This window comes from Sturnira hondurensis, unplaced genomic scaffold, assembly GCF_014824575.4.
Source record: "Sturnira hondurensis isolate 20B ecotype Veracruz unplaced genomic scaffold, ASM1482457v3 Scaffold0002638, whole genome shotgun sequence".
NCBI lineage: Eukaryota > Metazoa > Chordata > Mammalia > Chiroptera > Phyllostomidae > Sturnira > Sturnira hondurensis.
In genome coordinates, this window is record NW_028075269.1 from 3,025,449 (window position 1) to 3,097,537 (window position 72,089).

At 39.9% G+C, this 72,089-nt stretch overlaps 1 protein-coding gene across 2 annotated transcripts; it reads left to right on the forward strand.

The window, feature by feature from the left end:
* The first annotated feature begins 324 nt into the window (after window positions 1-324).
* Window positions 325-40,289, forward strand: SLC17A6 (solute carrier family 17 member 6). 2 transcript variants are annotated; one of them, XM_037040392.1, is made up of 13 exons: window positions 325-1,528; window positions 4,259-4,511; window positions 6,129-6,247; window positions 22,983-23,097; window positions 24,559-24,646; window positions 25,416-25,502; window positions 28,518-28,540; window positions 28,802-28,921; window positions 33,415-33,564; window positions 36,376-36,508; window positions 36,901-37,011; window positions 37,502-37,629; window positions 38,279-40,289. In XM_037040392.1, the coding sequence occupies exons 1-13, from the start codon at window positions 1,443-1,445 to the stop codon at window positions 38,612-38,614; spliced, it is 1,749 nt and encodes a 582-aa protein (XP_036896287.1). In that variant the 5' UTR covers window positions 325-1,442; the 3' UTR covers window positions 38,615-40,289. The 2 variants fall into 2 exon arrangements, with proteins under 2 accessions (XP_036896287.1, XP_036896286.1); XM_037040391.1 differs by lacking the exon at window positions 28,802-28,921 and having other exon boundaries at window positions 28,518-28,660.
* The last annotated feature ends 31,800 nt before the right edge of the window (window positions 40,290-72,089 follow it).

The window sequence follows — 72,089 nt, forward strand, 5'->3', positions numbered from 1 at the left end:
AATGTACAGCCACAACTGGATCAGTAAATTGACACTTCAGTAGTGTGCTATGACTGGTTAAGTGAAGAACCACAAAATTCCAAGAAATATATATTAAACTACCTGTTTTTTTACTTAGCCAAGCCCACTAAGGTTGCAGGTATTCTTTTCGTTTTTCTCCTTTCCCTTTTTTTCCTCTCTGTCTCCCACCAAGCTCTTCACTCCTCCCTCCCTTCCTCCGTTCCTTCCTTCCTTCCTTCCTTCATACTTTCTTATCAAGGGTCAAAACAAAATACATGAACAATATAAGTATGTATTTTGTGTACATATATTTCACATCCAAAGGAGCTCAGGCGCTCAAGAATACCACACACATGAATAAAATATGTTGTGATCTTCCTTCCTTGCAACAAACAGCTATATTGTCAGCGTGCTGGGTCAAAGGTAGACTAGAAGTAACTTGTCAGTTTTTAATGAAGTCTTCCTCCCTTGAAGAGCCAAATGTACCCTTCTCCCTGAAAACTCGGGCGATGATGACATCTTCCCACTTGGTCTCCATAGCATCCATTTCTGAAAGTCCCCAGAGGGTTCTTGGTCAGGGCGATCCAGCTCCTCCAGAAAGTTGGCAATCTGATCAGCCAAAAGAAACATCCCCATTTCCTGAGACTGACTCTGTCCGTGGTGCTGAACCATTCTGCAGAGACGCGCCCGGACGGCGCTGTCAGACGCGCTGAAAAAAATCTTCCCTGACGCTGCTCAAATCAGATGTGTGTATCTGTTATTTACTCACGTCCTCAAAGAGCTGCAAGCTTTCTCCATCTTAATTCAACTCTACCGCAGAACCGAGTTGCGCCGGCGTGATGGGAGGAGATCGTAGGCAAGGAGAAAAAACTAATAGCAGCGTCGCTCACCTGAGACCTATGATGTTCCCATGAGTTTTGGAAGTGCTCTGCTCCTTACAGCATATACACACACATTTTTAAAAAGCACCATTCTTTTTGCCTTTGTCCTTACACACGGGTTCTGTGACATTTCCACCCTTCTGCTTAAAAGCCGGAAGATTGGACAGAGATAAGGCTTTCAACGTCGGGAATTTACATTGTTTTTCCGTGGACTGACTTCCAGGACAAGGTCTCATCGGCACCCACCCAAATACCATGGCACTGCGTGCGCCCTTTGCCGCCGGAACCTCCCCTTCCAATGAGACTTTCTGATTGTGTCTACCAACTCTCCTACTTAAAAAAAAAAAGCAGTGGGTTGCATGCAGCTCTTCTGTTGTATTCTGTTCTCACTCTGTTTCCCCTCGCTCCCTCGCACTCTTGCTGGAGACACATCAATGCCATTCTGCTGAGAAGAAAAATCCCACAGCTACCTTAAGGGGTTAAGACAATATGCGCAACTCTCGCCTTTTATAGAGATCCCTATTTAAATCTGGCAGGAGCCCGACACCAGTCTTTGCAAGAATGGAGTCGGTAAAACAAAGGATTTTGACCCCAGGAAAAGAGGGGCTAAAGAATATTGCTGGAAAATCCCTCGGCCAGATCTACAGGTAAGAAAAAGCAAACCTATATTTGCCTGGGGCTCAGCATGAAAAAAATATCTGCAGGGCTATTTCTGTAAACCCTGGTTGTTCAGAGAGATTGTAATGTAATATGATCAGAAAGTCTTTTTTTCTTGTTCATTGCTAGACCAGGGCTACTCTGGAAACCTGCTTATTTATTCAGGAATGTTTGCGCTAAATGAACCTGTCTGCTTTGCGTATGTGTGTGTGTGATTTTTGTTTGGTACCTGCAGATTCTCACCCTTTCTTACCCAGGATTTACCCTTTTTACAATTGAAAATGACCAGGACAGGTCCAAAGAACCTTTCTTTTGGTGCTCATAATGACACCAAATTCAATTCCTTTGATGCAGACAAGTGAATTTTAAAAATACAAGCCTTTAGAATTAATCAAGAAATTCCAAAGAGTAATGACAAAAAATATTTTTATATCTTAGCTTCCAAACCACCGGAGTAGTGAATTTCCCAGTGGAATCATCCTTCTGTAAAGAAGGAAGAGGAATCAAAACATATCAATAATTGATAGCTGAGGCAGTTCTTCTCTCTGAACCTGAAACGGTGTATATGTATTTTTCATCATTTGACCTCTCTTAGAAGTCTGTTTCTCTCATGGAAGAGGTCACAGTACTTACAATAAAAACCATAATAGGAACCAACAAAATGACTTTGAAAGTACTGGAAATTACTTAAAATATTTCTATTCTTCCTGTAGTTGTTGTATTAATTATCCTGTAAATTTCACAATCTGAAATCCTTTCCAGGTATTGTATGAATACACTTTTTCTTAATAATACGAGCAAAATCAAGAAGAGAAGCAGAAACAAACAGACAAAAAAAAAACGATTCAAAGAAAGCGCTAACATTCACATTTGAGACATTGAAGCCTATGGAAATGTATAGGAAATGTAAAGAAAACGACCGATGCGCCTCCCAATTTTCCAAATCTCTGCCTCCAGTGGGCTTCGTGCAGGCTCGATCATGCACCTATGCGGCAGTAGGCACCGCAAGGGCCCTGCAGTCCCGAAGCTGCCCTGGAAAGAGCTGTTCTTTCCCAGCCCAACTGTCCTCAGGTGGGGAGTTCAGGGGCAGAGTTCAACTTTGCCAGATGAGTATACAAAGCCAATGTATAAAAATAAATCAAATCTCATTCATTAAAAATTTCTCTTTCAGAATATATTGCCCTATGTTCTCCAGTTGAGACTGGGCTTTAGGAATAAGGATTAACCGAGTGGCAAATATGTTTGTGACCTAGTATTCCCAGGTGTTATTCTGTGGAATCTGGAAGTCTGACTTTTTTTTCCTGGTAGCTTCAAATTGCTCGACAGCCATCTCCCAAGCTATGCATTCTTGGAATTGATCTTAGAATTTCATTTGCTTTACCCGCCTGTGGGAAGACAATTGTGTCTGGATCTCTCATTTAAAATGGTACAAATAAAAATTAATTATATGCTAGATTAGAAATACCTGCAAATTGTAATCGGGGAGGCTTTTTGTTTAAATATTGAAAGTATCCATCTCAAGGGTCCACGGTGATGTTATCCTTCACGTCCCTTGTCCTTAAAAAAACATTAGAAATCTCACAAATACACTGTGGACTAGAACAACACTATCAGCTTTTAGTAAAAGCTTTCTATCACTCCCCTTTCCCCTACTCCCTTCCCCCAAGGATGAAAGCCTAAAAGGAAGTGAATCAGACCGGTGAAATCTTGTGAAATGCTATGCAAATAAAAAAATATAAAACAAAAACTAAATGTGATACTTTCTACCTTGGTATGAAACCTCTTACCAAGTTGATTTGGGGGCTCATTTGTAACCTGGGAGTCGCATTTGAAGTCTTTGGAAATGGGCTCGTGGTATTTTTCAGTGTTTGTAACCGAGATAGTAATGACGCAAGATTATGAATAATTAATTATTCATGTTCTGGCAGTAGGAAGCTTAGGTGTCGGCCATATGTTGCGGAGGCCTTTGTTTTAAACTCGAGTATGGGGGGGGGGGAAGTAAGATGTGTAACGGGAGAGTAAGCGTGGAAATGGCACCCTGGGGCTGGAGGAAGGGGCCGCAGAGTGCTCCACTCTCGCAGAGACCGCGTTCACAGACCTGCTCCCACCTGCTCCGCGTGGGCCCTGGACAGCAGAGGCCTCAACCCCGGGGGATCCTGGGCTTAGTTGGGGGGCGGGACCGCGGCGCCCTCATCCTGGAAAGCTTTAATTTGCCCGGGAAGGAAGGGATAGGGCGGGTGCGGGGCCGTGGCTGGGCCGGCCCTCCCGAGCGGCTGGCAGGGGTCTGGGTGGCTGGATAAAACACCCTGTCGCCGGCTAAAGCACTGCGGCGAAGAAGCGTCTACACGGCTGCTCAGAGGGCGCCTTCGGGGTAACCCACATGAACTGCAGACCCAGCAAGAAAGTTAGGCCCAAGCGGCCTGTGTGTACGAATGAAGGTGCTGCGGGCTGGATCCCGAGGGAATGGGGACTAGCTATCAGAGGCCAGAGGTGTTACAGTTGAAGAGATGCTGGCGCGGGGAGGGTACTGACAGAGGCTGGAGAGCCCGGGAGGTTCTAAGCCTTGTGTCTGTCTAGTACCCTTCCCCGGAGGGTGGGGGAGCTGGGCAGCGCCCTTTCCCCTCAGCCCTAGTGGGCCCTGGGAATTGGAACTGGCGGGTGGCTGGGGTGCCTAACCCGAGGCGTCCTTGCCTCACCCCCTCCCCCGCTCTGCCGCGTAGGGTGCTGGAGAAAAAGCAAGAAGCCGGGGAGACCATCGAGCTGACGGAGGATGGGAAGCCTCTGGAGGTGCCCGAGAAAAAGGCACCGCTGTGCGACTGCACGTGCTTCGGCCTGCCCCGCCGCTACATCATCGCCATCATGAGCGGCCTAGGCTTCTGCATCTCGTTCGGCATCCGCTGCAACCTGGGCGTGGCCATCGTGGACATGGTCAACAACAGTACCATCCACCGCGGGGGCAAGGTCATCAAGGAGGTGGGCAACAGCTGGCCGAGTGGCCGCGCAAAGCCGCATCCCCTTTATGAGTGCGGTTCCCTCTCTTCCCCGACCGAATGAGGAAGGCCTGGATGCCCCCTCAGCCCCCGTCCAGGACCACCCTTCAAAACGCACGCGTCCAGCACCATCATCGCCTGGCTTATTTCTCCTGAAGTTGCTTCTGCTCTCTGGGGCTACCTTTTCTCACCCGCGGAGTGGAAAATAGGGCGTATCTCATTGGGTTTTTGAGAAACAGGAAATTGGGGCTTAATGCTGACAAATCGAAATCGAAATATTTTCCTTTTACTCAAAGGAATAGGGCACCATATTAGTTATCATTTCCCGAAAAATCCCTCCGTTTCCCGCTAAACATTCTTAATAATGAAAATGAGACAAAATCGAAAAACAAATCAAATCAACGGTATGCGCGTGGGCAGTTCCCTCCAGGAGGCCTTTAGGAGGCGTCGACCTGGCTGACCAGGAGAGGGGCTACAGCGCAGGCACATCTTGGGGTCTTGGGAATCCAGTCCTATAATCTTAAGTGGGCGTGTTGGGTAACCCCTAGGAAGAGAAGGGTCAGTTTCAAGGTCACAGAAACCCGTGGGTCCGTATTGCTTGTTTAGGGATCTGAGTGACCAGAAACCAGGCAGGGTGACGGTTGGGAGGATTCATTCTGCATTCAATTTGGGTGGGGGAAGCGGTGAGCGCTGACCAGTCCTGGACATTCTGGGAGACCCTGCGCCCGGTTTCAAAATTCTATTCAAAGGGATAAAAGGGGGCCACTCAGGAGGAATAAGCGCACTTTCCCCCTTCCACTGCACGCCTTTCCTCCGGGTTTACGTCAAGGTTCACCTGGTGCAGGCGCCCAGGCTGGCGAGGGCGGAGTTAGGCCCCCGACCTTCGGACCCGCCCCGCCCCCTCGGCCTCTTATGACCACCCCTGAGCAACACCTTCCTTTCCACTGACTCCCCAAATTTTCCGGGCTACACCGAGTAATCCCGGCCCATGCCCATCCCCGTTTTGCTGGGACCATCCTCCTTCCTAACTCCTCCGGCCTCCTCGCACCTGCCACCCCAAGCTCCCCAACTTCCTTCTCCAGAATTTCCCGGTTTGAGTTCGGTTCTCCCAGCGATTCCATCAGTCTCCGCACTGGCTGGCTTGGGCTAACTGCACGCAGTCAGCTGTTCTCTGACCCGGGCCACCTAACGGAACCTCTTACCGAGAGTCGGAATTTCCCAAACCGGGGCCCTGAGGATTCCTCATTCACAGAGGCGATCAGACCCACCTAACAGTGTTCCGAGTGCAAAGCCAGAGCGTCCAGCTTTGCTCTTAGTCACAACGCATTTCAAATGAGTACGATTTTTTTTTTTTTTTTTTAGTTAAAAGAGGCATACCTATAAGAAGGTCTTGATTCTGTTTTGTTATGAAACGGAAATTAAGACTTCCCTTCCCCCAAGCTCAAAGTGCGGGGAGTAAAGGGACCGAGCGCTCTTTGGCTGGAGAGCTACTGAAAGTGGATCTTCAACCCTGGCACTGACCCTGCTCTCTCCCTCCACCTCGGTTTTTAAATTTTATTTTATTTGCTTACTTATTAATTTTTTTGTCCTACTCCCATAGAAAGCCAAATTCAACTGGGACCCAGAAACCGTGGGGATGATCCACGGTTCCTTCTTCTGGGGCTACATCATCACCCAGATTCCGGGCGGCTACATCGCGTCTCGGCTGGCAGCCAACAGGTAACCTGCTGGGCAGGCCCGGGCCCGGGGGCGTGCAGCGTGCACCCTCAGGAGGGGCAGTCCCGGGCGGGTTGGGAACTCTTGGACAGGTCTCCTAATTCCCTGGTGCCCCCTCTTGTAACAGAAATTGCCGGTGCCTCCTTCCGGAGTAAGGCGCCGGGAAAGATCTGGGCTTTCCCCGGAGGGCGCACGTTGTCGCTTCCTCTCCGCCGGGTCTGCTTTGGCCCTTAACAAAATAGTCGACGTGCCTCAGGACTGAAAAGAGCTGAGGCCTGGGGGTGAGCTGGCCCGGCTGGGACCGTGAGGCGGGCGCACGAAGGGTGGGGACGTCACGTGCTGCTCTCTCCTGCGCGCACCGACAGGGCCTCGGCTTCCTGCGGCGCCCACCTCCCCCGCGGGGCGAGTCGAAAGCCCTGAAGAGGAGCCCGCCCAGATGGTGCTCCGGGTCTCAAGGATTTGTTTCTATGGAGGCAGGCGGGATTTTACTCGCGGAGGGTGGGATTCCACCTGTTAATGAGCTCCGCTGAGTAGGGGGGGCGGAGCGGAGAAGGCGCTCAGCTGCGTCCCGCGGCCTCGGGCGGCGCGGCGCGGGTGGCGGCAAGCCGAGGTCCTAGGGTCAGCCCTCGGGAGTTTTCCAAGCCCCACCTGCAGAGGCATCGACTTTTGGGGCGTGAGAACTAATGGGGCGGGGGTGTCAAAGGGCACAGCCGTCCGAGGGGAGGGCGAGAGACAGCTTCATTTGCTTTACTATGTGCATTATGATGAATAAAGATCAGTGCTCCTTAAATCGGAACTGTTAAGCTGGCAAAGAACAAATGCACTCGCCCTTCTAGGTACTGCTGCTTAGAGACCCCAAATGGAGACTTTGGGTCTTCCTTCAGACCTTGTCCCTGTGACTTCACCTCCTCCCCGCCCCCAAAAGGTGGCGAGTAATCTAGAACCGGGTACCTCTGTAATCTGCTCTCTTGTCTGCTTTTGTAAACTGGCCCCTTCATCTCTCAGTAATTTTCCGGGCACTTCCTGCGGCTTTTGTCATCTACAATCCCATTCCCAGAGGTGTCTTCTTACCCGAGATTTCCCAGGTGTCGCCAAGGTCTGGGAAGAAATTCCTGGACGTTTATTTCAGGCTTAAGGATTCCAGAGAGAAGGTTTTTGGTCAGTCCTTCGAAACGTCAAGAAGAGAGTGCAATAGATTAAGAGTAGTGCTGTTGTCCCTGAGGCCCGTCAGGAGATAAATATTCTTTTAAAAAAGGAATTAGTTAAAAGTGAAAAGCATTAACTGTGTAGAGAACTCAGTTTTTGTAAATGGGATAAATCAAAGAATAAGCTATATTGGGCAAAAAATAAAATCTAAATGAAATATTATTGTAATCTTACTGGTAATGAACTTGTTACATTTTTGGCTTTCATATCCATAATGCATAGTGTTCTGATTCCTTGGGCTTTTTAAATAAAATATTTTCTAAAACAAAATAAACTTTCCTGGAAAGATACTCCAAATGCACATATAGGAAACATTTTCACTTCAGGGGTAAATATCTAACAAATCAATTAAACCCAAAATGATACAGGAAACTCAATGAAATGTGAAATAAAACACATAACAGCTATGCCTGTGAGTTTTTCTGAGAGTCAAAACCTTTAGCCAAGTGGTAAAATGCCAACATTTTCCTGCCAAGAAGAAAAAACTACCAAGGATGCCCCAGCATTCCTGGTTATAAAACTGGAAGGTCAGTAAACAGGTTTTCCTGGTTTAAAAAAAAAAAAGCAAGTCCATTGCTATCATTTGTGTCATGTTTGGTAAAAAAAAATGGTGCTGACTCTGGTTTTGGTTTATTTGGTACATTTTCCTGAAGGAAAAATTTCCAAATTTAGATTTTTTTTTGGATCTGTATTCACTTTACCTTTAAGTGAGTATTCAAAAGAGAGAAACTTAATATTTTCACATGCAATGTTTTCTGTTCTACAAGACTGAGAAAACTAGAGCCCTGGCTGGTGTAGCTCAGTGGATTGAGCGAGGGCCTGTGAAACCAAAGGATCACGGTTCGATTCCCAGTCAGGGCACATGCCTGGGTTGTGAGCCAGTTCCCAGCAGGGGACACTTGAGAGGCAACCACATATTGATATTTCTCTCTCTCTCTCCTTCCCTTACCCTCTAAAGATAAATAAGTAAAATATTTTTTAAGAAGACTGAGAATACTAAGTTAAAACTCATTGTAAAATATATGAACAGATTGAAGATTATAGATTATCTTCTTTATTACATTTTAGGATTTTGACATTTTTGCTACATATTAAAAATATAATAAAACATTACAAATGTTTTAGCCAGTTAAACCTCCCAGGAAAACAGGTTTTAAAACTCTATAACATTCCCTTTTCCAACCAAAAAAAGCAAATGATGATGGGATTAAGCAAATAAAAAAATCTCAGATACAGGCATCAGGATGGCAATTACAAGAAGGAAAGGGGGTGGGTGGAGGTAGAAGAAGATGAAGGGGGGTAAATGGTAATAGAAGGAACCTAGACTTTGGGTGGTGAACACACAGTAAAATATACAGATGATGTACTATGGAATTGTACACCTGAAAGCTCTATCACTATATTAACCAATGTCACCCCAATAAATTCTATAAAATGTACTACATACTAGATTAAAAGTATATCAAAAATAAAGGGTAATAATAATAGATAATTTAATCACCAGAAACACCTATTATTAATACATTGGTGAATGTTTGATTAGCCCTATACATGCTATATAAAATTTTATCTTATAAGGCTTTTAAAACACACGCACACACACACACATACACACACAATCTCAGAGGGATTTTTAGAATTGGTTTGACAGATGTATCTTTTTAATTATATAATTTCTTTCAAAGCAGTAAAAACAACACAGCAAGACCAGTTTTCCACCTGCAAGTATTGTATGCCCATTCAAATAAGCTTCTCCCTGTAGGTCATTTAATAATAGAACAAAATTTCCCTGGGGTGGGAAATTGGAGACAGATTCCGCTCCCTCTAGGTGGAAAAGAAGCTTGCTTTGGAAAGTGTTTGCCATCACTGCTAAGGGAGGAACTGGGGTAGAGGGACTGAGGTGTGTGGAGACAGCTCCCCAAGAGAGAAGAGTTCCTGGTTGCACTGCCAGGCAAATTTCTCAATGAAAAACAAGCAGCTATGGTGTCTGGCACCTCCATTTTATGGATGAAGCAAAAACAGCCCCACACTTGGGCAGGATACAGGTTCTTGGTTCTTTGGTTCTTTGGTCAAGTTTAAAGTATTCTTGCTTTCCTGCTCATGGAGAGCGGGGAATGAGGGAGTGCTGGGGAGAGAAATCTCAGTTCCCCAGGATGGCTCTTGCATCATTTTTTCCTTTGTTTTTCCTTAAAGGGCCATTGCACATCCTGCAAGGGAGCATTTAGCCAGCTCCATGGCCTTGGGGTGGAGAGTCAAAGAAAGACTCCTCACAAGATCTGTAATGTTTTCAGATGAGAACATATTTAATGTAGTGATTAAAAGGTGTTCGGGACAATTAATTTTGTCTTTAAACCGCACAGGGCATGGAGTTTACATTAGTCTAGATATTTACAAGTAAGAGATGGCTAAGGACTATTTTCACCTTCTTTTGAGAGAGTGAGAAGGAACCTTGCTGGGCAGATATTTAATGTGAAAAACAACAGAATTTTTGCAGTGGGTATCACCAAAGAAGGTCAGAATTGCCAAAGGAAGTTTGGCTAACGTTATCTTTTTAATGGGTGATATTATATCCACGAAGACTATCCTTGCTTCTTTAGTCTAGGTGGCAATATTACTTAGCCCCTATTCAAAAAAAATTCCCTAATCTGTTCCTGTCCTGCTGATTTCCCAGACCTGCTGCAGTTTTTTATAGAGCGCTTATTGCCCCAGGCTATACCAATATTTTACTTATTTTTTTCTTGAATGTCTACCTTTCTCCTATAAAATGCAAACTTTGACAAAACATGCAGTTTTGCCCGTGTTATTTTTACTGCTCAATGCCTAGCATCCAGAGAGTGCTTGGCCCATGATGGATTCGAGCTGAATTAATAAAATGGACATCACAACAAAGTGTAGGGGCTTTCAAAAACAAAAGGCAGTATTACACGTTGGTTAAGATATAGGTTTTAAAGCAAAGCGTATGGGTCCAGAGTCCTGAATGTGCTATTTGATAACTAAAGACATTGAAAACTATTTAACCTCTCCGAGCCTCAGTTTATATTTCTGTAAAAGGGGACTAACCAAAATACCTACCTGATATGGTTGTTAGGACAGTTAAATAAGAGAGCATGTGTAAAAAATTTTACAAGTGCCTTTTATCATTCATTATTAATAAAATCTTAGGTTCAGAAAAAGACATTAAAATACCTTGTGCACATTCTGCATTACCTGTGTTTAAGTTTAGTTTAATTATTAGTAATACAAAGGGTTATTTTTATTAGGATAAACATGCTTCTTTTCACATGTCACAGATTTCTGTCTTTAAAATTATTTTCTCATACACATCATTGATAATCTTGTTCACTGGAAATGTCATGTCTCATTGGAAGACTTTTAAAGAGTTGTCTTAAAAAATACTTTCAGCCAATAGCATTGAAAGTGCAGGAAATGTTTGAATTCTAACTAGGCATTATACATCCACTTAGATGGAGGTTAGACTTGTCTGTTGAAACTTACTGTTTATTTCCCCTCCCCCATCCTTTATTTAAAGAAGATTCGGTTTCTAGTGAAAATTTTGTCTTTTCAGATATCTCTGGGGTTTCTAACTTGACTCTTGCTAAAGAAAAATAGCTCTTTATTTGAATAAGAGACTGAGGATTGCGTGTATCTGTGACGCAGCATGAACTCCCTGTAACAGAAAGAAGCCATAGTAGAGCTAGACTGGGCTCATCTAATCCAATCCTCTCCTTTTACAGGCCAGGAAAGGGACTAGGGAATTAGGGAGGTGATGATTTGCCCAAGGTCACAAAATAATTGAGGCTAAAACTCAGGCGTCCCATAGTACATGGCCACAGGCTACATCTATTTGAAATTTAACACCTCTGCCTGATACTACGTGCTTCATTGCAAAGTTCTCATTCAGCAGCAAGCTGAGCCATCTGCTCTCTGAATCAGTGCCCACAATCTATCACGCCCCAAACCTTGGACGGAAATCCATGAATTAGACAGAGAAGCCTTTAGTAGGCCCAAGGGATGCTTAGATTTTGTGTGTGTGTGTGGCAGGAGAAACATACTGTATTTCTGTGTGTTCACTGGCTCCCAAACTATTTGGCCACAACACGAGTGATTCTGTTCTCTTTGCAAAATGCAACATCCAAACTCGGTAATGACTTAAACAAAGAGTGTGATTCTCTGTAGAGGGAAACTCAGCCCCTTTGGCAGTTTGGGTTCCTAGAAGATGGCAGAGGCTTGAGCTTGGCTGGGGGGTAGTTTTGACCTTTTCTCTGCAAAGAAAAGGGGTTCTTCCTTGGGATTTTGAATAATTCAATTCAATCCACACTACTAATATAAAAAGGAATTAATATGTAAAAATGAACAAATTCAAATGCATTGGTGTTTTTTTATCTTCACCCGAGAACATTTTTTCCATTGCTTGAGAGAGAGAGAGAGAGAGAGACATCAATGTGAGAGAGAAACCTCAGTTGGTTGTGGCTGCCCTCTTCCATATGCCCAACTGGGAATCAAACCCAAAATCTGATATGTGCACTGAACAGGAATCAAACCTGTGACCTTTTGGTCTATTGGACTCCGCTCCAACTAACTGAGCCATACCAGCCAGAGCTCAAATGGATGGATTTTAAAACTTTACTGATGTGCATTTGCACATATAAAAATGAATTTTGATATGCTTTGGGTAAATATTCTGGCTAACCTAATCATGAAAAATCCTCTGGTAAGAATGATTTTCAGAAAGAAACAAAGGTATTTAAAACACAACACCTTCCTTCATATTTTAAGCCCAGAAAGAAATGATTTTGCTGGAGCTATTGTGTCTTTTTCCTTCACAGAAATAAAACAATACAGGTGTGCTTTATTTATTAGAATAAGCATGTATTGGAAATCTTAAGTCTTATCACCAAACAGGCACACAAATACACTCTGTCTACTTATGTATATATCTATTATCTATGATCTATGATCTGTCTATCTATGTATCTATCTATCTATGTATCTATCTATCTTTTGTCATCTTTTTCCCCCTCTCCACTTACGTGTCTACTGCAACATTTATTGAAAGCTAGGATTCTTTAATCTCTCCAGTGAGAAACATTTGCAGATTCCTTTCGTGTGAAAAAATAATTCAGACCACAAACATAAAGTCGGCTGCAAGGGACCACTACGCTCATATATGGAAAAGCAGCCAATAGTCCTCCAGTCTTTCCCGGCCGGAGGTGACTGTTTCTATCCCACTCATCTTGCCGCCTATCAAACATCTAGCTGCCTTTCCATTGTGGGCCCTACAGGTTAGGTATCCAGGGCAGTGCAGAAAAGGCTTTCCTTCTTCTGACAAAAGAAAATACCCTTTCCAGGAGATGAATAGATGGTTTGAGAGGGGGAGGGGTCCCTAAGGGCTTGCACGTGGTTTGCTGACTCAGGCTTCTCTGGCCCTCACTAGCTCTGGCTTCCCCTGACGGGGTGGGGGCACGGTCTTGAGGGAGGAGCGAGTCAGGTGGGCAGCTGGTAGAATGATTCTCCCCCTGCCATATGCCACTGTTGGAGCTGTCTCATTTCTCTGTCGTGAGTGATGAAGTCATTCTTACAACTTAATGATGTACCAAGGGACCCGGAAGGCTGGCTGGTGCTCCTGTGTTCCTTATTTAATGTGGGCGTGGGGCGTCGGCTGCGACAAAGGGAGGTGCCTGAGCACTGATTGGATTAGAGTGAATAGATTTAGCAGCCTGAATCGCTGTGTTCCTGCAGACCCTCTAGGAGAGGATTAGTGCCACACCTGGGGTGAGGAACAGGGGTTCCTTGGTGAGGCACAAGCCGCAGCCCAAATGGAGATTGATGGATTGCTTCACGGAAAATGGATAGAATATGTAGGAATGACAAGTCACCCGTGTTGCTGTCACCTCTTCCGGGGAAATCCGTGCCGGCTGGGCTTGATATGTGAGGGTGTTTGTGGTTGTAGGTCACAGAAAAAAGGATGGGACTGGGAAATTCACAGCAAATTCTCTCTGAGCTGCACCAAATGGTAACATCCAGGCAGGGCGGGGTGCAGGCTTTCAACCACAGCATTTGTTTTCCAGCCCTTTCAGTGTGGGCGACACAGGTTTGCCTCCCGACTGGGGCGCGGTGTTTAGGAACACAGCGCCTCCTACAGCACACTTCCACACACACACATTTCTTCCCTCTCCTTTGTCTCTCAGTGTGAAGTGATGACATTTTCTTTCGTATAATCACTCTGGAAACTCACATCTATGTATGTTTGTGTAAAAAAAAACACATAGAAATTAGGTTTTAACTTGAAATTAAGCAAACTGAAATCATTTGAGTGTGTCATTTGCTGCAGAGGGAATCATGAGGAAAACAACAATCTTAGGTGGCTTTCAAGTTGGTTTATTGTTATGAAAAGCAATCTTAGTCTGCAAGTGGCCCTTATGTTATTGTTTTACCTTTCTTTCTCATTGTGACCCTATAAGGCAGATGTTCTTACAACTGTTTTATTGATGAGAAAACTGAATACAGAGTAGCAGAGTTATTTTCCCAAAGACCACGAACGGGTAAGAGGGAAAACTGGGCTCTAAACCCGTGTGTGTCTGGTTTCAAATGATGTTCTTCTTTACTAAGCAGATTTCCCCTATTGAATAGCTTTACCGTGCACGTTCTTTTTTAAAAGTTATTTTACAGTCTCTTTTAAAAATTTCTTTATTACTTAAAGCTAGGCTAGGTCCACAGGAAAGAGCTATGACATAATTAAAAATTGTATTTATTTGCATAATTTTGCTTTTTAGACCAATCGTTTGATAAGAAGATAAACCTGCAAAACCTATTGTGGTAGGTGCTGTTTTCAGGGCAGCAGTGCTGGGAAAGGTGACTATGCGTCCTCGTTGAGCCCAATGCTAGGGATAATAAAAGTCACAACAATATTAAATGTTACTTAGTATATAATATATTTTCATCTGTCTCCTGAGATATGAAAAGCATATTCAATGCTCAGTTTGTTTGTTTTTGTAACATCAGTCCAAACAAAGATCGTGACTGTCAAACATAAGGAAGTATGCATGACTACAGTAACCATTGATAAAGGCTGAGATTCTTTAAGGGAGGAATATATCACCTCTAAAGCACTGACCCAATTGGACTTTGAAAGCAGTGTTGCAGAGACCGTGGACTCACAGGGTGATCAGGATGCTGTGAGGAACTGAAAGTGTAATGGTGGTTGGTTTCAGGAGATTCTACAGTACTGTCTGGAAGACTTAAGGGTGAGGCCAGACTGGGCCATGTACTTGAACTCAGCAACTATCTCAAGGGAGGATTTATCCACAGGGGTACTCAGAGTTCCAGCCATGGCTGCCATCTTACAGTTATTCTGTGAGAGTCACTCAGCTTCCTAGGATAATTAGGATACCAAGAATGGCAGTGTGTCCCCATTAAAAGCTCAAGAACAAATAAATGGTCAAGTAATTGAGAAAGATACAAAGACAAAGCAAGCTGAAAAAAGAAATGTCTGTATCACATACATAGACCCCAGGAAAGGAAGTTATCATTGCCCTCTGTTTGAAGTCTTTATACAGAAGTATAAGAACACACTATATATATATATATATATATATATATAGCCTTCTGCTAGCATCATGGGGTTTGAAGAAGTGAAATAGAGATGTGAACTATATCCTTCAAGAGATTCAAATAACTTAGGAGTGAAGAAACACATGATATCTTAGGTTAAGTCTTATAAAAGTGCTCTGCATTGCCTTGGGAGTATCTGTGACAGGAGATTAGTTGCAAAGTGTGTGTGTGTTTGTGTGTGTGGAAAGCATTGGGGTAAAAGTGAATTATATCAAGATAGGTATGATTCATTTAGAAAAAGCCTATGAGTTATTTTTTAAAATTTTATTTCCTGTCTTATATTTCAGCTCCACTATTGAGAAGAGGTTAAGATGCTAATGCATGTTAATGCATTAGCTAATTCTGTGTGCCTTCAAAATGGGAGGTCGAATTTCCACTGTATGTCCTCATGGACCATCAGCTGCTAGAATTTCAGGATGACATGGAGCAACTCTGAAACCATTGTCACAGAAAAAGCATTATTTAATCAGGCCAAAAACATTCCAGAAGAAAGGGACAAAGGATTACGATTTTCTGAAAACTGTTCAGTGTTAAAGTTCTATGTAATGATAGCTGATATATATGAACCATTTACTATGAACCAGACACGGTCCCCTTTCATAATTAATTCACTCAATCTTCATGATATTCCTTTGAAATCTGAAAACGTATCTTCATTTTACAGATGTAGAAGTAGCTCAGCTGGTTAGAATGTTGTCCAGATATGGCAAGGTTGTGAGTTTGATCCCTGGTCAGGGCACATAAAAGCATCAACCAATAAATGCATAGATAAGTGGAACAACAAATCAATGCTCCCCCCTTCTCTCCAAAATCAATAAATAAAAATTAAAAGAAAATATGGCAGCTACTTAGTCAATTTTGCCAATGAGAATAGTTTAAAATCAGATCAACAAAATTCACTTTGAGTCTTGATCAAATGACCTAAGTACAATTTGTGTTTTGTCGGGGAAATCATTCCTTTTCGTAGGTGATTCCATTCCATTCTTGCCACTCCCATCTGTAAAAAAAAAAAAAAAAAAAAGTAAGCCCCTTATTTCAGCTCTGTCTAGCTATGTTCATTCTAAGCCTGCCTTTGCTCCAGATCCGTCCCTTTTATGAAGTTTAGGGGGAATACCTATCACCACGCTGTTAAATGGATGATTCTCAGATCAGGAAAAGTAAATCAGTATCACCTGGGAACTTGTTTGAAATGCAAATTCCCTGTCCCCTCACAAACCTTCAGACTCAGATGCTCTGGTGCTCACCATCTGGGTTTGAGCAAGCCCCCTGTGGTGATCCTCACCTGTGAGAAAGCCTGGCTATCACTGCGTGAAACTATTTTATATTCTGGAACTTCTTGTCTACAGTCAATTCTATTTCTTCCATTTCTTTTTTGAATCCTAAACCTTGTTCATAAAAAGTCAAAACTCTCTCTAAATGAGCTTCTGTTTACTTCTTTCAAAACAGGAGTTGTACAGTGGAGTCCTCTGTTGCACCCGATTTCTGTCACCATCCATCTTTCAAAAAATTTTTTGTCTTGTGAAGTTTCTATTTTATCTGCTGCTGCAGGCACTGCTAATGCTGGTATTAGTTCTGCTGCCATTAATGTGCAGTCAAGTTGGAGTTAAGTGTGTGTCGAGGGTCTACAACCAGACCAAGTAATAGAAACCAGGGTTCGCCACCTAGTATCTGTTTCACCTTTAAAAGGTATTTAAACTCAATGGGACTTGGTCATTCAGTCTATGAAGGGTAGTGTTATAGTTTCTCACATTGTTGTTGTTGGTTTAAATGAGAATTCAAGATGGTGACTAGTACAGACTGACAATTCAATAATGATTGGCTATATTTATTTTTACTTGACCGACTCCTTTATGGATTTATTTTTATGTGTCAGGCACCTTACAAACCTTTTAAGTGCATTATTTCACTTAGTTTCACAGCAATCATACAAAATACAATATATTAATATTACCCCTGTATAAGTTTTAACGTCCCTTACGTGCTTAGGATATGCCAGATATTCTTCTGGGTGCTTTACTTGTAGTAAATTCATAGTTCCTTTTAATATCTCTCTTTTGTTGATGAGTAAGAAAGCATAAATAGTAAAATTAACTGCTCAAGTAATAAGTGACAGTAGCAAACTTTGAAGTCAGGTAGTGTGACCTTAGAAGCCATGCTCTTGACCATGATGTAGCACTGCCTTTTTTATAGAGAAGTATCGGAAGCCACGCAGGTTAGTAACTTTCCAGTCACATCATTACTAAGTAACAAAGCTAGGCTCTTACAACAATTTCTGTACAATCTTCATGTCACCCGTTCTTTTTCTCTACCACCATTAATGACTTTGGCCCCTTGTTCCTCGGCAAGACATTGTCTTGCCTGAACTTATATGAATTCTGATCACCTACTAGCTCTCTGGCCTTAGAATCCCTCTCTCTTTAATTCTGGTAACCTTCACACTTACTTCACTTTAGTGCGAAGGTTATCCTCTATGACCCCGAACCCTCCTATTTCCTAGATGTCATGGACTTAATGGACTTTGCTCTTTCCCTAATTGGCCTACCAACATTTCCTCAAACCTCCCACTCACCATCCTTGTTCATCTCACTCTTGGTGTTCTCACTTCTGTACACCTGCACCACCATGTCTAGCCATGTTCAAGACTGTCCTAGTTTCTGGTATATAATGTAATTCTCCCCGCTTTTTGAAACTTTGCTGACTTAGTTCCTCTTTTTGGAATTTCTTCCTACTTTTGTATTTATCGTCCAAGGCCCAGCTTGCTTCCTGATCACCCCAGTTCGAACAGATTTCCTCCTTTGCTTTACATTTGTTCTTCTGTTACAGCCTTTGGTATGAGTTGTCCCTTGGTTACTTATCTCTCTTTTTCTGTCTGACTCCACCAGGGTCCATCCTTATCTTTTTCTGATTTCCTACTAGCACAAATTTTCATGTCAGAAAGCCCTGGATTCCAGTCTCAGCTGCACTGCTTGATTTTTTTCTTGCACAGTATTTCTGTCTGCATTTTCATATTTGCAAAATGAGAGAAAAGTGTTAACTCAAGAGTTGTGCGGATTAAATTAACTGATGTATAGTTAATGTATAGGGAAAGTATAGTAAGTATGTAAATGTTAGCTCCCTTCTCCTTGTCAGCACAGTACCCTGCTCCAAACACAGTCTCACAAGGATCTGGAGTGTGAATGCATGAGTGAATGTTCAGTGAAGGGCTGCTTCCATCTGGTGTGTGTAGTGCAGCAAGAAAAAGGGTAAGGGCTTCCCATACTGAGCAAGAATCTTGATAAGCAGAATTTTAATTACTTGGATATTGATTTGTATACCAGGAATATAAAATTTTAAAAGAAGATGAGGTTCTGAAAAGCTTGATGGATTTTATTCTTATAATTAGAAAAAAGTCACATCATTTTTGTGATATTATGGCCACTAATAATAAAAAATGACTAAAGGAATCAAGGAACTTAAAAGTAGGAAGCATTTAGAAATGGTGCAATATTACATAATTTGAAACACTGTTCAGGGCAAGAGTGGAAAGTAAACATTTAAAGTGATCTATTAATGTTTTATTTTAGGAGTAGTGGAATGATTTCAAGTAGCTCTGTAGAAATTATTACTTAAATTTACAATTAGAATCCTGAACTACATTACTAATGTATTTCATCATTACATTCAGACATTACATTAATGTATGCTCATCTCCAGATATAAATCCTCATGCCAAAACCCACTGGCTTTGGAATCAGACTAGATTTAAAACAGGGCTCCTCTGGTTAGAACTGGTTAACAACTTGTGCAAATGATTTCACTTACTTCAGGCTTAGTTTCTTCACCTGTAGAATGGGTATATTAATATCACCAATGTCACTGCATTGTTAGGTAGTTGTGGACTTTGTGACACATAAAATGTCAGAACGATGTATGTCAAGTTGAATAGCACTAATTAAATTTAGATCTGATTACAGTGGACACTCAACAAATAGTCCATAATTGATTTAGCTCCATTGGTGGGTGATTTGTTCCCCAGAGGACATTTTGCAATTGCTGGGGAGAGATTTGGTTGTCACAGCCTGGTGCAGGGGTACGCTACTGGCATCTAGTGCATACAGGCCAGGAGGAGTGTTACAAAACATTATACTATGCACAGAACCGTGCCACGCAAGAAAGAATTATACAGTTCGAGATAGGGGTGTGGGGGTTGAGAAACAAGCTAAGGAATGGGTAAAATTCATCCCTGTAGTGTATTTAGACATAGCAGTATGTTAAACCCTCCAAAAGGGATAAAGTGATGTTTAGAAAGTGTATTTATAGAAAACGAACTTCATGCTTCATACCTTCAAAATAATTATTAGAAAATAAAACACACAAGTTAGATAAACCTGGATATAACTCTTCTTTTTTAAAAATTTTTACACAGAATTATCACCTGTAATGCTTATTAAAATCTAGATTTCTAGGCTTCATTCCAAGTACATTGTAATTTGAAAAGTCTAGCATCAGAAATCTGCATATTTAATAAGCATTCCAGGGAAGGCTGATGCAGCTGGTTTGTAGATGAAAGTTTGGAAGAATTCTTCCAAAGGGCTGAATAGAGCAGATGCGTAACTCATATAAATACTTTAAAAAATCCTGTAGCATTATGTAGCTCTGGTTCTCTTTATCCTTAAAGCCTGAAGCAGCCAGTCTCATTATTATCAATGAGAATACACAAAGTTGGATGGATCTACAGGAAGACAGTTCGTGCAGGTTTGCCACTATCCAGACAGCCTGTTTGTATGACCCGACCTCCTGTGTCTGAAGAGCCCTTCCCACCGTCTCTCTTTCTGTTGCATAGGTACTACATTCAAACTCCCAGAACAGTGGAAAGGTATGTTCGCCTCACTGGCCTTTGGGAATATGCACTATTTACCACCAGGTCTAGGAAACAGGCCCCATATACTCCCTCCTATTACCCGCCAGCTCTGGAAGAAACCTCCACAGTGTTCTAGAAAATGCATGCAAAAACATTTGGATTGTAGACTTAAGAGACGTGACCATTCTTTCAATTTAAAAGTAATAATTGTGAAATAAAATACATTTTAAAGAAATTTTATAATGATTTCGGATTCTTTTTTCATAAAGGCAGACTATGAGATGTTTGCATTTATTTTTTGAAAAGTAAATGACTATTTGGCAGAACTTTAATGTCACTGTGTGTGTGGCATTTTCATAGGCATAATTATTTCTAAAAATAGGAAGTTTCTATTTTGTGTCAAACAGGAAATAAATTATACTTTGACACAAACACAAAGATACCTATTCAGCAAACAGCACAGAGGGAAAATAGAACAGAACGTTCACCTTCTGAGTCACCATTTACTTCGGTGGAGAGAACCTTCTGAGGACAGGTGATATTAGGCTGCATCAAGTAAACAGAAGTGCTTGACCCAGTCTACGATTCATAGAAAAAGAGCTGACCCACTTCAAGCCTTTGTAAGGCCATTTCTCCAATTTCAGTAGCAGATGAATAGTGATCCCGACTCCCTTTCAGAAACTCAAGGCCTTCACAGTTACATTTAAACGTGCCCCTGGAAGAATTGGAGCTTCTGTGGGGCAACCGATTTTGACTGAGTTAAAAGACTCGATGTTTTTGGAGAAAAAATGGCCTCTTCAATAAATGGTGTTGGGAGATCTGGACAGGTGCATGCAAAAAAAAAAAAAAGAAAAAGAAAGAAAGAAAGAAGGAAAGAAAGAAAGAAAGAAAGAAAGAAAGAAAGAAAGAAAGAAGATCACCACATTATACCATATACTAAAATAGACTCAAGGCCAATAAAAGACTTAAATATATATTATGACACCATAAAAGTTCTAGAGGAGAACATAGGCAGGACAATTTCAGATATTCGATGCAGGAATATTTTCACCAATATATCCCCTAGGGCAAGAGATATAAAGGAAAGAATAAACAAATGGGACTTCATCCAATTAAAAAGCTTCTGCACAGTTAAAGAAAACATCAGCAGAATAAAAAGGGAACCAACCATATGAGAAACTATATTTGCAAATGATACCTTGGAGAAGGGTTTGATCTCCAAAATATATAAAGAATTCACAGGACTCCACACCAGGAAGACAAACAATTCAATAAAAAAAATGGGTAAACACCTGAACATACTTCTCCAAGGGGGACATACAGAGGGCCCAAAGACATATGAAAGGATGCTCAGCATCACTAGCCATTAGAGAGATGCAGACTAAAACCACAACGAGATACCACTTCACACAGGACAGAATGGCCATCATAACCAAATCAACAAACAAATGTTGGAGAGGTTGTGGCAAAAAAGGAAGCCTGATACACTGTTGGTGGGAATGCAGACTGGTGCAGCCACTGTGGAAACAGTATGGAATTGCCTCAAAAAACTAAGATGGAACTGCCTTTTGATTCAGCGATGCCGCTGCTGAAATTATACCCTAAGAATCCTGAAACACCAATTCAAAAGAACCTGTGCACCCCAATGTTCACAGCAGCAGCACAATTTCCGGTAGCCAAGTGCTGGAAACAGCCCAAGTACCCATTGATAAATGAGTGGAGCAGAAAAACTGTGGTACATTTACACAGTGGAATAATACACAGCAAAAAAAGAGAAGGTAATCCCACCTTTCGCAACAGCATGGATGGAACAAGAGAGTATTATGCTGAGTGAAATAATCCAGGCAGTAGAAGACAGATATCATATGATCTTGCCTAGAAGTAGAACCAAATCAACAAAACAAACGAGCAAATAAGAACCAAGAAGCAGAGACCAGAGACACGGAACTAAAGAACAAACGGACTGTGACCAGAGGAGCAAGGGGAGGGATATAATGGGGTAAAGAATTGAAAGGATCAAGTCGAGAAACATATACAAAGGACCCATCGACGAGGAGAATGGGTGGGGATTGTCTTTGGGAGTGGGGGGTTGGATGGAGCAGGGGAGGGCAATGGAGCAAAAATGGGCACAACTGTAACCGAACAATAAAATAAGGAAGTAAGCAAATAAATAAATAAATAACTCAATGTTTGACTTGAGAAAACCTGTACAGAGCACAGCTAAGCTCATTAGAGACAATATGTCCCAAAACGTCCATGCAAGAGAATATTTCTAAAAAGGACCCCCTGGTTATTGGGGTCCTTTTTTTTACTTAGTGTAAGTATTATAAAATAGTTACTAAATGATGAAATGTACTTTTTACTTGCAGATATATAGAAATGGTAACATCATATTTTTTCCATTTTTTTCCTGGAATCATTGTTTATTTGTATGGAACTACTGGTTATGGCACCTAATGCTGGGATACAATCTCCCCACCCACACACACACAAAAGGAAAAAACCCTGAGACTGGTATAGTAATAGTTATTTCGATTACAAAAACATGTGCTCTGGGAATCTGATCATGAGATTTCTTTGGGGCATTTAAAATGTGATTGCATTCGTAAAATTTTTATGAACGATCTGATTGAAGGAAGTTGAAAGGCGTTGTATAATGTGGGGTACAACTCCGTTCGGGCATTTACTATCTTTCCAACAGCTCTTCAGTAAGTATCTGCTTGTGCCTGGCACATAGTATTGGGGATATACAGTGTATCTGAAAACAAGCTCTCACCCTTAAGAAGCTTGCGTTGTAGACTGAAATGTAGACCAAAAATGTATGCGATGATTCATTAAATATTTGCAATTTGTAATTGCATCTACGAAGAAAATAAATACAAGTAAGTATAATCAAATTGACTAACTTCTTTTTCTATTTCTTATATTTCTAGTATTGGAAGATAGTTCACAAATTCATTTCCAATGGCTGTAGCCAATCAAGAATATATTTTGTTCTTTGAGAAAAAATTTTACTTTTAAATTGCTTGTGCTGAACGTAACCTGAGAAATTTAGATATATTAACCCCTTTTGTTTTTCAGGGTTTTTGGAGCTGCCATACTTCTTACCTCTACCCTGAATATGCTAATCCCATCAGCAGCCAGAGTGCATTATGGGTGTGTCATCTTTGTTAGGATATTGCAGGGACTTGTTGAGGTATGGAACTGCAGGATGACAGCATCTTAAGGTTGCCATGTTATTAAGAACCAGCAGAAAGTCTTTGGCTTGATCTATAAATAAGTTGTCTTAATTTGGTTGTGTCTATACTATGTTAAAATTTTTGAAAAATTAGGCAATCAGATATTTTATCTTCAAATGATGCTAAACTACTACTTTCCTTCTCTAGAATTGAATGGTATTAAGGGAATGCTTAGTGACTATTTGACTTAAAAAAAAGAATAGGCACTATTGTAACTGTATTGTGATAAAAAATTTTGAGTTTTCCCTTTGCTGATGATAACCCTGAATTAACATCTTTTGGGAGTTTTATACCAAGTCCCTATCGGCCTAGAATCATTATTTGAGTTGTCACTAATGTATTTCATTGAATGTATTCTTTGGGTATGTAACACTAATGACTGGCTTTTCCTCTGTTAGCCCACTGCCTTTGAAAGAATAGCATTAAAAGCTTGAGACTGGCCTACCTGTTGCCCCTTCTTTTTATATAAAATATGGTGAGAATAAATAAATCAAATAAAGTATTAAGACACTGAAAACATTTTCCTATCTCCAAACAGAAGGAAAAATTGATAAGATGAAAATAACAGAAAAAGGATAATGACAGTTGCTCCTTGGTATTGGAGAGATATTGGTTCCAGAACTTACCCCCTCTTCAACTTTGGATGCAAAAATCCGTGGATGTTCAAGTCCCTCATCTAAAACAGTGTAGTGTTTGTGTATAACCTATGTATAGCCTCCCATACACTTTATACCATCTCTGGATGAATTATACTACCCACTACAAGGCAAATGCAATGTAAATAGTTGTTACACTCTATTGTTTAGGGAGTAAAACAAGAAAACAGGTCTGCACGTTTTTAGTACAACCATGGTAGACCCACCTACAATAGTGCATGTCAGCAACAAAGGTAACATTTTTTCCCTAATATTTTTGATCTGAAGTTGGTTGCATCTGAAGATGCAGACTTGTGGCTACAGAGGGCCGACTGGACTTTAAGGGCCTTAAGTTCTAGACACTTCTTTGAGGAAGTATGGTTTTCAAGGATCTAAGCTTCACCTTCCTTTGCATGGATTCCTTATATTTGGGAGTCACTGAGTGTAATGTCTCACAAAAAGACATTCTAAATTTCTCAAACTTCAGATTTGCAGATAAACTGGGTAACGTAGAATCTTTTATTTTACTTTGATCAGAAGAATGTTGAGGTAGTAATAATGTTTGAAGGGTGGGGAGACTTTGAACAGGTCTCTAAAAAGAGGCCATGTCTTACCTGGTCTGGGATGAAAGTTTTAGAATGTAATTTCAGGGAGTCAGCAAATTCCCATGAATAGCATCTTACTTTTGTGCTCATTCTAAGGATACAGCATCAGAAAGGGAATGTGCATGTTGTCCAATGACCCTGGATCCTAAATGGTGACGTGTGTCTTCCCTCATCACAGGGTGTCACCTACCCAGCATGTCATGGAATATGGAGCAAGTGGGCCCCGCCTCTGGAGAGGAGTAGGTTGGCAACCACCTCCTTTTGTGGTGAGTGCTGTGTGCTGGTGTAGTTACGTTGGGTGAAAGTTTAGAAACAACTTGAATAAGAATTGAAAATTGGTAAAGCTCACCTGTAAAACCATTTGGGGAGTGTGTCTGTCTGTATGGGGGTATATTCATGAGAAAAGGTTTCCTGACCACTATTTCAATTTATGTAATTCTTATTGGTCTCCTTAACTCCTCTATTTCTTCTAGTGCTTTGTATTTTTCTACTTCATCCATTTTATCTAGGTTTTCAAAATATGTATGAATGATTTTAATATAGTTTTTAAAATTTAATTTTTATTATAGTCTCATTTTTAAACTATTATTTTGTCTTGGGTAAGTTTTATCTAGTTGTATAGTCTTGTATTCCTGGCTAAATATGTAGGCATCTGCGTGTGTTTGGAGGTGTATGTGTGAGTGTGCGTGTACCCAAGTGTACAAGTGTGTGTTTGTGTAAGTGAACCAAAGAACGTGAGATAAAAAGTCAAGAACTTTTGCCCTGGCTGATGTAGCTCAGTGGATTGAGCACAGGCCTGCGAACCAGAGGATCACGGTTCGATTCCCAGTCAGGGCACATGCCTGGGTTGCAGGCTGGTTTCCTGCAGGCCAACTCCCAGCAGGGGACGCACGAAAGGCAACCATACATTGATGTTTCTCTCCCTCTCTCCTTCTCCCCTAAAAATAAATAAATAAAATTTTAAAAAAAGTTAAAAAAAAAGTCAAGAACTTTTATTGATCTCACTTCCTTTCTCCTATTCTCCCTCTACGTTAGGTTCCTATGCTGGAGCTGTGATTGCAATGCCTTTAGCTGGCATTCTCGTACAATACACTGGCTGGTCTTCAGTATTCTATGTCTACGGTATGTTGCATTTCTGTACGATAGGGTGAAAAGAAATGTGCATAATCCAAAACAATGAGATAGATCACTAAATATACTTCTATGTTTACTTATTTTTTCCCCATTAAAAATTCTTTCCTTATACTCTGAAGAGATCAAGGAAAGTGTTCTATGTCTATGATTTTCCCTGCGTTGTTATATATTGCTTAAAAAAGCAGCCACATTGCTGATGGCAACTACGTGATGTATGGTATATATTGCCCTTAATTATGAATAAAAAATGAAGTCAGCTCTTGATTTGAAGCTGATTGAGAGGAAAGAGCTAGGCAGCACCATTCCTCCTCTTTGCCACTGTTCTCGGCCAGCCCCCTGATCGTGCCTCGTCAAGACAGAATAGGGCTAGAAAACTGGACAGCGAGGGGCATGTCAACAAAACAAATCAGTTTGGTGATGAAATATTAGCAGTCTCTTGCAGCAGCGGCACATTTTGTTCTCATTTCCTCTGAATTAAAGGAGATTCAGTTCCCAAATAGAAATGTAACAGTGACAAGAAGCCAAGTTCATATTCCCTTTCTGTTTTACTTTGTAACTAGAAGCCGACAGCTTACAACTGGAAAGTACCCCTACAGTCTCTTTCTAAGAAACAATTTTTTTCAATGAGGAAAGTAAAAAGTATAAGAGAGATGGATTCCAGCTGATATTATCATTGATTAATACCATCTTTGAAGATGGGCATGAGATTCTGAAAGATTGATGAAGTCCTGTGGTCGAACAGAGCAGTTATCTGGCTGTTTCCAAATTTGCCATGATCCATTTCCATTTTGAAATGTTCTCAGCAGAGCAATTCCTTATGTTTGTAGAATGTTATTAAATACACTTCACAGGAGGGACTCTTGTCCTGGCTCAAAAGCCCCGTGTGGCTTTTGGGTTTATGAATGCTCGAAATTGAAGCCATACATGCATATGTACATATTTTTTTCTGGGGAGATCTTTTTATCAAATTTTAATTCATATCTTCCATTGGACTTTCAAAGGTTCATCATTCAAAAATTTTAAGCATTTATACGTCGGGTTTATAGTACAAGTTGGAGTGGCCATCCATTAAATCCTCCATTTTGTGCCTTAGTCAGTTACTTAACTGAAGACATGATACGGCTTCAAAGTAAGGACGCTAATTTCCACAGAGTATTTTTAAAAACCAGTCTCATTAGTTCAAGTTATAATTTATTTAATGCCCATCCTTGAATGGTACACAGTTTAAATAAGGTAATCTGAAAATATCATATCATAGTACTTGCTTACTTGCTGTATATAACAGAAATTGGGTCTTTGGGCCACACATTTAATATTGATAGTTTAAAACTTAGGTAAAACCTGCACAGTGACTAAAGTTTTAAAAATATAGTTATACAAGGTAGTGGAAAAGTGGGTTTATAGTTGTTCATATGGAAAATAATACAATAATTAATAAATAATAATCCAAGAATAAACTGTGTTTCATGAACTTACAGCTGCGAACCTACTTTTGCTGCACTCTGTAAAAAGCAATTAGCTGAGTGTCTGGCACTTTTGATGTATTCAGAGAGTGGTCGTGAGAATGACTTCTACATTGTAAGAGCTCTCGGTTATCGTGTTCTTATTTGGAGATCCCACGGTGGTAGTTGCTTTATGCATTATCTCCTTTAGCTTTTCTTTGCCACATGTTAGAAAAAAATGAATTATTATCCCATTTTATAGTGGATGTTTAGAGAGATTCAGTTGCTGATCAGACTGTGTAGCTAATGGGTGACACAGTTAGGATCAGACTGTGAGAGAGTCGTATTCTGTTATCGCTGCACTACATGGGATTTCCACTATCTGACCCCAAATTGTGTGTGCTGTCACGTTTAGTCATTAACAGAAGCATGGCACATCAGAATCTATGGTATTAAGGAACACTTCTTAGAGATTGAGCAAGCAAAAAAAATACTATAAATATATTATATATCATATATAATATATTATATATAATAATATATTATATATTATATATTTATGATATATTATATCATAAATATACGATCAGGGACATTTAGATTATTTATACTATAAATATATATTATATATAATATATATTTATGATATATTATATCATAAATATACAATCAGGGACATTTAGATTTTTACTCAAGAGAGAAAGAACAGCATAAGGCAAAAACAAAATGGCCAGCTGCTGAGAAATGAGAATAAATCCCATGAAGTTCTTTCTATTATTAATGCTTCCAGATTTATACTGCACAATAAGGGCATGTTTTAATAGTCAGTGCTAAATAAAGAAGGGGGTGGAAAGAATTTAGAAGCTGTTTATTTTTCTGACATTTATAACTTTCATGTGCCCTGAAATTGATCAATAGGCAATAGCCTGTGCTGAAAATAATATGGCCTACAGTCACATGAATTGGGAAATGTTACTGCATTAATTATAGGAGCCCATTTTTCAATGTCCAATAGTCTCTCAGGCTACAATTATTTTCTAGGTTTTATTTAATAGTCTGTTTACTAGCTCTAGCAGTGCTATCAGGAGGGGTAAATGAACATTTGTTTTCTCTGGAAATGCAAGCCACTCTCATATATGCAAAACAGGCCAATCGCAAAAGTATTAACTCCTCAGAAAATCTTTTGAGGACAGAAATTTTTGTCCTAGTCATAATATTTTTTCTCATGTAGCAGAGTGCCTGGAAAAGTAACTGCTCATATATATCCTTGATAGATACATGAACATGTTCCAAACCACAGCATTTGATCATTATTTTTTGTGGGTATCAGCATGATTTAAAAAAGAGAGACAAACACAGGACCAGCCCTCAGAAAAACTGAAGTGTGGTGACAAAAGGCAAGAAGAGATAGCTGAAGTCAGCTGCAGAAACATTAACTCGAACTGATGTTCTGTAGTATGTGTTTGCCACAAGATATGTGTCGTCTTCTTCCAGCAAGTGACTGTTAAGTGGATGTACAGTGGTTTTCTTTGACTTCCTCCTTTTGAACTCTTGCTTACAGGAAGCTTTGGGATGATCTGGTACATGTTTTGGCTTTTGGTGTCTTATGAGAGTCCTGCAAAGCACCCTACTATTACAGATGAAGAACGTAGGTACATAGAAGAAAGCATTGGAGAGAGTGCAAATCTTTTAGGTGCAATGGAAGTAAGAATTTTATTATGGTGTATATTTCTATTCTTATTCTCCATCTCATCTCCCTTCAACCAACCGAATTATTTTATATGTCCCTATTCAACAAAACTAATTTGGTATCAGTCATTTTTTTTTTACTTTATNATCTGGTACATGTTTTGGCTTTTGGTGTCTTATGAGAGTCCTGCAAAGCACCCTACTATTACAGATGAAGAACGTAGGTACATAGAAGAAAGCATTGGAGAGAGTGCAAATCTTTTAGGTGCAATGGAAGTAAGAATTTTATTATGGTGTATATTTCTATTCTTATTCTCCATCTCATCTCCCTTCAACCAACCAAATTATTTTATATGTCCCTATTCAACAAAACTAATTTGGTATCAATCATTTTTTTTACTTCATTCATTATTTCCTGACTTACTTAGACATTTTTGCTACTTCTTCCATTATCTTTGTTAAGCATCTTCAGACATGCCCTGTGTTATTGCTATGACTGTAAACATAAATGAGTTTGAAAAACAGTTCAGTGTGGTCCATAATCTAAACAAATTTAACCACTAGTTAATTCTAGATTGTAGGAAATGCCAAATCACTAAATCACCTAACACAGTCATGGAAAAGACTATTTTTTGTTCATTAAATAGTCTAAATGTAGGTTTTGTATATGTGTACTTATATGTGGTTTAGTAAATACGAAAGCATTAGAATGCCAGTAATAGTTAATGGGAACATATTCTTAATATAGTAATCCTTTTTTGATGAAGTGTTACCATTTTCGGGATTATTATTATGAAGATCAAGTATTATAAAGAAAATGTGGTGAAGCCTTTGTTCCAACCATAATTTGGTTTTTTGGGAAAGGATCTGTCTTTCAAGAGTGAAATGCAGTTTTATGTCAATAATGCGAACATTTTAGACCATGTTACATTACTATATCACGAATAGTAAGTAGTAAATAGATATGGTATCCTGTTTAAAAACTGGTGAATAAGCGTATTGCATTTAGACAGGTTCAGTAATTCAGCACTTAATCAGTAACTCAATTTCCTTCTGCTAAGAGTTGAGGGGGCGCGTGCCCTGGCTGAGGAACCCGTGCCCCTCGTATGTTTCTCCTCTTTCTCTGCAAGGCTCTTCCCCACCTTCTAATTGTATTTCATTCCAGCTGTGCTTCTCGGCTTCATTTGTTAGAGAAGACCTGTCTTTGACATCTCATTGTAGGTGAAAGGTCTGTCACCCATTGTTGCTATGGATATGTATCTTGGCCTTTAACAAGTAAGAAAAATTCCATACTGGGTCCTATTCAGAAGTTAAACTGCTATGCTTCAGAATAATCCTTACATTATAGTTGTCTGTGAGCCAAATAGGCTGGCATTAGGATTTTCCCCTTCCGATTTTCTTCCGTGAATGGATTGATACTTTTTTTCTAATGTTGGCTATTCAACAGGCATGGGGTGATGTGGGGGTGGGGCGGGGGTGGGGCAGGGATGTGGGGTTGGCCCTGTGCTCTGTCCCACCAGCCATACTTGCTACAAGCAGAAGCTAAATATATAGGTTGATTAAAGTGAGTTAATAGCTCGGTTTCAATTTCTAGCCCAAGACTACTTGATCAGCCTATAACTTCAAGGTTAAAAGTGATTTTTTAATTTACCAGTTCTTGACAGAATGTGTGTCTATACCAGGCATACATTTTTTAAAACAATCAGAAATTTAGTCTAAGTGAAAACCAGTTTCTGAAATGACCCCCAGAAGAGCATGGATAATCTTAAAATCCTCATTTTCTATCACGACTTTTTAAACATAATATTTTATATCTTATTAATATTTTGTACTTTCTTTTAGCTTCAAAGTAAATTTTTAAAAATGAGATTAGGTGGGAGTAGAACTTATACTTTATTTTGAACTTTTATTGTGAATAAACTTAATATGGAAAGACAGTAACAGGAACATCCATGTATCCACTGCACAGATGCAACAGTCGGTAACATGTTGCCTTATTATTTCACTTGCTTTTTTGCTGAATAACTTTAAAGTAAATGAGATATCATAAAACTTTATCCACAAGTACCTCACAAGTATCTCTAGAAAAGTAAAAATATTCTTCTCCTTTACAAGCTAAGTGCTGCTATCAAACCCCATACAATTAAAAATAATTTCATACATTATTTAATACCAAGATATTCAAATTGCTAATATCCAGTCCAAATTCTAATACCTAGTCTACAGTCATATGTCTTTTGTAGCTGTTTGTTTAGGAGTCTGGATCCAATTTAAGATTGCACATGCTGACTATAATGTCTCTCTTTTAAAGAAAAAGATTTTATTTATTTTCAGAGATAGGGGAAGGGAGAGGGTAATAAAGGGAAAGAAACATCAATGTGTGGTTGCCTCTCATGTGGCCCCCAATGGGGACCTGGCCCACAACATAGGCATTTGCCCTGACTGGGAATCGAACCGATGACCCCTTGGTTTGCAGCCAGCACTCAACCCACCAATCTACACCAGCCAAGGCTATCATGTCTCTTAAAAAAATTAAATATAACATACATGCAGAAAAATGCACAAAATCATAAGTGAACAGCCTGCTGATTTTTTACACACTAACTGCACGTGGGGAGCGAGCAGCCAGTCAGAATGTTGTCAGAATACCCAAACCCCCCTACAGTCCCTGACAACTTTTTAAAGTATAAAACTAGCTGCTTTTCTCTTACATTTGATGAAGTGTTTTGCAGCCTGAGGAACAAAGTTCTTAGTGGAGATAATCCTGGTTAAATAAAAGAAATACCAGACCAGCAAGAAATAGGTATTTACTTCTAATAATATTCTAAGGCTATTTATTATACAAATATCCATCATCCAGATATTCCTTACTTGACTATTTTCATTATCAGTGAATAAATATGTTTATCTGGCACCATTTTCCCAGAGCACTGAATATAAGGAGAAAACTCTGCGTTTTTTAAACCCATCTATGATGCTGTCACTTGAAATTTGTATCCAAAGCCATAGAACTTATTACACATTATTAGGACAGTCTTTTGTGTCATTTTGTTTTTTCAATCATATATATGTGTGTGTATACATGTACTTGTGATCACCACAGCATAACTTTCTACTGTATTGCTTATAAGGTGATCTGTAAAGGATTAATTAGAATCACAATTAATATTAGCAATGATGAGGTTCTATATCCAAAAATAATTACTAAATCTGTATAAAAAGTATTTGCCTCCTGTTTTTAATTTTTAATTGATTTATTGAGGTAACATTGGTTAATAAAATTATAAAGGTTTCAAGTGTACAATTTTAAGATACATCATCTGTATATTCTGTATATTGCACTGTTTACCTCACAAAGTCAGGTCTCCTTTCGTCTCCACCCACTGGATTCTCCTTACTAGCCCTGCCTGCCATCCTTTCTCTCTGCCAACCACCATACTGTTGTCTGTGTGTGTGAAGTTGTTTTCGTTTGTTTGTTTGTCTTGTTTGTTCATTTGTTACTTTCAGTTTTATATCCCCCTTACGCGTGCCTTCTCTTTTACTAATTTGGTCCCAAGCTAGCATTAAACAGAACTATTTTAGGTTATTGTTTCTTCACCAAACAGTATCTTGGTGTTCAAAATAAAGTGATAGAGAAAGTGTTTGAAAACTTGAGAAATATTTTAAGGTATAAAAATTAGTCTTCAGATACTTGTTTTACTGTGTATTTAGGCATATACAGGATATTAAGTATCCTGGATTTTTTTAAATAGGTGTTATAAGCAAAGCTAATCATATTTAGGTTAATTTTGAATGTCTCGAATATCATAACTAACTGCAGTCATGTGCCCGTTAATGACTGACACACTTTGAGAAATGAAGCGTTTGCTGGTTTAGCTGCTGTGTGAACATCATCGAGTGTGCTTACACAAGCCTGGATGGCATTAGCCTGCTGCTGTAATTGCCTGTGCTGGACTTTCACGTGCCTGGCAATGCAGCGGGTCTGTTTACACCAGCAGCACTGCAAACATGTGAGCAACGTGTTGAACTATGGTGACTCTAGGCGATAGGCATTATTTTAGCTTCCTTATAATCTTATGAGACCACCATCATATATGTGGTACATCATTGACCAAAGTGGTGTTTTGCAATGCACGACTATGGTTATGACGTGCCTCTGGTGTGCCGGGCAGCCAAAGGCTTTAACCAGTTGTATGCCAGGCGAGTTTTACAGAGCCCAGCACTCCGGTGTCACAGAACTTATAGTGACATCCATTGGTGATCAGGGGTGTTGACAGATACGAAATGCTATCATTGTCTTTGGAGAAGGTTTGGATTATTGCACTCTCCATTTTTCACATTTTTGCTTCCCCTAGGATGTTGAATTTTCGATATTGTAGATAAAATATTTGGGAGACCAACAGGGTGACTGATTTGTCAGTGAGTTTTAGCCGAAGCATGGTCTATAACTGCACCCTGGCCCCCACCCAAGTCTTGGAAACCGAGATCTCCGCTTTAGGAATTAGTCTTGTATAAATATGGAATCCTGTATATTCCCAACGCTGAAACAATTTAATCAGAATAAGAGGCTGTCCCCTTTTTTTCCCTCCTGATGATTATTCACCCAGCTAAGGCTAACCGGCATGCTGCAATTGAGAGGTCACTGCTTCTCACCCACCTCCCACTCACGCCCCAGCACGCACATCCTGAAACCGCAGAGCGCCTGTCGTTCCTACGTAAGTTAGAAGGTATCTTAAATGGTCAGAATGGCTCTCTCTTTGGGATTTCAGAAATTCAAGACTCCATGGAGGAAATTTTTTACATCTATGCCTGTCTATGCAATCATCGTCGCAAACTTCTGCAGGAGCTGGACTTTTTACTTATTGCTTATTAGTCAGCCAGCATATTTTGAGGAAGTCTTTGGATTTGAGATCAGCAAGGTATGTAAAAACTATTTTTAACTAGTGCACCATTCTTGTAGTTAAGTGAATATTAAGTTCTTTTGCCAAGATTTTATCTTCTAAGTTCTGTGAGATATTTATTTATTCAGTCAACAAATACCTTCTGGGAAACAAAGACTAAGGAAGATATTTGTCAGCTGCCTTCAAATACCTGCTAGAAACTGCTCTTTGTTGCGGGAAACGCAGACAAAACAGACTGAGTCTCTGCTGTCATAGAGCTTATATCTCCGCTGGGGTGGGCATCAGTGTTGCCCTTTGTGTGCAATTGAATATAACCTCTTTTAAATGTCAGGTTAGAGACAATATAGCAGTGAATGAAAAAGTATTTTATTAAGGTGGAATTGTAACTACCAATCTAACTCTTCTCCAGTGCTCTCACCAACCTGCCTGGCTAAAAGATTTGAACATAAAAAAATATCTGAAAGTATTTTGTATGTTATTTATTTAGTTTATTCATTAAACAATTATTTGTTGAACATGATGTGTGAGGTTTTGTGTTAGATTCAGAAATAAGGTAAGAACGTGGCTCCTGCCCTCAAGGGGCACACAGGTTGGTGGTGTAGACCAAAAAACACGTAAATAAAAGTTGCCAATTATAGCACAGTATGCTAACAGCTACAGGCCTGTGTTCATAGCCATGGAATTATAATCATTTTTCTATAAGGATTTTCTATAAGGGTAAAACAAACATAATAAGACCTACCACTTTATATTTATATAGGGTTTGAAATTTACAAGGCCTTCATATTCATGAACAACCTGGTGTAGTTGAAGTCGGGATAATTATCCCCATTTCTCTTGAACTGATGTCGAAACTAGAAATGGCTGTTAAATTGCCTGAAGCCAAGCTGGTAATAAACGACAGAATCAAATTTAAGCCCAGATCCTTTGGTTTGTTTCAGTTCCCTCTCCTATGCCATTTAAATTCAGGTAAACCATATCTTAATTTAAGCATTCAGCAAGTATTTGTTAAATTCCATCTCTGTGGCAAGCCCTTCACTGAGTCCCGAATGCACTTGTCTGTGCTGGCAATGGACTTGCCAGTCCTCTTCACGTCATTACGTAAGTCCAGCTGGGCTCGCTATTCATGTTCTGTCTCTACTTGAAACACTATCCGAGGCCTGGAACTGAAGGAAGCCTGAGTTTAGGAGCAGCTATTCTAAGAGCTCTTTTGTAAACCCTGTTTCTAAGGAAACTGTTTCCTCCATTGCTGAGAAGAATGGCTGCTTTAGACAGGGCTCTTCTCTCTGGGGCTGATCAAACATTGCAGGGTAGCCTTTGGGAGCTTTGAGAGGTGTTGCGCTTCTCAACAAAGGCTGCTGGAGGTGCGAGTTCATTTTCATAATCTAGGACAAGTATGACGCTGAGAGGCTATTGATAAAGTCCAGTCTCATGGGCGGGAGGGAAGGAACCAACTGATGTTAATGAAACTGCAGGGTCAATTCTGGCCCTGTAGCTCCAGGTAATTGAAAGTGCTTGAATAAATGCAATGATATTTTACAAAAACTAAATATAATAACTAGATAGCATAATTTAATTCACTTATTGTATTTTTAACTAAAATTGTAAATAAATTCTACACACAGAGATTGGCTTGAAGATTTTGATTATACTCGTAAAAAAAAAGTCTCTTGACTTACCTGCAAAACATGTAAAGGAGGTAAAGAAGAAAATACGTCATGGACTTTGGACCTGGGCTGACGTGGTTTAGAAACCAAACTCTATGATAAACTATACTAATAAGAATATAAAACACTTCCATCTAAAGTAAAAAAGAATTGAGTAGCTTGGAGATCTAACCTATTTTAGAGTCATTCACTATGTCAATTAGTCATCAAAACAACTCAAGTCCACAGCTGTGACACCACACTACACACCATTAGAAAATAAAACCCAATCGTTTTCTTGAAGCTTTAATCATCTAATTTGAAAAACATGTTCACATTAAATAATAAACTTACCTGGAACTTATCATTTGCCAGGAACTGTGCTTAAAATTATACTTAGCAAAAAAACCCCTCTCCAACATGTTTATAATGAACATTTAAAAATTACTAAGTCCATGTATGTAGTAGCACACAATTAAAATGCATTTTATTTATATTTTCTGCCTCCATAATGCTTAGAGAACAGCACCTTGCACATAATTATTGGTAAAAATGTGTGCTGATTAGATTTTAGATTGCCTATAAACTATATTTCATTGTATGGCAATATGACCCAATATTGATATTTGACATGAGTATGTCCAAAAAATTGATCTACATTTCTGGGTTCTTAATTTGTAGAAACTGAATAGAAAACTCATAAGAGATATATATTTAAAATGCAACTGAAATTGTTAGCCTTAAAATATAGCCTTTTTAAGGTTTCATCTAATATATTTGCCTTCCGTCTCTGTTTCCACCTCTCTCTTCTACTTGCCCTTCTTCCTAATGATAAATTTTTGCAAACATATTTGAGAGTATAAGATGGGCATATAAATGGGAATCACTCTTTAATAAGATTCAGAATAGTGTATTCTTAAACTCAAGATTTACTGACTCATAACACAGAAAAACAATATTCTCTTCTAGAACATAAAAAAGGGATCGAAGTCAAGTTACTTAGCTTTTCTTGCTTATTGTGTGGAAGTTATTACTTATTCTAGGAAATAAGTGGTCATGTGGAGAAAATATTTTTCCTACCTTTGTCCATGAAAAGTTTACGCTGGGTTCAGAAAACCAGTGCCATTAAATTGCCCACATCACTTATGAGCACGTGTATTTCTCCCCTCTGGTTTTCCTTCAGGTGGGCATGCTGTCTGCGGTGCCACACTTGGTGATGACAATTATTGTGCCTATTGGCGGGCAGATTGCAGACTTTCTAAGAAGCAAGCAAATTCTTTCAACTACGACAGTAAGAAAGATCATGAATTGTGGGGGTAAGTACTCAAGTGATGTTTGGAACATGTTTTTAGTCTGCGGAGTTCTGATTTGCATAAGCAGCTTTTTCTATACATATCAAATATGCAGATAAAGATGTCTTCACTGTTCTTTTGTAATCATTTTCCCATCTTTAGGTTTTCCTAACTCCTAGTTTTAAATAACTATATAACCAACTTAACCCTCCCCACCATCGAAACTTAAGTTTGTTTTGGTGTTCTTACTAAAACACCAGCAAGGTTTCAGTAATCCCTTTGTCTAAATTATTACTGCTACGATTATTTTTAACATGGACAGATGGAAGTGGGTTGCTAGGGCATTTTTAGCAGTTTTGGCTCACTGGGAAACTCACACGAATTTCTGAGGTGTTTTCACGTGTTTGTTTCTGAAGGTTTTGGCATGGAAGCAACGCTGCTTCTGGTCGTCGGCTATTCTCACACTAGAGGGGTGGCCATCTCATTCTTGGTACTTGCAGTGGGATTCAGCGGATTTGCTATATCTGGTAATACACGTTTTTAAAATCTGTGCTCGCGGCATCTGATTTTGGCTGGTGATGGCGAGGTGGTCTATCTACATATCTCCAGATATTCTACTCTCCACTTTAAATATTTTGACCATTGAGAAAGTTTAGTCAACACATTGCCACTAAAAATTGAATAAAAATAATAAAATATTTAGAGTGCATTCTTTAGGTTAACTGCTCGTTTTCTCACTGCTTACCCTTCTTTATTTATTTACTTATTTATTTTGGTTAAGAGAACATATCTCCTCCCTCTGTGGAGTGAGCATCACATACTAAGTATTAGAAAAGAAATCATACCTCATTTTACTCTTATTACACCCCTGAGCTGAATTATTAAAAAGTACTTATTAAGCACTTGCTCTGTACCTAGTATCTTTTAAAGAGGGTGGTGGGTGTGGAAGAAAATGTTCTGCAGGCATGTCTAAGAAGCTTGGGATGCTCTGAGTCCAAGGTGATGTGTGTATTTCAGGTTTCAACGTTAACCACCTGGATATCGCTCCCAGATATGCTAGCATCTTGATGGGCATTTCGAATGGCGTGGGCACATTGTCAGGAATGGTTTGCCCTATCATTGTGGGTGCAATGACGAAGAATAAGGTGAGATGGAACAAAACAGATGTTCAGTTGTAGCAGATTCTCTCTTATGGTTGGGGAAAGGGTTAGTATATTCTCTTTGACATTTTTTTTAATCTACTCACCACACGTCTGAGTTGGGGAGGTGATTGAGGCTCAGAAGAAAATATCTAAGAATTCAGAGTGAGTGTCTTTTCCCAACCGATAAGCGACATGCTCCTCAACACCTTTTACTATTTCTGATATTCCTGATGTAGATAAAAGTAAATGAAACCTTTTGCTCCTAGCTTATTAGAATAGGCAAGCAGAAATCTTCTGAGCTTTATTTACAAACCTCAATTCAGCCATTTCTGCAGTTATCAGTGAAAGAATATAATACTCAGCTATTTGTCCTTATATGTACAGCTTCAAAATTATGGTTTAGTAGAAGAAAATGAATAAAAAGAGTGGGAGAAAAACATTAAGTAAATCACTTGTAAATATTTTTTTAAGTTATCAGACCATAAATAGATTTGGAGTTTTATTTCGGAACCTTAGGTTTTAATTTTTTTAAGTGGTAACAGTTATACATGGGAGAAAGTTTCTGTCACAGGATTTGCTTCAGATCATCAGAATAGGGGTTTCCTCTGAAACACAGGCTGTCTGCTCTCACACATCACTTTTGTCACTGCAGTCCCGTGAGGAGTGGCAGTATGTCTTCCTGATCGCTGCCCTCGTCCACTATGGCGGAGTTATATTTTATGCAATATTTGCCTCAGGAGAGAAGCAACCCTGGGCAGACCCTGAGGAAACAAGTGAAGAAAAATGTGGATTTATCCATGAAGATGAACTTGATGAAGAAACAGGGGACATTACTCAAAATTATATAAATTATGGTACCGCCAAGTCTTATGGTGCCACCACACAGGCCAATGGAGGTTGGCCCAATAGTTGGGAAAAGAAAGAGGAATTTGTACAAGGAGAAGGACAAGACTCATACACCTATAACAATCGAGATGATTACTCATAACAAAGCTAATTGCTGGATTTATTTTTAGTGTTTGTGATTAACTTAATTGTGATTGCACAAAAATTTTAAAAATATGTGGTGTAAACATGTAAACATATCAACCAGGCAAGTCTTGCTGTAAAAATGACATAAAAACAAACTCATGAAGTTACCATCAAGTGCAATCTGTAGAAGTTGTGAAATTCCATCATTTCCATTCAGGTCATCTATTCTTGCGTTTGTGATTTAAAGGTTGACTGATCAAAAACTGTACAAGCTAGTCGTTTTTCATTGGATTCATATGAGCTAAAACTCATCACCATTTAATAAAGCACACTAAAACAGTTGGCACATTTCATCCTACAAAGGTTAGGAAGCCAAAGCTACTTGATCGCGTAAAATGCACTTATATATTTGTTACACTGTATTGCAAGATCTCATGCAGAAGTCCTGTTTTAACAAAAAATATAATGTTGTCATGTTGCCTGCATCAGATATTGACAACGTTTACTGAGTGTAAGTCATGAAGTTGGGATATCTCAATTAGAGAAGAATATTGTGGGCTAGCAACTAGCAAGGCGTACTAAATAGTTATTGTTATTACACAATGTGGAATATTTTGTTGGTTATCCGAGGGAATGTGTTACAGTGTTTTATATGAAATGTTTGGGCACCAACACATATCTGTGAACGAACTTTTAAAGTGTGGGGTATGCTTCATGTTCTTCCATTCATTTACCTAACAGTATAAGACACTTCACATTTTAATAAATCTGACTTTTCATGTAGCATATCACATAACTTTTTTGCAAAAAATATTAAGAAAAGACTTCAATGTATTTTTATTACAACTTTGTACAGGTTGTAACTTGCATTAGGAAAACAATGCACACACCATAAAGAATCTAATAAGAAATTGCTATGGAAATAGAGCCCTGAAAATGCAATATTAAACAACAAAAGAAATAGAAAATGATTTAGATATTCTTCTTCCTTAATAATTAAATACTATATAAAACTTGTGCCACAGAGCTATATATAATATAAAAAGATAAATTTAATAGAGAGATTGTAAGTAGATAATTTTATTATTTAAAGTCCCATTTAAAATATATTTGTCTTGTATAGGATGGTAAATCATGTTAAAATTATATCTCTATATATCTGTATATCTTATACATATCCATACACAGAAGCATAATAAACAATCTTCACAAAAATACCAAAAATGGCATACACCTAATGTTGGGGTAGGGGACTGCAATTTCTACTTTCATAGAGTCATAGAGTTTTAGATGGGGCAGAGGCGTTTTGCTTGTCACTTCTTAATAATACTCAACAGGAGTTGCAACATTTGTGTACCAAGCAATAAGTGCAATGCATACAATTTCCTGTCTGTATATTATCTTTATTTTGCTTGTGGTAGCTTTTCAGGTGGTAGGAATGATTTTTTTCTTTAAAAAAATTTAACATCAGACCTCTTTTTAATGTTCTAAAATGATATTCGTGTATTTCCCAATTCAACACAAAATACTCTTGGTGTATTTAATTGTCTCTTCTGGATATTTGACCTGTCCAATGTATTGTGCCAGTGACTGGAGGCCCTGCTACTGCGAACATAAAACATAAAGTTTGTTTGAAAATGCAGACCATTCTTGACCTAAAGAAAATAAAAATACCTTCTGCTTTGTGTCTCTAAGTGATGTAGTGTGATCATAGCTTTTGTTGTGTTGAATGAAAAAAATGTGGACTATTATTTTTGTTGCTGCAAAAGAAGTGTTAATAAAATGCTCTATTTATCCTTTTGTTAAAAAAAAAACTACCTTAATTTGGGTTTATTGTACGGAGATTGTAGCTTTAATGTGAATTTAACATGGGTGTGATCCAAAGAACCCAAATCAAGGCTCAAGAATAACATTTCTTTGGCCACTTGAGATTTACTAGAAAAACACGTGTTCTTCAGATTGTGTGGGATATGGCTCTGTAGAGAGTTTTACATCGAGACACAAGTCTGTGAGTCAGACTCCGTCTCTCAATGGCAATCTTCTACAATGTCTGCTAAACTTAAAGAAAATTTTAGGAAAAAAGTTCAAAACTTGTCAGCTCAGTGATACTGCCTACTTTTGATCTCACACACAGTTTTTGCTTGGCACTGCCCTGACTGTTTTATGCAGAGTGTCTGACGTAACTCCACAATGACCCTCCAGAGTAAGAATCTTTTTTAATCCAGATTACAAATGAAACCGAAGCTGAAAAGGCAATCATTCAGCTCAAAGGGATTTATGGGATGCTTTAGTTGACACTCTTATTTAACAAGCGAGGATGATGGAGGTTAGTAAAAGAAACTGACTTGATCAAGAGGACACAGAGGATGTTGTGGATTTGGAAAGAAGTTGTTATGATGATCTATATTGTTGTTTTTATTTTCTTTTTAAACCAGGTTGTTGTCGTTGTTATTATTATTATTTTAATCCTAACATGAGGATTTTATTTTTTAATGATTTCAGAGAGAGAGGAAGGAGGGGAAGAGAGAGAGAGAAACATGGATTTGTTACCTTCTGCATGTGCCCGACCAGGGATTGAACCCGTGACTTAGGCATGTGCCCTGACTGGGTTTGAACCCACAACTTTTTTGGTGTATGGGATGATGCTCCAAGATAATGCTCCAACCAACTGAGCCACCAGCCAAGGCATAAACCAGTTTTTTAAAAAATATTTTATTTATTTATCTTTAGAGGGGAAGGGAAGGAGAGAGGGAGAGAAATATCAATGTATGGTTGCCTCTCGTGAGTCCCCTGCCTGGAACTGGCCTGCAACCCAGGCATGTGCCCTGACTGGGAATCGAACCTTGATCATGTGGTTCGCAGGTCCGCGCTCAATCCACTGAGCTACACCAGCCAGGGCTCATAAACCAGGTTTTTATTTAAGAAATTAATTAAAAGATGTTTATTGCTTCAACCACTATCCCATACCCAGAACTTGCAGAGCTTCAGTGTGTGGAGGTAGGGGTTGGGGTGAGATTAGTGAGTATATTTTTGTCTTCCTGCTTTCCTCTGCGTAAAGAATAAATAGCCAGAGACCAAACCTAATTCTTAAGGAGGCTCATATGTCATCTTTGCACAACTTGATGGTAGGAATGAGAACGTTCTGAATCTAACACTATATAATGTCCCCAATTCCATAACACAAACATTTACCCTCCCTGTAAGAAAATTGCTCTGATGATGTCTCCTAACATGACCACTGGTCATACCCATTTTTTCTTTTCTCAGTCATGCAAAGTCATCTTCCTCTTCTCCCTCTTTTCCTATCTCTTTTCACATTTTCCTTCTCATCCCAATGCCCATCCCCATCTGGTTCATTATATGTGTCTAACATTTTGCAGTTTGCAAAATGCTTTTCTACGCAATACCCTCTCTCATTCACACATCCACCTTATAACATTGAAAGGCCATATATTAATATTAGTATTTTTATTTTTCAAATAAAGGGAGTGGATTGGGGTGTAATTCCTAAAGATTTGGGGCTGGAACAAGAATACAAACTATCTGGCTGCAGCAAGAGAGGAACTTATTTTCACTTTTAAATCATATTATTTTTCTGATTATAAATATAGTATGAGATAAGAAGGGACCTTTATTAGGTAAAGAACAATAAAAACAATAAAAAATAAAGGTAATCAATAACCTTGACATCCAGACATAATCACTGCTAAAGGATTTCTGGAATATTTTCTATAGAAAACACATATATAGGAAACTCACATATACTTTGTAATTTGCAAACTTGAAGTCACACTTGATCTATTATTGCAACATACTTTTACCAGCTGAAGTTTAGCATGTATATTTTCCTATTTCAGTAACAGACTTCTGTAGTCTAATATTCTGCTACATTTAAGGTATTTATTTATCCAATAACTTTCTTACAAACATTTTTTGCATCTTTGCATCATTTTCTCTTTACTTTTTGCATGGGTGCATCTTTTGGGAAAATGCAAAGACGTATATACACATTTAACATGCATAAACATGAGGGGTATTTAAATTATCTCTATAACTTACTGTTCCTATGCTTGTCTACAGAGAGTACTGTTGGCCTTTCTGGGATTCATTTATTAATTCACTTATTCCCTTAATAAGTGTTTATTAAGCACCTATACTTGGAAGTCCCTGGGCATACCATGGTGAGAAAACAGACCCAGTCTCTACTATCATGGACCCTGAAAGTCCAGTTCCCCTCCCTGAGGTGTTAGAATCACACTCAGCTGCCCAGGCAAGCCCTGGGACATGAGGCCCATGCTAACCAACCTGAGAAAAGATTTTCCTTAATCCCCAAACTTCTAACATTGGGCTGCTATCAAGCTGCAGCTCCTGTCATTCTTTTCCTTCTATAGTGTCAGAGGACAAAGCTTTTCTCAGCCTCAGACCTGCCTATGTTGCAGGGAGTCTAGGCCTTGGGGAAAGATCAGCAACAACTTTCTCCAGTGACAGAATCAGCAGGAGGGGAGGTGGGTAGGCGGAACTTCTTACGCACACGTCCCATCCAGTTCTTTAAATTTCTGTTTCTGTTTCTCCCCTGGGTTTCTAATGACATATTCATTTTCTCTTTCCACCTCTTCACCCTTGATCTACCTGCTGCCTCCTTTGGCTTTAACAACAAACAGTGGCCATTGAGATTTCATTCTTACCGCAGGGACACAATGATCAGGGAGAGCTTTTCTTTCCTTCCCTCTGCATCCGTATGCCAGACCTCCAACTGGAATTTTCATTCAACTGCTGTCAAATATACTTTATGTATGTGAGTCGATCTACACTACTCCGTCTCTTAAAACACTCACGCTTTTCTCTACCTCCCCCAGTCATCCCCCTTGAATACAGCCAGGCACCTAAAAGTTGCATAATCTGGATCTATTACCCTGTCGATTACCAAATTCAGCAGCTCTTATTGAATGAAACCCTCCACAGCTTTCACTAAGTACAAGCAAAATGAAGCAACCTCTTTCCTTTCGTTAAATCACATTCGAGGACCTGTTTTACTACTTTGTTCAATATGCGGTAGGTAGAGATCCTCGGGTTTCCAGGAGTGCGAAGCACGCTGTGGGGATGCACTACAGCCCTGTCCGTAGTTAGGTACCGGTGGAGGCTGCCCGTCTCCTTTGTCTCCTTCTCAAGGGGACTTAGAGCTGCACTCCTCGGCTCAATTGCAGTTTTTCTCTCCCTTCCTTAGTGTTACTCAGTTTGTGTTTTTCATGGTTCGTTTGTTTAATTGTTATTTAGCTTTGATTTTATTTTAAAGGAGGAAGTGAAAGAGGAATCCAATAGTAATAAGGAGAATCGTTTATATAGGGCATAGGAAATGCCAGACACTGTTCTCAGGCACTATTTATATTTATATTTATATTTATATTTATATTTATATTTATATCATTTAATCCTTGAAATAACTCTCTGTGTTAGGTACTATTGTTAACTGCACTTCAGCACTGAGAAGTTAAGTGCCTTATTCAAGGCCACACAGTTAATGGAGTAAATTTAGAATGTGAACACAAGCCTTCTGGCTCCAGGTTTTGTACTCTTCATCACTGTCCCTGAAAAGTTGTGTGACTTCAGTCAGTTTTCCTTAATGTCTCTGAGGACCATTTTTTTTTCACCTGTAGTATGGCACTCTATAATATCAAATTAGTAGTTGCTTTCGTAATTAAATAAAATAGCATATCAAGTGGTTAGCTCAGCACTCTGCACGTTAATGAGAGTTTAACAAATGTGACTTCTGCTTCCCTTTTCCCATAATGCTAAATAAATATAAGGGATTAACTCATCAATTATAACTTCAATGTCAGATTCATCATAATGAGTCATTTTGGAAACTGTCTTGAGATATTTCTATTCTTATGAAAAATGACTACGGTTGGTTACCTAAATTATTTTTCCAATTGTGTATTATAAATTTATGTGACACAAAACAATAGACACTATAGGATGCTCTATGTAAAATATAATGTATATATTTATAAAAATATAAAATACTTTATAGTGTGTAGATAGACAATAAAGACTTGAATTGAAAGGATACATACAAAAGTATTCATAGTAGTTGCATCTGGAGAGGAAGAAAGCGAATGAACTTGAGAAAACATAAAATAAATTTTAAAATTATTATTTTTTAGTTTTGAAAAGGTATGAAGAAAATATGAGAAATATCAACATTGGTTTATTCTAGGAATTCATACATGGCTTTTAATGATATTCTTCCATGGTACTTTTCTGTATTGTAAAATACAACAACAAGCAAACCTGATCAAATATTTCCCCCACATAACACACGTCTTATTGCTCTCTGGTTTTTTAAAAAAATATTTGGGCTGCCGATGAAGATATTGTCATAATCTTTAAGATTATTCGGCAGTTTCCAGAAGCTGCATAATTTAATGCAACTGCTGTGGGAGAATGTTTTTATTTTATGAAGTCAAGGTAAAGGTAAATGTTTTCACATTTTTGAAAAGGGATATGAATCCAAATGAAGTTCTTCTGCACAAAGCCAACAAAAGTCTGCATGAGAATAAATGTCACAGATGAAAGCCATCTTTCTGACAGATCTTGTCAGACTCTATTGGGCTGTTTCTCAAAGATTTCAAAAGGGGGTGTTGGGGGAAATGTCTCATTCATCAGTGCAGGGTGGGAATTATTATGTTGTCATTTGTCTAAAAGAACATTAACGCTCTCAATCCCAGTTGCAACGGGATAGCAGAAAAAAGCAGAACTGTTTGGGTTTCAGCCCTAAATCTGCCAATGCCCTTTGTATAATCCGAGGCCAGTTCCCTCAGCTCTCCAAGCTTCAGCTTCCCGTCTGGGAAATGAAGGATTGGTTAGCCTCGCTGGTTCCTAAAGATCCTCCCAGCTCTGAAGCTCTGAAATTTTCTAACTGTATTCTTGCTGGCAAATAGCTGTTTCTCAAGTCAACTTAGAGAAATATTATAATTGTTCTCAGGATTCCCCCCAATATAAAACTAAATGTGTACTCTCTGCCTACAGTCCTACAGACTATTTTAATCAGCCACCCAGCTCAATAGCTAACAGATGGACAATATTGGAGCCCCCAGCTTTGGTGGGCTTCTGTCTTTGTTGCTCCTTTCTTCTGGACTCGCAAGGAACCCCTTACACATGTGCACAGAACTTTGGGTTTGAGGATTTCATGGAATCCTTCATTAACTAAGTACCCTGCAACCCCTATGTGCGAAAAACATGAGTTGAAATTTTAATAACAGGTCCCACTCAACTTGTACTAGTTGAACGGGATATATTCCAGAGTCCTGGAATTGAGAAGGCTGGAAACATGTGCTCCACCCTTCTCCTGTCCTAGGTGGGGAAGCTGCAGCGAGAAGAGCGAAGTGGCTTGTTAATTAAGGTCTACCCAGCTAGTCCGCAGCAGCAGGATAGTGGGAGATTATTTCTTGGGGTTCACAACAGTGCCTTGGAGAGAGTTAAGAACCTCTCTTTCAGTGAGTTAGAGGGTTTGTCAAGCAATAAGTATTTATTGAGAGTGTTTATTAATAGTATTTATTAATGTGGCAAGTACTAGGAACACAGTGGGGGGAAAGTTTAGATGGATCCTGTTCTCACAGACGCTACATGCAGTGGGAGTGACAGTGCACAATGAGCAGAAAGATAAATTACCATTGTGATAGATGCTTCGAAAGCAGAGTATAGGTGCTTTGAGAATTTCAAAAGGGAACTTGATCCAGAATACGGGTTGAGGAAAGTTTCCTTGGGGTGTGACATATAATGTGAAACTTCAGAGGTGAGTGAGTTAGCCCGACAGAGCATGCTAGGAAGAGTTTCAGAAACAGGAAATGGTATTTGCCTTTAACATTTTTTCTTCAATTTATTTGGAAATGCCATGCACATGTCTTTTGTTCCTCATGCTATATCCGCAGTTTAAGGTAGATTAGAAATTCAACAAATAAGGCAGGGAAGAATGCATGGCCATATTTGACATGCAAGCAAAATGATATTATCCTCCTTATTAAATTAATTCTTTTTTCAGTAGGGAAGTCAGAGAAAAAGATAGAGAAAAGATATGAACTAGACTTTGAAAGTGAAATAGATGTTTGTCCACCTTCTAAGTAGAGGAAAGGCAGAGAGGCAGCGGCTCCATCCCCAGCAGATCATGGAGGCGTAGCTATCATGGCGTGTGTGGAGGGGCGAGCAGGTGGTATGGTGAACTATCAAGTGTGCTGAGGAGCATGTATGAGGCTGAGTGGGACAACGAAGCTGATAGTGCAGTGCCTTCAATGCCAGACTAAAGTGTTCAGATGCTATCTTAAAATGAAAGAATTTTTTGTGGGACTGAGATCAGATCTGTCTTGCAAAATGTTGCAAGGAGTGAGGAGAGACTGGAAGCTGACTCTGTACAAGAGTGCCATGGGAACATCGGGGGTGGTGGTGGTGATGGTTGCCCTGGGAGCCATGGGGCTTTCCAGATGTCAAGACAAGAGTTTGGCATAGTCATTCCTTCCATACCTACCCAACTCAAACCCAAGAGCCGATGTGGATAATAAAACATATTCACAAATACATGATTTATGCTTCTTTCCCTTGGCATAATCATTCCACGACAGTTATCCACTTGTCTCAGGCTTCCAAAACTCTATTGAAAGAACCACATACAATATTTATTATAACACAGTTTTTCTTTGTTCTCTCTCAAAATTCTGTCTAAAATTCGAGGTCATACACAAGAAAAAGATAAAATGTCTCCGTTTTTCACTTTGTTTTCTTTCTTGTCTCTAGGGACATATTTATTCCAGAGGTATCCTCAAGTTAGTCTCTCCTCCAGGAAATCAATGCACTCAACCCAGGGAACAATAGTCTCGTCTTAATGGTAGATTCAGCTTAAGCTCTGACCATATCCCCATCACCTTTTTTGCGCTTTTTTTCCACTGTATTTATTCCTCTTTTTTTGACAGACCATGGTTCTTTATGATGAGTCTGGAAACATGAATAAAATCTATGTATCACTAGGGGGCCGTCACAGACAAACTTGTGCCTCTTCATCAGTAATGATGGACATTATGGTTGCCTGTGTTAAGGATTTATTTTTAAAAACACAGAAAGGACTGGGTGATCAATTACATCCCCCTCACTAAGGGTTACCAAGCACAACGAGGTGAACATTGGATTCGGCTTTACGTCACACTTTCAACCTCTTACGAGCAAATGACTTCATTTCTTCAGCTCTGTAATCCTCTTCTGCAAAACAGGCATGACAAGGCACCGCGAACGGGGGTAAACATCAAGTGAGACCATTTGACTTGCAAGCTTTGCAAATCTTTATAAGGTGCCACACAAATGCAGAGATTTCTGGTTCCTCCATTTGGGTGAAGGAAGTAGCTCTCGGCAAGACCCTCCCAGTAAGATGGAAGCACATGACTGGATGTAAACGTGTCAGACAGTGACTATGAATATTTTATGACATGTTACATTTCCAAAATGCCTCCAGACAGCCTCCCTTAATTGTAGCCTCACTCTAGTACTTTAATGTAGAATGGAGAAAGGTCCTTGTTCCCATTTATTTTCAAATAAAAAATAGAGACTTAGTGGTAGCCTTTGATTCGTCGATTTGGGGTTAGTAGCAAGGACTGGGGCTAATCAGGTACTTCACAGCACTCCTTCTTGGATGGGATAAACCCAAAGAAAATAAATCCCAAGATGGGTGGTCATTGGAAAGAACTGCTCTTCGAGGGGGGGGGAGGTTTAGTGGGGACACCCTTGGGTGCACATGGGCAGGAGAAGCCATGTGACTTCATGGAATCCCTGTGTGGGGCAAGAAGAAAGAGAACCTGAGAGGGAAGGGGATGGGTCTGGTGCATCATTATGATCTGTGCTCACCGACAGGAAGTTGCTTTTATTTCCATGTAGCCCTTAATCATTAGTGTCTTATTCTTTGTGCTTAAACTGTGCTCCCCAACAATCTCACTGAAGGTAGGAATCACATCCTCTTTATTTCCTAAGTTCCCACAAAACCAAAACCATGCCTCTCACATAATAAATACCAAAGCAAGTGGAGGGAAATTTAGACCATCTCTGTATCAGTTTCCTAGGACTATCATAATCAAGTATAAAGTAGGTGGCTTAGAACAACAGAAGTTTATTGTCTCACAATTCTGAAGATCAGAAGTCTGAAATCAAGGTGTGTGGACAGGGTCATGGTCTTGCTGAAGGTGCTAGACAATGGTCTGTTCCAGGCCTCTCTTCGTGTTGGGTGCTTCCTTGGTTTACGGCAACATAACTCCAGTCTCTGCATGGCATTCTTCTTTCCGTGTGCACGGCTATCTCTTTACATGCCATTCTTTTCATAAAGACACCCGATGTATTGGCTTAGAGACTGGCTGAGTGTGACCTCATCTTAACCAATGACATCTGCCACAATCCTATTTCCAAATAAGGTGGTCTTCTGAAGTACTAGGGGTTTGAACATCAACATGTAAGTTTTGGGGGGCGCACAATTCAACCCATAGCAAACTCCCTTTTGTCTTATGAGAAAGGCTCTCAGTTTTTAAGAGCTCATGTGATTAGTGACCAGACAGCAGCTATTTTTAATAATCTCTCTTTTTCTCCCCTTTACTATGGGTAATAAGACTCTTGCAAAATGCTGTCACACTTGCCTGACTGTGAACATAGGTGTACCAGCGTCCCAACACTAGCAGCTGGAAATGGGAGAGTGAATTCACATTCTGGCTGGCAAGGAAGATATTACAGAAATGCAGCACGGCCATTCTGCTGACAAGGAGTCGGTCTGACAAGACACGACATCAATCCCTCAGGTGGCAGAAGTCCCAGATTGAGGGCAAGAAATAAAATGAACACTGAAGACAAAGGCATAAAACAAGTGTACTTGGCTGTGTGACTGGTATCCCAGATCATTCACAAGTTTGATTTCTTCCACTTGGCAGACTGTGTCTTAGTCTTTGCTTAACATCACTCAGAAAACCCAGTGAAGCAATTCAATATAATGGCAACCCAGTCACTGCAGGAGCTAGAGCTATTATTTAGAGTAAGTATTTATTTAAGAATCAGTGACAGTATGCATCTCAATATGAAATCTGCAAAGTATTGAATATATGAAACTAAGTCATTCTGCTTCTGGGCTTTAGTGAGGTCACAGAACAGTTAAACCTGACGTTTACTCCTGACTCAATGCCTAACTTGGGTTTGGGGGAGCTTCCCTTGGGATGTCATATCCATCTGAGTCACTGACTGGGCTTCTGCTGTATTTGGTGCCAGAGAACTGATCTACCCAATGTTACTGGAAGTTCCAGTGCCAACTCTTCTCATTCTTACCATGCTGGTCTGAATGGCTATTGCTCTCCCGTGGCCTTCGCTTCTACAGATGGCCTGCTCTTGGCCAATGAATTCCAATAAGGCAGATGAGACTGGAAAGGGACACCCTTCTTTTTGGTTGCCTGGTGTCAGGGTACATTGTGAGGCACGCAGAGTTCTGGCTGGTGTCCAATTCTCAGGCTGTCCCTTTGTTCTAGTGGCCACTCTAATCTTTCCTTTAGTTACAGCACAGCTCAAGACAAACTGAAGATTCTATGTAGGTTTATCAAAAACAGGGTTCAAGTTTGCAGAAGAATTCAGTACAGAGTTTTTCAACGGGTCACTACTGGGATTAGAAACTCAAGGGTTTACAGGGAGGAGCATATTATGCAAATGAAGGAGGGAAACTAGTGACATTGTGGTTAACGGGAATACTCACACCCAGCCTGAAAGGGGCAGCAAGTCCTCAGGCCCAGTTGCCTGTAGCTATGTGAAAATTATGTCACTTTTGTTCCACAGAGGTTGCAAACCCAGGTATTTCTGTAACATCTTACAACTGTTTTTTTTCCCTTGTCAGCAAACATAATAGCAACTTAATAATGTGAGCTAAACAAAAGCTCTCCAGGCCCATTGGCCCTCAGGCTCACACTGGGAAGTCATCTGGGCTGACCACTTCTGGGACTGTCTGACTCGGGAATTCCTTAGGCCTCTCGTATAGGATGCTCCACAGTCATTGCAGGTCTGATTTCCTGGCGAGATCTAGGGATACCGTCTCACTCTGCTCTTCCCTGTTGTCCCCGTGGCTGCAGGGATCGCCTTTTCTCCTCAGCCTGCAGCTGTGCTCACAAACACCTGCTCACCTCGGAGACCAGGCTTGGGAGAGAGAGCAGTTCCCAGAGAGAAAGCACGTCCTTCCTCATCCAAGTTTATTTTATTTTATTTCATTTTACTTTTTAAAATTGATGTTCGAATACAGTTGTCTCCATTTCCCAACACCACTTCCCCCGCCCTACCCACGCCAACCTCCCACCCTCAATCCCACCCCTGCCTTGGTTCTGTCCACGGAATGCAAGTTTAAAGCCTGCACTCCATTCATGCCACAAATATTGACTGCGTCACTGCACACAGGCAGGTACCTTTCCAAGTATATGTATGTATGTCATTGAATTTATTACATGTCTAGGAGACAGATTTTTAAAAAGTAAACAAATAAAAAAGATAAAACTGAAACTCAGACACAGACGAGAGTATGGTGGTTACCAGAGGGAAGAAGGTAGGCAATAGTAAAGGGTAAAGGGGGCCAAATAGATGAGGACAGAAGATGAGCTGACTTTGGGTGGTGGGCACACTGCAGTGTACAGATTATGTACCATAGAAATGTGCCTTTGAAACCTATATGATTTTATTAACCAATGTCGCCCCAGTACATTTAATGAAAAATTTTAAAAAAACACCTTATATTTGTAATGAAAATTAATAAAAGGAAAAAATGTATGAAAAAAGGTAATTCAAGAATGGTGGTGTTAGGGCAAAAATAAAAGAGGGTGATGAGTTACAGAAGGATGGAGGGAAGGTGGAGCTCTACCTTAGACCCCCTCTCCAGAAAGCCCCTCTGAGGAGGAATCTTAAGTAGGGTTTTCAGAAGCAGAACCTGAGGTGGGGATTCCTGAGTGGTTTATTTAAATTATGCTTTTGGGTGAAGAGGAACTAGACAAAGAAGAGGGCTGGGAAAAGAAAGCAAAACAGGGATGGGATCTCAGCTATGAGTTCCCTAAGCCTGGCCCCGCCAGGAGCTCTAGAACATTAATTACACCACACAGCTGGTAGCTGGTACAGTCTTGGAGCAAGAGGGCTGACCCTTTGTATATCTCAATCAGTCCATCAGTCAGTCAGTCAGCCACTGGCTTTGGTGCAAACCCTGGTGGGGGTAACACAACCTCAGGCTAGAGGACAATTCTTAGTAAAGGTTGGCAGCTGTGAGCTGTGAAAAACCAACACATCTGACAGCTGGGGATGGATCCACCAGCGTAGCAATGGGGGTGCTGAGTAGTTACCAACCAAATTCACTATTGGGGATGATATTTGATCTTGGCCTTGGAAGTCTGAAGGAACCAGTCATGAACATAGCTGGAAGAGGAGGACCTCAGGCAGTAGGAAAGGCAAGTGTCCCTCTGAATCATGGGAATGAGCCTGGCCCGTGCTCCTGGGGCTCAGTGGGAACGCAGAGCATGGGATGAAATGCAGCTGGAGGAGTTCATGGGAATCAGGACATGCTTGTGTAGTTTGGTATGTGCTATGGAAAACTCATTATAAAATTTTAAGTGAGAAGCGATATGATGTGTCTTATATTTCAGAGTAAGTTTTGAGACTCTCTTGTGGAGGATAAATTGTAGGGGAAGCATGAATAGAGGCAAGAGACCGGTTAGATTGCTGCAGTGTCCAGCCGACAGATCACGGGCCTCAGGCTAAGACAGCAGCCACACTAAAGAGGAGACGCTGTTGGAGTTTCAGAATATTCTAAAGGAAATGCTGACAGATTTCCTGATGGGTTGGATTACGAGGCGAGGGAAAAAGAGGAATCCTGCTTAAACCTCTCACCACAGTATTGGTGAGGAATTTTCTACTCTAAATCTGAGCCTGCAAAATTGAATTAGCTCCAAAAGATAACGTACCTTTGGTAGAATGGAGAGCAAGCCGACGGGATATCTGGAAGCTGCCAACTATTCACCTTTTTTGCAGGACGGCGTCTAGGAGATGAAGAAAAACACACAACTAACATAAAAGGTAGCCCCCAAAAAGATAAAACAAGAGAAATATCCTGATGTTGAGACGGCTGCTTCCTGGCCTCTGTGGCCTTTTATACTAAGCCTTGAATCCTGGTTCAATGTGCCCCCCCCCCCCCCCCCCAGGCAAGACATTGATAAGTGANCCCCCCCCCCCCCCCCCAGGCAAGACATTGATAAGTGACAGACAGGGCTTAGGAGGAGGACTCAGACTCTTTAGGCAGGCTCTTTCCCTAAACTTTGAGAAAGCCTTCTTTGGAGGGACTGTGCTTCGGACCTGCCCTTTTCCGTCCCACAAACACGGTCATTTATAGACATTAGATTGCTTTCTTCCTTCCATTCATCAGCCCTGTCTGTCTGCCACTGATCCCAATGCCTTCCCGCTGAGCCTGCTATTTCCCTCTGCCTCAAATCCCTACTCCTCTCCCTTGCCATTTCTCCCCTGTTCCACTTACAATTTATCTTGATCTGACCTTTTGATAAGCTCAAGAGCTACAGCAATATGTGCTCTTTAAATACTGAAAAAGTGTATATTTAAAAGAAAGGTTTGATTAAGACAGACAGTTTAAAGTTCAGGCATTTTTCAAACCTGCTTGATGCGAATGGCACTGCCTATAAAACGATGATAAGACAACTGTCACAATTAGTCCTTTGGCTCACAAGGCGCTTCACTCTTTGCAAAAACAACAGGAATAAAGGAGAGAGATCCAGGTCCTGTTGGCACAGACAATATTTTTTAGCTAAGAGTTTCCATAGATTTTTTAAAAATCAGGATGGACTGGTAATTGATGTCAAAATCTATATACTAAATATACCTGCCCTGGACACCTTCCAAGGACCGTGAGACAACCCAGGACTTACATGCACCACCTCCGATGTCAAGCAGACCCATACTCCTTCCACTTGGCTCAGTTGAAAGCTATGGAACTTGAGCAAAACACCTCTTTGGTGCCTCAGAAACTTCATCCATGAAGCAGGGATTATCAGAGTGTCTGTGTGAGGGTGGTTGTAAAGATTAAAGACGAGAGGCTGCATTGACCATTTAGGGTAGAGACTGGGGTATAGTTAAGTACTAAATAAACAAAGGTTATTAGTATAAAATGGTGCTATGACTTGGAAATTCAGTGATAAGTGATAAGTTTCTTGGGGGTCTTCGATGAGCCCACACAAAGAGGACTTAAGGACAGAGAGGAGAGTATTAGAATAGATTGCTTAAGATAGAATTTCAAGCTTTATCTGTTAATAAAATCGGAACGAGAATGTAAGGTTTGAGAGTTAAGTTTTGAGAAAAGAAAAAGAGAGAAAAACAGAGCATTAGGCACATCATGGGCAGGTGGTTAAGTCCGGGCTCAGGAGATCTTGTCAAATCTCCAATGTTCCCAAGGTTCATGCCTGAGCCTGGATATGACAGCAATTTTCTTTGATTTCTTGTCTTTTCATTTCTGTATGACTCTAGGTCTACTGACAGGGTCAGTGATAATAAAAGTCAACATTATGTCTCTTGTTTGAATTTATGGGGAAAGTATTTAATAAAAAGTAGAAATTCAGTAAATCAGGTAGACTGCACATGGTGATATACTGGAATGAAATAAATATTTAAGCACCTGAGCATTTTTAAGATTCAGAATCGTGTTTCTGATGAACACAAAGGTATATACATTATACACTAGAGTTTAATCTTTTAAGATGTCAGGGCTAACCATGGAGAGATTTACTATTTGGCTTTGTTATAAATGGAAAGTATTGGGGGGCCATTTTTTATTGTATTTTTTCTATTACCATTTAGCCCCCTTACACTCACTTCTCTCCCCCCAGCAATCCCCACACTGTTGTCCATGCCTATGAGTCCCTTTTACTTTTTGTTTGATCCCTTGACCCTCTCCCAGCACATGGTTGTCAGCCTGTTCTCTCTATCTATGAGGCTGTCTCTATTTTGCTTGTTAGTTCACTTTGTTCATTAGATTCCACATATGAGTGAAATCATATGGTATTAGTCTTTCTCTGACTAGCTTATTTCACTTAGCAGAGTATTCTCCAGGTCCATCCATGCTGTTGCAAAGCATAAAACTTCTTTTTTATGGCTGAGTAGTATTCCATTGTGTAAATGTTCCATAATTGTTTTATCCACTCATCTACTGATGGACACTTGGGCTGTTTCCATATTGTGGCCATTGTAAAAAAAGCTGCAATGATCACAGAGGTGCTTATGGTCTTTTGAATTAGTGTTTTGGGTTTCTTGGGATATATTACCCGTAAATGTATTTCTTAATAATCAAATAACCAGCATAAATTTTTGAGCTTATCCCACACAATGTGGAAAAGCAAATTAACATTTGCTTTTTTATTTAAGCCATAATTTCCAGATGTTTCTATTCATTGCTTTAAATATATGTGTATATTTAAAATGTGTGTTTATATGTGTATATACAGAGCCAGGTTTGCATCAGGAAGCAGCATAAAGAGAATAAATGAAAAGGGTTATTACAGGGTTTATTTGCAAAGTATGGACTTGGTTAAAGGAAACCACCAAGATATTTTGAAGCACTGGTGAGTTAGCTTTCTTTTCACTAAAATTTTAGCCCAACCACATGCCCATCAGAAAGAGGGCACTTGAGTGGCCATATTGGGACCATACAACTTTCCCTTAGTGGACAGAATTGAATGGGCCAAAGAGGACACCTTGCCCGGGGGGGGGGGGGGGGGGGNGGGGGGAGGGGCGGAATCCAAAGACAGGATTCATTCCCTCTCTCTTTGTCTTGTTATTTCTCTGTCTTCTTTTCTTCTTCTCACTCCTGAATCTAGATACAGAGGTTTAGTCATGTACATAGAGATGGCACTCACATTAACAGGTCGCTGAGTGTTGCGGTTATTCAGTTTTTGCCATACCTCACAGAGCCCCGAGAGACTCACAGAAAACAAGAGACTCAGAGAGGAAGCAGTTCCTCAAAGAAGATTAAAAGGGGGAATCTGAGGCCACAGAATACTTGGGCCCAATGGAGAGGGAGAGTGTAATAACGAGTCTGACCACATTTGTATTGTCGGACTGCTGGCAGCTTTTAAGCGCCCTTGGCCCCTTTTCTCTTCTGCCCCTCACCTAGGCACACCAGTAAGAAAGCCCTGGGTGCTGCCTCCCTTGGCACTAGAGGGAAGTCTAAACTCTGCAAGATGCAAGACCCCGTTTGAGATCCCTCACTCCTGTCCCAACCCCTAACAGCAGTCAACCCCAAAGCCATTTGCCCGGCCCTGCTTTCTCAAGCTATTTCGAACTGCTTGAGACCTTGCCCTGTACTCCCCGGAAAGACTTATTACGGGAATGATAAATCTTTTCATAGTCTCTTGGTGTGTACGATATTATCACTTTCAACATCCGAACTTAATTTTAGAGAGGAATCTATTCTCTTTCTGTGAGATGACCACACCAGCAAGAGAGAAAGCAGTTTCCGACATTTTAGTCACTCAAACGCACACATTTGCTCCATTTTTTTTTTCCTCCTTAGGTGCTTGTGAGTTTCCTTCCTTTAATCTAATTCTAAGCTCTATCTAGATTAGCTTTAATGGCTTTATGTTCTAGGAAATCAAGTGATCTCTGCTTATGATACCTGAAGACCCCTCACAGCCCACAGACCTTGTAAAAACGTAGATGCCTCTTCTTCCAGCTCGTAAGTGTTGTTGACTCACTTCATTTTATGGTTTTGGGCCTGGCACATCCAAGAAATGGCTGTTACTCACAAACAGAAACTTTATACTTTTGATTATGTGAAAATAATAATTGGCCTGACTATAGATAAGGCTAAGTCACAGGAAATAGCTGACTCACAAGAAGCCGGGGCGAAGGTGTGGGAAACGCAGACTGTGTCTCTGGGACTGACAGGGTGTAGCATCCGGGGAACCGCGGTGGAGTCCTTCTTTCTGGCTGTCAGGATGGCCCTTAATGTTGTCTGCCGTTGCCAGCAGAGTGCAGGAAGATGTATGAGAATGAATTATTGATTTCCACTTGCATTCTAATTGGAGCAGGTTTGCAGCTGATTTCCAAGTAACTCTTTTCATCTTCATGGCAATAAATACAAATATCAATCTGACTTATCTCTCTGAGTTAGCACATTTTATGATAAATTGTATTTTGGAAACAACTAACCCTTTCCTTATTATAATCAGCAGATGAAGAGCTACGGCAGAACAGGTTCTTCCATCACACCCAAATTTAAAAATAGCAACTTTCAGGGAAAAAAGATTCATACAAAAAAAGATTCATTGTATGTGGAAGTTTTACATACAATGAGTCTTACAGGTTTGAGGACCTCAGGTTCCTGTGGAGAATAGTTTTGACAGTGACTAAAGAATATGTTCCTTTCCTCAAACTCAATTCTTTATATTAGGAAAGTTTTGCTTTACTTATGTTAACCTCTGTGCGTCTGTGACTTCTTCCAGTCTCCCATCCCCCCACGCTGCAAGAAGAAAGGCAGCATCTCTTGTGTTCTGAGCTAAACTGCACTACGCATCTTTTTGCTTGCGCTGTCTGCTGTAGTGTGAAGAACTCTTGTCTCTGTCTTTCTATTGGCTTAGGAGACAATGCTTTCAAAGAACAACTTGGCTGTTGGCCACAAAGCAGGCTCCTTGCTGCTCAGCAGCTGTTTGAAATCTTCTGGTCCCAACCTGCATGAAAATTTGATCTTTCACTATTTTATTTAATGAGGATGGTGGCAGACTCACAGCTTCAGAACAGTGCACCTGTCCAAAATAGACCTATACTTTGTCAGAAGCCCTAATAATTCAAAAACATTTCTGTACAGTCTCTACAAAAAGACACACTGTCTTCTCTCTCAAGCTGAGAAATGAGGTTCACCAACTCAAACAGATTTTTCTGGGGAGAAAAGCTTAATTAGGTGCAGACTCTGCTCATTAAAAATTTATCTTCTTAAATATCGTTCTTTCAACATTCTTCATTAGGATTGATTTAATTTTGAAGAATCTTTGATACTATTGTAATTATTTTAGATTGTAATTATTTTTTCAAAGTATACATCCTCTGTGTGTGTACTATATTCATATATGTATTTTCTTGCATGTCTAAAAATACAAAAGCCAGATAATTTGTTACATCCTGAAGCAAAAGTTAATGAAGAACCATAGCTTCTATTCCCGGAGATTACAAGGACAGCATGACTGAATTTAAACCAGAAGTTTTACGAACATAATTAGCCCAGGACATATATTTTTTTTTGTGCTGCAGAACCGTCATGAGATGGCTCCACGTGCTTAATCGTCTTTATTTATTATTTCACGCTCACCTTCTAGTTAGAGCAGAGCTGTGGAGCTGCAGGGAGTGGGGTGGGGGCTCGGAGGTGCCGAAGAGGGGACAGTTGTGTCAAAAGAAAATTCATGTCATTTTATGAGGTAGGAACACCAAGCCCAGGAAAGATGGTCTGACTGATGCGCCGACTGACCTTCTGTATGAGGATGTGGGTGTGCTCCTCTAATTGTGTGCGTTTGGACACACAGAGGACGCTCCTTCATCCTCTTCTAAATATTTCCTTTTTCATTCACTTCAACTTACATGTATATAAAGGGCCTACTTTATGCCTGGGGTGGAGCCTGCTGTGAGACACAAAGATGGAAAAGAGGCGCCCCCTATCTTGAGAGAGTTTATAGCATAGAGGAGCACGAAGAAGGGAAGCAAAGGCATTCCGGTACAGAGTGATACAGGTTATGATCAGGGGAAGCCTGGAAGCCATGGAGCGTGCCATGGGAATGCTCACCTAGTCCTTAGAGTCAAGGGAAGCTTCCTGAAGGAATCATAGACTGGCATCTGAAGGACCAAGAGGAGCTAGGTCAACAGAAAGAGAACACTAGGAAAAAGCCAAAACCTGATGAATAGAAGAGAGTGTCAGGAATACAAGCTTGTGGGCAGAGGGATCATGTACTGTCCCGATTCTGCAGTTTATTAGTGGTTCGGCCTTGGGCAGCCACGTGCCTATTTTGAACCTCAGTTTTCTTATCTGCAAAATATGGGTAATAATATCTATCTCTTGGCAGTATTGAAAAGTAAATGAGGTAATATGTGTAAAGCACTCCCATTGTTAGGAAAAGATAAAAACTCAACTTCAACCAGTTTAATGGTAAAGGGCAATATTGGAGGGTTATTGGGATGAGCTCTGGAACTTGAAGACCTTACAAAATGCAGGGATGTGGCTGTATTACAAAACCAACTGAAGTTCAAATGCCACCAGGACACTCTTCTCCTATCAATTTCTATTTGCATACGGATTTTTTACTTCCTTCCCACTAAACATCAGCATTTTATTTGTCTTGATAATTACAGCCTCCCAATAAGTCAGCTCCTGAATTTTGTATCTTTGGAAGAAACTTAAAGAGCGTCTACTTCTCATGGTTTTAGTTTCAAAATTCTCAGGGGAGGACTGATCAGATGCCCAACCCTATACTCTCTGTAACCAGCAGGTGACGTCACAATGTATTCACATGGTAGCTCCCGAAGTGACTTTGACTGTGAAGGCAGAATTATCAGGGGAGAAAGGAGCTGGAGAGACAGATTCATTACGGGTTCTTCAAAGAACTAATTAAAGCTACCTGCCTTTGGTGCACATCTCCTACACGTCATGCATGGTGCCAAGAACTTTAGATGCAATGTCTAACTAAATGTTAGCCTAATGAGATCATTGCTATCATTAGCTCCGTATCACAGATGAGGAAACTGAGTTATAGAGGAGGTGTCACCTGCTCAGGCTTCATCAGGCTACTCAAGTGAAAAGCCAGGATGTTAAACCAAGTTTGCCTGCCTCAAAGTTGAGTTATTGGCTATTATTGACATTTAATTTAATAAGTGTCTCTTTCTAACTATAGACCAGAATGCTGCTTTCCTTCACTGAACAGAAGAATTCTGAACCCCAGTGAGGTGAGAATGGCTCTTTCCTCTGTCTCTTCAGTGTTCAGGCCCAGACAGTGATTTCAGACAATTCTTCCACCAACATGAAAGCCGGAGCCTAACTCAAAGATGGGGGCGCTTCAGATGCTGTAGGTCACAAAACTTTGATGTGATTCTGTTGCCTGTGTCTATGTCATCTTCTGCTTTCCAGCAGAGTTTAAATATCACACCTTTCATGCTAAAAGTGACTTTCACACACGGATGCTGATTTTTTATAAACGTTCGTGGTAATAGTCCTCATTTCACCCTATAGATCTCACTAGAAGTTAAAGAGAAATGATTCTTTGATTCTAAAAAGGGATGTGTAGAAATTCTACTAGCAGTTTTTAAAAGACAGATGCATGTGTCCTGGGCAGGTGTCTCAGTAGGTTGTTCTATACACCAAAAGGCTGCGGGTTCAATTCCCAAGCAGGCTACATACCTAGGTTGCAGGTTATATTTTTGTCAGGATGGTAATGGAGGAAACAGATTGATGTTTCTCTCTCTCTCTCTCTTTCTTTCCCCACCTTTCCCCTTCTCTAAATCAATAAATATATTCCCAGGTGAGGATTAAAAAAAAAGACAGATGGACTTAGTGCCTGCAAATTGATCACGGATTGATTCAAGAATGGAGCAAAGTCTGAGTTGATTTGAGGTTTTTCAATAGGGCTTGATAATAAGTGAATGTATTTCCCAATCATGTTCTTTGACATTGTGGGTGGATCAGACATCCACGTCGAGTTTCTTCACTCCAGTCTGCAGGGTGTGTTCATCTGTTGGTGTTATAACTTTGTTGATAAGGAAGGGGGGTGGGGAGACATATTGCAAGGNGATTAAGGAATGGAGCAAAGTCTGAGTTGATTTGAGGTTTTTCAATAGGGCTTGATAATAAGTGAATGTATTTCCCAATCATGTTCTTTGACATTGTGGGTGGATCAGACATCCACGTCGAGTTTCTTCACTCCAGTCTGCAGGGTGTGTTCATCTGTTGGTGTTATAACTTTGTTGATAAGGAAGGGGGGTGGGGAGACATATTGCAAGGGTATTTGTTCATTAGTTGCTTTGCTCATTTATTCAACCAACAGCGATTGAAGCAAAGAAAAATGTGACTAAGGAGGGGATACAATAGCAGTTTAACTTCTACCTAAAATGGATTACTTTAAAATTCCAAAGCAAATATGGCAAAATATTAAGATTTGTTTAAAGCTTATTGTAGGTACAACCACATTTATTTTAAAGCCAAATATCTTGAATATACTACATAACATTTGGTTGAGGGTGAAAAATAAGAGAAAAGGAAATATATTTTCATTCCCACAAGTACTAAAACCAATCCATTTTTGCCTCTGCTTTTTTAAAAAAGTGCGCTATTATCACTTTGTACCCATAAATCCTAATGTGCCAACACCATGTGGGTGTCAAGGCTGGGTTCATTGGCATTCTTTCTCTGTGCTCTGTCTGGCCAGGGGCCGTGATGGTACATTTTGGAGGTAGAAATTAAAAAGACATATCACATTTGTAGGCACCGACCTCTCAGATTTTTCCCTCTTTAATGAAAAATAGAAATTCCCTGCTTGAAATGTTACCTAGTGTACTTACCACGAAGAAACTTAAACCTCAAACACAATTTACAATTTATCCTAGAATTTTACAGTGCTCTATCCTGAGCTTGAAGCCATAGGACAAGTCTGTCTTCTAAATCTTGTTCCCCTCATACATCAGTGGGGAAATTAAAGTAATGGTAATTATGTGATAGTTTGTTATACAAAGAGGTGGATTTACTCTAACATTAGTGACGTGTACGTTTCAAAGCATCATGTATACAGATTTTCTCCAAATTTAGTATCTAAATTTCGTATTTGTAGTTTTGTATTGCTTTTCTTAAGAAAGGCTTCCTAATTGACTATAATTGACAGTCAACGACCTCCAGGCCTCATAGTATTGTATCTAGATCTGCCTCTGGTTACAAAGATTAAGTGAGATGTTACATAAATATAAAGCCTTAAGAAAGTGACTTATATGGAGGAAAGAGAGACAGAGCAAGGGAGAGAGAGAAATTTTAAGAAATTGGCTCACATGATTTTGAAGATTGGTAAATTCACGATTTGTCGGTCAGCACAGAAGGCTGAAAACTCAGGAAGAGTTAGCTGATGTCGCAGCTTTCAGCCGCAAATTCATAGGTCAGCCTGGTACACTAGACATTCAGGGTACCAGGACGTCTACATTGCAGTCTTGAGGTAGAATTTCTTCTTTCTCAGCGAACCTCAGTTTTTGCTCTTGTGTCCTTCAACTGATTGGACGAGTCGTGCTCACGTTATCAAGGGTAATCTCCTTTACTTGAAGTCAGCTAATTATAAGTAAGAAATCATAGCTACAGAATACCTTCCCAGTAGCAAACAGGCCAGTGTTTGACCAAACTGCCAGACCTCATAGCCTAGTCGTGTTGACATGCAGAATGAACTACTGCACAAAACGAGTACTCAACAAACTACTCTGCAAGGTCCTAATCCATTTTTCTCCTCCTCCTTCTTATTATTATTAATTTATTTTTATTTTTTTCTTTATTATAGTCTGAATGTCCAGAACAGAACCGAGAATTTGAAAGGTCCTAAAAACATCTTTTGGGCAACATGATAAAGAAATGTAAGACTATGTGAATAAGTGAATAAATATATATTCACTAGCCAACAGCTAATATATAGACCCTTTAAAATGTCAGCATGAGGTTAAGGCCAATGAGTTTGGCTAGAGAGCACGACAGACAGTGACAAATAGTCTGCTCTGTATGTTGTATTTTTGTCCTAGTCCACAAACTCACATCTTAATAAAAGGTTATAAAAAAATTTGAAATCTGAGGAAGAAGTGGTAAATACTGTATTCTGAGTATAGCTATTTCACTTGCTCAGAGGAAAATATAGCCTTAATATATCCAACAGTTATACTTTCTCAATTATGATAGTCTCCGCTCTCCAGGGATTTGCTTTCTGCAGTTTTACTTGCCTTTGGTCCACCATGGTTGACAAATATTAAATGGAAATTTCCAGAAATAAATAATTCATCACCCTTAAATGGCATGCTCTTCTGAGTAGCATGGCGGAATCTCGCATTGTCTCCCCTGGGATGTGAATCTCCTGTCCTCACTGTACATGCTGTCCACTTGTTAGCCTGGGACTGTGGAGGTTTCGTAGTATGTGTGTTCAAGTCACCCTTATTTTACTTAATAATGGCCCCCAGGTACAACAGTAGTGATGCTGTCTATTCGGATATGCCAAAGAGAAGCCATAAGGGGCCTCCTTTAAGTGAAAAGGTGAAAGTTCTGGACTTAATAAGGAAAGAAAAGACTGTGTGCCATGGTTTCTAAGGTCTGTGGTAAGAATAAATCTACTATCCATGAAATTGTGACGAAGGAAAAGAAAAACATACTAGTCTTGCTAGCGTACTTCAAACTGCGAAAGTTATGTCCAGAGTGAGTGATAAATGTCTTAATCAAGATAGAAAAGGCATTACATTTGTGAGTGGAAGATTAGCAGAAAATGTTTTCTGATTGACAGGAGTGGGTTGCACCAGAAGGCACTGAGCCTATGTAAAGACTTCAGCAAGGGATCCCTTGAGACAAGCCATTTACTGTGAGGAAGGGATGGCTCCGCAGATTCAAACACCAGTTTGACATTTTGTCATCTCCACATCACCACAAGAAGAAGAAGGGTGAGTACGGTATAGTAAGGTGTTTTGAGAGAGAGAAAGAATATTCATAGAACTTATTACAGTATATTGTTATAATTGTTTTATTATTAGTTATTGTTCATCTTTCAGTGTGCTAATTACTAAACTTAACTTTATTGTAGGTATATAGGAACAGGAAAAAAACATAGTGTATATAGAGTTTGATACTATCCATGATTTCAGGCATCCACTGGAGGCCTGAAATACGTCCCCAAAGGACAAAAGGAGACTACTGTACTTTTCCCTAGTTGTTGTTGAAATGAAGCTGGACCTAAGAAGCATAACGAACATTTTCCTTTTAATCTGGACTGTTCACAATACAAGACAGCATTCAGTCACATATCCTTATCTTTGCCTTTCTGACTTTTTTCGTGTTCAGAGAAGTCAGTTCAATTGTCACCTTTCTCCCACTCTCATCTATCTCTTAATTTAAATGTTCATTCTTTATAAGACAGTCACAGAGTGGAAGGTGGCAGGCAGAAGAATCATGTCCTAAAATTCAATAAACGCTTCCCTCTGATGCATGAGAAACCGGTAGGCTTGCCTGTAGAGGGCTAAGGCGAAACAGATGAAAATAAACCCACTTTCCTTTTCCTGTGTGACTCTACCATAATGCCTATGCTAAGCAACACCAGGAATCAGATCATTCTGCTTTTCTATGCTGTTAATAAATCAAGCGTCTTTGGAGGTCAAAGACAAAACTGTGTTTCTTTGCATCTCAGTTTCAATATCTACTCAGTAGCTTGCTTCAAAATGGTTCTTCCTGAGAATGCATCTACAAATGTAGATGCCAACTACATTTGTTCCTTTGGCATGATCAGACAAGACTTCTCGCCCCCATCTTGCGAGTGCATTGTGTATCTGACTTATGATTTACATCCATTGGACACTGGCTCACCCTGCAGTCTCTGGAGTGTGAATTTCCACTGGTGATTGAGACAAAGGTGAAATCTCCACACATGTCTGAGCCAAGTGTCCTCTCTCCATGTAAACCGGAGACTAGCACTGCCATTGGAGATGGATTCTCCACTTCTCTGTAAGTCGAACTTATGGGCCTTGAGAGGTAGGTGCACTATAGCGTATTTATCCATTCCTTTATTTCTCCACTTTTTCTTAGAGCTCTATTGTTCCTTCCCTCCCACATGCAAGTATACACAGAGGTGAGGATCTTCAAAGCCATCTGATAATATGTGACCACCACTCCTTGTTACACAGGTTTGCGTAGAGGTAAGTACTTAACTCAATCAGATTTTCTGCACTGGGAATTGGAAATTTAATTCTCAGACACTACTTCACTCTCTCTGGCTCATGAGGACTATGAGCTGATATAAAGCCGGAGTTGAGATAGCTGTTGCTGGAAATGCTAGAGAGATCTGATATGCAGAGAGAGAAAGAGAGAGAGAGAGAGAGAGAGAGAGAGAGCGATGCAGGAGACACTGTCATGCTCCCTGAGAGGAAACAGCCGCAGAACGTGATGAATTTTTAGCTCCTGGCGTAAGTCCCTGAGAGGTTATGGCTGTCCTTTCTGCACATCCGTAAGGTGACATTTGGGTCCTTTTGTTGGTTCTTTATTATATGTAAGTTAGTTTAAGTGCATTGCTGTTACTTGCCATCAAAAAGAAGCCTTGATTGAAATAGTCTATGGGGTCTGTTCTAACCAAATTTTGTGCTATTTATTGTGGAATCATTAGTTTGATACAAAAAAAGTATTATGTGCATACTATTTATAGAAACTGCCAGGTGCCTAGGATACAAGTTGGAAAACCATATTTGTGTTTTTAAGGACAACATTTGTACACCAACTAATATTAACCAGAGTGTTTCAAATGCATTTAAAAATTTTCCCACAGAAACCATGCAATGGAAAAGACTTAGTTATTCCCTTCATTAGGGAAGTATTTCTTGCATGCCTACTATTTTTCAAGCTTTGTCCTATAACCTGAGAATAAACTAGTGAACAAGATGAGTTCTTACCACTTGTGAATTTGCATTCTAGTGGAACAGACACATAAAGAAGCAAGTCCAAGTAATACTAATGCTATGAAGAAAAAGCAGGATAAGGTGATGGAAAGTGAATAGAGGTATGCCTGGACTGTGTGTGGGAGCAGGAGGAGAAGCAAAATTAGAAAGTTGGCCAGGTGACATCTGAGGTGAGGCCTGGCTTACAGTCCTGCCTCACGATATGACCAGCATCCCAGGTAGAGGAAACAGCCAGGGCCAAAGCCACGAGGCAGCAGCAGGCCTGGTGTGACCAAGCAGTGGAGTGTAGGTCAGAGCGGCTGAGCCATTAAAAGGAGCAGAGCAGTGGGAAGCTAGGTTGGAGAGCCATAGGCAGAAACCACACCCAGGTCTTGTAGACAAGCATACAAACTTTGGATTGAAATCTATGCACTGTGGAAAGCTGTTAGAGCGTTTTAAGAAGAAAAGTAATATGATCATTTATGTTCTTCAGAGATTCTGGCAGCTGTGCAAAGAAGAGACTGAAGCATTTAAGAGTAGAAGCAGGGAAGCAGTTAGGAAGATCTTGCAAGTAATGAGGGATGCTGATAGCCTGGCAGGGGTAGTAGAAGCAGAGATATTAAAAAGACGTGTTGGTTTGGTATATATTTTTGGTATGTAACAGGACTTGAGAATGGATTTGTGAAGGACTAGTGAGAAATGAGAATCAATTCTAATTAATGCCTTGGGTAATATTAAGGGCCATTACAAATAAAGTAAAACTGGGTGGTGGTGAAGAAACAAACAGAACCAAGTGTCTGTCTGGGCCTGTTATGTTTGATCTGCCCGGCAGAGATCTAAGTGAGATGCTAGGTCGGCGACTGGATGCACGAGGAGTAGCCAATACAAGAGAGACTGAGCCCGGGGAAGTCAATTTAAAAGGCATCTAGAAGGGAGGTAATGAATATGCCAACAGATGCAAGATGTTAGGGTTGTGATTAGGAAGATGAGTGATTCTTTAATTCATATTCTCTCATCCTGTGTGTTTGTGATGTATATTATGAAGTAAGATTATCATCTAGGAAAACAAAGTGAACTGCTCAGAAAAATAAGTGGAACTGATAAGAAACATTCAGTGTCCAGGTGAAATTTGTGGTCATAAATTACAAACGAGAGTGTTCAGTAGGTTTGGGTGGTTTTCTTCAGTGATGTGCAATTGCTCTAATATGGGGCAGAATAGGTCGATTTTGAGGTTTGGCTAGAGTTCGGATATTTTTTTCAGTTAAGTACCTCGAAGAGAACATGAGAAAAAAGGACTTGATAATGTTTAGAAGGAAATGATCCTAATGATGAGTATGAAATACAGTCTGTTTAACAAGGATGTCATGTATTTTTGCAGTACTATCCCACGATTTGTCGGATACTCCCCGATTCACGTCCTTTAATAGTTTCTGCCACACAGATTATGGACATTTGACGTTGATTAATCAGACATGAGCAAATGTGATACAAACAAGGGCCTGAAAAACATTTAAGCATTGGGGCCGGATTCCTTGGAACTCTCGAGATTTCATGATCATTGTTATATAAGTAAGCTTTTGATAATCCTACTGGGAGAATGAAAATCATGTGACTCATTCACTGTTGTCACACCTGCCCATAGCCGAGCTCCTGGTAGATATGTGAGCAAGACCATCCAAGAACAGCCAAACCCCAGTCAACTGACTGATTTGGCTGCAAACTCACAGGCAAGCCCAGCTAAGGTCATCTGAGCCCAGACTAGACCGGAAGAACCACTTAGAAGATTTGTGAGCTTAATAAATGACCTGGGGCATAACACCTGACAACTGATACAAGGTGAGTGATGGTGAGAAATGATAAATGGATTGGAAGCATGAGGGAGAAGGAAGGATGGTAAAGTGGAAGTGTAAAAATAAAGCCTTGGGAAGTTGAAACACGTGTGGAGTTAGATGATGGCAATAGGTGCACAGCAATGAGGATGTGCTTAATGATGCCGAGCCAAAAACAGTGGTTAAAATGGTGAATTTGGGGTCGCATATATTTTCCCACAATTAAAAATATTAATCGAAAAATAGGTCAGCAGTGAGATTTTTTCATTATTATTTTTCCATCCAAGAAATTGAGTTCCAGTGTAGAGAATACATGTGTCCAAAGTCACACAAATGATAAATGGAGAAACTGTAAATAGAAACAAGACACGTCTCACCTGACTTTGTGGCAGAGTGGAAAGAATGCAAGATTTAAGCATTCGTCCTTTTTTTTTGAGTTGGCATAAATTTTACAGATCACCTCGTCTAACCCCTCATTTTATAAATGCAGTAACGCATAGATCTCTGTCATTACACGTTGCTTAAACATTGATTTGCTAACTCTTTACTGGGCACCCTCTGTGTGCTTGGCATGTGCTAGACAGTGAGCGTCCAGCTTGCAAAGCTTCTGGAGCTTTCATTTGCGACAACAATCTCTAAACCAAAGAGTCATGACAATTATGTAGTTATGAGTCATGTTATGTACCAGGGAGGAAAAGCACAGAGACATTTTTGAGTATAGAAAGGGGGGCTCATATTTTGGTGGGCGGCAGGAATCAGTGAAAGCTCTTTCAGGGACTTCATCTGGAGCTGAGACTGGAAGCGTGGGAGGAGTTACTAAGCAGAAACCTCTCTCTGCCTCAATTTCCTCAAGTATAATATGGGAAAATCGGACCAAGTCCTCTTCCAGCTCTAAAGTGAATTATTTACTAAGTTTAGAGATAGGAGATTTACTTTTGCCTGGAAAACAGATGTGACCATTATTCAGGAAGTTGCTGGTTTTTACATTCATGTGGATTGTTTATTATAGTAGAGTAAAAGAAGATATTTAAAGCTGGTATTTGGGCACCAATCTTTTTTCAATATCCTCAAATCAAATCCTTTTTTGTGGAGGCTGAGCTCTCATAGGATTTTTATGATATCTTTTAATCAAAATTTAAGCATAAACTATATAATGGCTTCAGGTTTCTCTTTCGATATACACAGAGGGGTTCAGGGAGTTATTTCCTTCTCTATATACAATCTTCTCCCTAATGGAAAATGTGTTTCTAATTAGGCATCATTTCCATGAGTGAGTGCAGTATGAATGTTCTATGTCAGCATTTAAAAAGCTATTAAAAATGAGAAATGTTCATGTTATGTATTTAATGCTAAACTCTGGATTCATTCTCTTTGGAAATATTAGCATCTTAATCTCCACCTGAGTAAAACCATCTTATTTTAACTTGCAGTTCATTTTAAGAAAAAAAATGTAGGGAGCATAGTTGCTTTTAGAGGCTGATCTTGGGATGTGGGCACAGCGGTTCTCCAGCTATCCCAGAATGCAAACTAAGAGTTCCTTGACCTAAGCTGGAGCATTCTGCTCCCAAAAGTGAGCAATGATTTTTTCTGAGACAAACATTAGTTCATATTTTAAAATTTCTTCCATGTCTATTTCTTGATACTTGATACTTCCTTTAGCTTGTCCTAAAAAAGAAAAGGGAATGATTGAGGAACAACATGTGGAGAACTGAGAAACGGAAAATCATGCTTGCTTGCCTGTTCGATTTCCCCATTCCCAACCCTAGGACACCTGTGATTATGAAGTTTTGGCAGACATACAATTGTCGTATTTTCTGCTAAAAATTAGGTCTAGTTCATATGGCATAGTGTGCTATATAAATATTTCATGGCATTACACACATGTGCACACTAAACACTGAAATGCCATCAAGAATTCTTGGTGTTCCCCCCAGTGAAACAGGAGAGAACCATCACTATAGTATAGAGAGACCTTTCTAATTCTATTATAACCCTTCACAAACAAAAGGCAACCTAGGTATCTACATTTTTAGGAGATAGCTGTTCAATTGTACAGATAGGGACATTGACACAAAAGATAACTTTTGTCTGTGCAGACACGGAAAGAAGGATTCAAATTCAGGAAATGCTGAGCACACAGCTTTTCCCCATGCAAAGTGCACTGGTAATTGCCTGTCTTTCCAATTTAACCAAAAATCAACTGGGTTTCTTCTATGGAGGACTTGTCATAAATTTGTGATGGCGAAGAGAAGTAACAATCTTGTGAAATCTTTGACTGTCTAGTGCCTCTACCCTTCCACTTTCCCTGGAGGAAGCTAGTGAGTGGCCCAGGAAAAGAAAAGTCTATTGCTCTGGCTGGTGTAGCTCAGTGGATTGAGCGCAGGCCTGTGAACCACATGATCACAGTTCAATTCCCAGTCAGGGCACATGCCTGGGTTGCAGACCAGTTCCCAGCAGGGGACTCATGAGAGGCAACCATACATTGATATTTCTCTCCTTCCCTTCCCCTCTAAAGATAAATAAATAAAATCTTAAAAAAAAAAGAAAAGTNATCAACTGGGTTTCTTCTATGGAGGACTTGTCATAAATTTGTGATGGCGAAGAGAAGTAACAATCTTGTGAAACCTTTGACTGTCTAGTGCCTCTACCCTTCCACTTTCCCTGGAGGAAGCTAGTGAGTGGCCCAGGAAAAGAAAAGTCTATTGAGCTCTGGCTGTTGTAGCTCAGTGGATTGAGCGCGGGCCTGTGAACCACATGATCGCAGTTCGATTCCCAGTCAGGGCACATGCCTGGGTTGCAGGTCAGTTCCCAGCAGGGGACGCATGAGAGGCAACCATACATTGATATTTCTCTCCTTCCCTTCCCCTCTAAAGATAAATAAATAAAATCTTAAAAAAAAGAAAAGTCCATTGAGAGATGACGTAGAGTCCCCACCTCAGGCAGCTAGGTGTGTTAAAAGTTAAGGAATACTACAGACAAAACTGATTACTGAAGTCCCAAATGCCAGGGATAGAGTCCCTGTAAGGGGACAAAATATAATACCAAGATATCAGATCAAGAGTTAGGACGTGGATAATAAAGGTATCGCAAAACAGGTAACATAGGCAAGAGGTCCTTGGCTTAGCTGCCAAGCATGAGAAGAGCTTTTGCTTAAGATATCATCCATACTGGTGACATACTTGTCCAAGTCAATGCATCAAGGTGACGGTATCAGAAGATTAAGATATGCAGAAAACTTATGAAATAAGTTTCTTCCAAAATAAGCTGTTTTCCCCTAGATTTAGAAATATTGTTGGATCAATACTTGGAATAACCACAGTGACATCACTATGTAATAAGTTCCCCGGCATCTGATACCCTGCTTACTAGATATCTTTACTAAACAATGTTGGAACATGCCTACTGATGACAACAAATGAGGGCCTGCGATGTTCTCCACTATCATAATACCCCAGATTATTCCATCAAGGACAAATTAGGTTATATGTAGTAGGTTTTTAATATATTTCATGGTATGATCAATTTTTATCATATTTGTGTATAATCTCTTAAACAGATTATTTGTTTAACCAGCACATCCCATCACACACCAAACTGAATTTGTTAGACTTTGGGGGGAAAGACATTTTAATTTTCCAAACTACTGAATGATTGATTTCTTTATTCATCAACAGGCATTTATTGGATACTTAATATATTCCAGGTACTTAATAGGGACTGAACATTAAAGACAAATAAATACAGTTTTAGATTCAAGTAATTTTTCTTTTAGTGTCAAAAGAAGTGATCTACCAATATAACACAGACTCAAATGTCCTGTGTTACAGGATATTTCAGAAGTCTGTGCAAGGGTAGGGAATGTTGATTTCATCCATTGTGAGGCTCCAGTTTAGGGAAGGTTGGAGCAAGCCATCTTCGTACATATAGACACATTACAAGGTCTGTCCATAAAGTACCCAGCCATGCAATATGAAAAATAGAATCGTTTACTGAATAAGATACAAGAAACATTGTACATAGGACAATGATGCCTCAGACCCCTTCAAAGTAGCACCTTGGGACCTCACACAGTTCTCCCAATCACCATCAGCTGCCCTGTCATATTTTCCTGAATCTTGTTGACAGTCTGAAATCTCTCTCTTTTCCGAGCTGAATTTCAGTTTTGGGGAAAGCCAGAAGTCACACTGTGCCAAATATGGGCTATAGGGGGGTTAAGTCACCTGAGTGATTTGATGTTTCTTCCAAAAAGTTCTGCAGAAGATGCGATGCATTGTCCTGATGAAGCTGCCAATCACCAGTTGCCCATAGCTGTGAGCCTTCAGGATCATCCAAATAGTTTCTGTGGAGGAATGTTCAAACTTAATGCAAAATTTGATGCAGACTCATTGCTCTACTTACTCAGACATTTTGAATGCAATGGCCACACAGTACATACGCTCACTCAAGGGTGTCTACCACCCCCACTGACTAGTACAGTGAGTCAGCTTCACACACGCACATTCCAGTCCACTCTCCGTGGCTGCTAGGTTACAACCATGTCATGCAAACTATTCTCTTCATTAACAATGGTTGGACTTTTTCCAGACAGGATTTATATTTATATTTATATTTATATTTATATTTATATTTATATTTATATTTATATATAGTGTGTATATGTAATCTAGTTCTTATTACCCTCAGTTATGATTGAGAGATTTCATCTCAGGACACTGAAACAACATTATAAAGGACATGAAGAAAATGCATGGCTTTTGGATTCAGATGGACCTAAATTTATCAATTTGAATTTCATTTCTTTTACTTCTTGGCAAGGTAAACTTGAGAAAGCCACTAAATTTATCTAAGTTGAAGTGTAGGTTTGTTTTGGATTATAAATAAAATACAACACTGGAAGTTTTTACCCGGGGGTTCAGAATGCGTATTAACTGTCAATTATATGTTTTTCACATGTATGCTCTT

Coding starts and splice junctions, on each gene's coding strand:
- SLC17A6 (XM_037040391.1), top strand. CDS start 1,443: ATGGAGTCGGTAAAACAAAGGATTTTGACCCCAGGAAAAGAGGGGCTA. Junction 6,248..22,982: donor TCTCGGCTGGCAGCCAACAG/GTAACCTGCTGG, acceptor TTTGTTTTTCAG/GGTTTTTGGAGCTGCCATAC. Junction 36,509..36,900: donor AAAGATCATGAATTGTGGGG/GTAAGTACTCAA, acceptor TTGTTTCTGAAG/GTTTTGGCATGGAAGCAACG.